The sequence below is a fragment of the Oxyura jamaicensis genome, chromosome 20 (assembly GCF_011077185.1).
Source record: "Oxyura jamaicensis isolate SHBP4307 breed ruddy duck chromosome 20, BPBGC_Ojam_1.0, whole genome shotgun sequence".
NCBI lineage: Eukaryota > Metazoa > Chordata > Aves > Anseriformes > Anatidae > Oxyura > Oxyura jamaicensis.
In genome coordinates this window covers 3,075,093-3,132,162 of record NC_048912.1, presented here as the reverse complement: position 1 = coordinate 3,132,162, position 57,070 = coordinate 3,075,093, and the positions used below count along the sequence as shown (strand labels likewise).

At 43.6% G+C, this 57,070-nt stretch overlaps 3 long non-coding RNA genes across 7 annotated transcripts; all 3 read left to right on the top strand.

Annotated features, from left to right (window-relative positions):
- The first annotated feature begins 11,985 nt into the window (after positions 1–11,985).
- LOC118176923 lies at positions 11,986–20,671 on the top strand. The gene is made up of 3 exons (XR_004755579.1): positions 11,986–12,144; positions 13,684–13,754; positions 20,459–20,671. It is a non-coding gene; the product is annotated as an uncharacterized LOC118176923 (long non-coding RNA).
- A 7,646-nt stretch (positions 20,672–28,317) lies between these two features.
- LOC118176920 lies at positions 28,318–43,885 on the top strand. Of its 5 annotated transcripts, XR_004755573.1 has the most exons (6): positions 28,318–28,477; positions 29,285–29,483; positions 33,655–33,769; positions 41,917–41,962; positions 43,246–43,336; positions 43,811–43,880. It is a non-coding gene; the product is annotated as an uncharacterized LOC118176920 (long non-coding RNA). The 5 variants fall into 5 exon arrangements; XR_004755575.1 differs by lacking the exon at positions 43,246–43,336 and having other exon boundaries at positions 43,811–43,885; XR_004755572.1 differs by having other exon boundaries at positions 43,246–43,879.
- Positions 43,886–43,985: 100 nt separating this feature from the next.
- Positions 43,986–54,489, top strand: LOC118176921. Its single transcript, XR_004755577.1, has 3 exons — positions 43,986–44,077; positions 51,030–51,152; positions 54,014–54,489. It is a non-coding gene; the product is annotated as an uncharacterized LOC118176921 (long non-coding RNA).
- The last annotated feature ends 2,581 nt before the right edge of the window (positions 54,490–57,070 follow it).

Below are 57,070 nucleotides of genomic sequence, written 5' to 3'. Positions count from 1 at the left end.
CTTTTTCTTTTTTTTCTTTTCCTTTTCTCTTTTCCTTTTCCTTTTCCTTTTCCTTTTCCTTTTCCTTTCTTTTTCAATGTTAAGACAAAGAGCAGTTTCAGGGTCTGACTGCTTGGGGTAGCTAACAGAGATAATCGTCACAAGTGGACAAAGCGATAGCTTCCTGAGCGATGACTCCAGAAAAACGAGGTGTCACTTGTTCCAACCTTTCCAGTTCCTGTATAAAGAACAACTGCTTCTTAAGTAGAAATGAATGGCTCTGACAGCCTCCTCTCTTTCCCCTGGAAGCTGCCTATAAAGAGCAGCGCTGTGGCCACATGCAGCGAGTGCAGCAGGGGCAGTTCAGGAATTATTGCCCAGAGCACCTGTGGTGGTACACAAGTTCTTCTCTTAAACAGCATCACTCTAGGACCATCCGATTGTCCTTAAAGTAATGATTTACAGGCATCTTTTGCTCGCCTGTTACTGAAAGGAAAGGAGACTTTTGCTCTCTTCTCGGTCCCTGCAGTGCCTCAGGGACCCGTCCGCAGCGCCTTGCTCCCCGGCTGCTGCTGCCAGCGGCGGGCAGCTGCTGCTGGGCGACCTCGTGGAGCTCCTGCTGCTTGTGCACGGCTCCCCCCGCGCTCTGCCCCCCAAACAAATCGCCCCACGGCCCTCACAAAGCGGCAGAAACCCCGGCACGACTCAGCCCCTAGGATGGAGACAACAGGCTTTTTGTGACTTCTGGTAAAAAAAAAAAAAAAAAAAAAAAAAAAAAGATGAAGATAAAAAAAGAGAGAGTGAAACTGATGGACATCTTAATATATTTATTTCTGGTATTTTGATCAAGTGCCATGCTTATGGGAAGGGATATGTTTGCAATTAAAGCCAATGAGCAGTGTAATCTTTTTCTCTCTCTTTTACAAGAAAACATGAGTTTAAAAGGAATCAAAAAAAAATCTTTGGAATTTTCAATAACACTGACTTGCCTTTGGAAGGAAAAAAAATCTGTCAAACTGAGACCAGCTACTTTGCAAGTAACTCTTAAGAAAATTAAGATATTCCCCCCTCCTTTTCTTCTCATAATCTTCAAGCAATTTGATAAAAAAAAAAAAAAAGAGTTTAGAATTATTAAAACACGGTAAAAGGAAATCTACTATATGTAATAATTATAATGTTGAATTTTGTATCTGCTCTTAGGAACATTTATCTCTTCTTTGTACGTAACAATTCAAAGTTCTCATCTATGGGGTTTCTCAACATAGATTACAATATTTTGACAATTAATTTGTTACTCCTTTTCAAGAATTAAGAGAATTATTAATTATACCCTTATTCAGAAGTCTAACTGAAGCTTTAAGCTAACATTTCCTAATAGGCATTTAATTCTGATTTAATAAGACAATTATTGCATGATAAACAAATATCAATTGATTATTAAACACATTTATTTTGGATTAACAGCAATTCCGTAGATATCATAGCCATTAAACATCAGTGAAAAGACTTGCATTAATAAAATGATTTATTTACCATGGCATAAGTGTCCTGTTCAATCTAAATTAAATATCTATTTGGGATCCTCAGCCTGTAGTGTTACCAAAGGCATCTTCATGTTTGAACGCTGCACAAAAAGCATTTTTAGTTCAGATTTGCAAGATGCAATCTCAAAAATAATCAATCCGTATAAAAAAGACTTTGGTTACTGCTAGATAAGTAATTATACAGACACAGCCTTTGTGCATGTCTCTATGAGATATTCTTTGTTATTCTCTTTCTTCTGAACTTTGATGCTGTTTAAAAATAAATTTAATTACCCACTGGTTATTTACACCGCATTTAATTTTTCCATCTAGAATTCTTTTCAGATTTAAAACCTGAAGGTCAATATCATTTGAGAGCAGTTTATTATTCATGGATACTGCAGAATTTCCAGGGAGAAAAATTGCTTTATTTTAAAATTAGAAGGCAAGAAAAGAATTGTAAAATGAACTGCATCAGGCCTGATCCTGCAGCACGTTGTGGTGGCTGTTTTACTAAATAAAAGCTGCAGGGTCAGGTCTTAGTATTTTTCTTCATTAACAACAATAATTTCAAAACTACCATTGAAGCTACGTGGATGTATGATCCATGCATATTTATGAAATGATGACAGGGTATCTATCTTTTTTTTAAGAGTTTTCCCACAAGCCTTACCAGGTAAATTCACACGAGTAAAAGCCCTCACGGGTACAAGTGTCAGCAGGGACGTGCTTTGTGTCCGTTTTTCTCTGCTTTGCTTTTTTAAAGGCCAAATGTTAGGTGCAGCTGCAGGCCTCCTTTACGCAGTAAAATGATTTAGGGTGGCTTATGTTTGCCACATTGATTTTTTTTTTTTTTAAATTTATTTAAAAAAGGTAATTTTTTAAGGAAGGTTTAAAAGCCCTTTATTGCAATAAGCCAGTTAGATGCTTAGATGACTTCAGAAAGAGCAAGCAGTTTTTGTCCCGGTGTTGAGGCCATATGTAGACATCGTGATTCTTATCTTTGGTCTCCTTCCCCTGCACTTGTAAAAAAAAAAAAAAATCAAAACAAAAAACAAACAACAACAACAAAAAAAAACAACCACGGACAAGAGGTGTACATGAGGGGATACCGCCAGCCTGCGCTTGGGGTTTGGGGCAGCAGCTGATGAGAGATGGGCATTTTTTTTCTCAGAGAGCTTGTCTAGCATTTGACCAGAATGACTTCCTTGATTCTGCTTTATTGTTTATGAGAAATGAGATTTAACAGTGGCTTATACTTGACTATGGACAAAGAGATACTTTTTCACTTAGAGAAGACAGGGTTTGTATGTTTAGAATGAAAGCTGCCGAGAGAGGAATTGGAGTTGTAATGAGTACGTTGGGATGGAGAAAGTCACTTCTGCCTGTCTGAGGGCACGTCAGAGCCCAGCCTCATCAGTGCAAACATCTGTGGGGCTCCCAGGAGGGTGGGGTTTGGGTGGGGATGCTGCTGGAGGGAAAGCAGCTCAGTTTGCTCCCAAGCCTTTGGCTGGCCGCCCTAGCCCACCTCCAACCCAGAGCAAACCCTGCCCTTGCTTCCGTGGGTAGGATCCGACCTGTTCTCACTACAGCTGCAGGAGATGTGAGTGTTGGTGAGCACACAGGGGGCTCCTTCTTGCTCCTGCAATGGACTCATCAAGGTTGGTGAGACTTTTGCCTGAGGGCAGAAAGTGGAGCAGAGTTCCTGGCTTGGTTATTTCTCCCCTCTTCCCTGGTTGCTTCTGGTTTTGTGCATCTTTTTTTTTTTTTTTTTTTTTTTTTCCTGAACACCTTTGGATCAAATCACAATATTTGTAATGGCATTTTGCACACAGTTTCCTGGGGCTAATGGCTTGCAATTGCAAGAAATCTTTTTGTTATGGCCTCTGTCAGGAGGGACCAGCCCCAGATGGGGCAGGTGGGCTGCGTGCACACGTGAAACTTCTCTCCCAAACTAGCCGCTGATGGGTTGCCTCTTCCTGCAGCAGTGAGAGGTCCTGTTAAGACCTTCTGCACAATGAAAGAGGGGTGAGAGCTTGAAGTAGGAAGGAGTTAGGTGCAGAGCTCCCCTCTGTTTCCTCCAGCAATTCTGCAGAAGTGCTGCAGGGAGAACTCCTTGCTCTGTTCAGCTCTGGTTTCGCTTCAGCCCTAGCAAAGTCGAGTGATCAATTTACAAATGAAGAACTCGCCAAAACACAGTCGAACCTAAATTGTGATGGGAAACACCTATTTGGAGAACTTGCTATGTGTGATGTAACCTGGTCTGGAGGCAAAGGCAGAGACTTTATCTTGCATGGTGAAGCTGGGATTCGGCCTCGTTTCCCACCACGGCTGAGCACTGTGCACTGTTACTGACGGGGCCCCGTGCTGATGCCACATCTGACAGCTTGGTTTTTGCAGGGCATCTGAATTTCTTTACCACACATTTCCTACATCTTCCCTATTACTGCTTTTAAGCCATTCTTCCTTTAATTGGCTCAGGAGAAAGGACTCATTCCTTTGCCTCTAACTTTTCTTTTTTCCCCATAAAGTATTTAGGGAAAAAAAAATTGCCGAGTATGTAAACTAGAGATCATTAGAGGTTGCAGGGTTTTTTGTTGCTGTTTTTATTTTTTTTTAAAGACTAGATTCAGCAAAATGTTTTCTCCCAGGCTCTGGGTCTCTATTTAGGTGATTTTAAGCTCTGTTATTTATTTATATATTTATTCATTAGATAGGCCCACAGTCAAGGAGAAGGGGAACGCGGGGTTATTAATCTTTCCTGTCATCCACTCACAGATGTGAAGTTCACACCACAGCAAATGTGAAGTCAGCAGTACGCAACCACAAGGTGGAAACTTCAAGCAAAACAGGCTGCGAGAAACAGGGGTGGGAGAGGGAGAACAGGAGGGGAAGGGGGAAAGGGGGAAGGGAAAAAAGAAGGATGAGGGAGTGATGAATGGCAGAAGGGAAATGGAAAGATGGATGAACAAGGGAAATGGAAGGAGAGAAATGAGACGGATGGAAAAGGGTAAGGAGGAACAGCAGATAAGAGAGAAGAAAGTCTGAAGGAAGTGGGAGAGAAATGAGAGATGACGAGACAGAATATTTAAGATAGGGCGTTAATGGAGCTGGGCCCGTCTGGGTGCTTGGATATCCTGAAGATGTAAGGGGTAATCACTCTCTCAGCATGTATATGCTATTGATATGTTAATATAATTTTCTTTTTCATCTGAAAGCAATGAAGTTTTCAAACTGGCTGATTAACTAGGTCTGGCTGGTCCTGTGTACGTACATGTATTCACAAACACGTCATATATAAATATTTATACTCTATACACAATAGTGTCTGCAGATTCCCATAAAGCAGCAGCCAGCATTAAAAGTCCTGTTAGTTTTGATGTGACATTGGACAGACATGTTTGTGCTGATATAACCTACTGCAACAGCAATCCCAATACAGCTTTTCGGGAATACCAAATATAAACAGACATTATTAGAAACAGTGAGAATGTTATATTAAAAACAAGCCTGCTCTGATGCAATGGGAGGGGTTTCAACTTGCATTTGGCTACAGGTCAGTTAATATGCACATTCTTTACTATGACATAGTTTATCTTATGGGGTTTTAAAAAATGATTAATTTCTCTGTCTTATGAGACTTAGCTATTAGAGCTGGTTGTTTTTATGTAGTGAAAAGAACAGAGATAAGTTATCTCCTCATACATACATATATATTCACACGTCCTGCAAACTACATGTTAAATCACTGTTTTAGTTAATTTACAAAGATGGCCATAGACAGAAATGACCCAAGGCAAATGGTCGGGTCGGCTCACACTATCACCCCAGTGAAGCTAGGCTGCTCGTTCCTCCTCTGCCCATTTCAGCAGCTCTGCAGGTCCATCCATGGGTTTAAACTGCAAGCTCAGCCCTGGGGCTCCTGCACCAGCAGTGCCAGAACCTGTGCGGGGTGGGGAGGAGAGGAAGGGGACAGGCCAAAAAGCCCCAGCTGCCCCGTAACAGGCAGCAATAGTAGCCTGGCTCTTCTGGCTTGTGCTCGTCCCCTTTTAAAATGCTTAAAAACAATTCTTGCTTGTGGGGGCCAGACAGCTTGTGTCTGTCTGAGGTCTAAAGCTAAAAATCCGGCACTGAACGTACTTCCAGGGTGTTTACCCCTTGTTTGCGAGGAAGGGAAAAACATTCAATATAATTTACAGAAATCTTATTGTCTGCTCCTGGAAACACCTCTGAAAGGGTCACTTTTCTGGAGTTAATGGCCCCTTTCTCAAGGAGTAACTTGTACACAAGCCTTATGTTTTGGTTGGTTTATTTGATGACCTGCTAGATACACTTATTTACTGGATTTTTGGTGTTCAGAAGATTTCTGCAGGCTTCTGTGAGTTATTCTATGTTTGTTGTAGTATTTTTGTATAACACACCTGGGACTATTAGCTTTAGGACTTGTATATCTGCTTTGTTCTTGTTCTTGTCCATAATATTAGCCTGCTTGGATAAATCAAGGAAATGGCTTTATTATTTATACCACATGTTACTGCTTACTACACTACTGGATCTGTGCTAGAAGGTGACTGAATCTTTCTGTGGTTGAGCTCGCAGCGCTGAGCAGCGCAATGCCACCTTACTTTGCTGTATGCATAGTGAGTGAGCATGGTACTGGTTGGACTTGTTTTAATGCTATCAAAAATCACCCATGTAGTCTTAACACTGCTTTTCACGACTGAGGATATCTTCTCTCTGCTATCGGGATTCTTAAAAACGGGAATTTGCTATTCGTATGTCAAGGTGCATGCTCAGAGCAGAGGCAGCAATGCTGGCTGTGAACGGGTCAGCAATAAGCCAGGGGATTTAGGATCAGTGGAATTAATTTGGCTTCAGTTATTTTAGTTTAATTGGCACAAGCTGGGAACTTGGTCCTTTACACCCAAGTACCGGGTTTCAGTGAGTTAATTTGGAAGGCTCTATGGCACAGGACACTTCATCTCCTCCTCTTCCTGGTCAAATTTCCTGATAGATACTGCTTTCATGTGGATTTCTGGCTTTGGTCTCTTGTATGTGTGCATGATGAAAGTAGAGACGAGACAAACATCTCCTCCCTTCTGCAAAGGCTCAAGATAGAAAGGGATGGAAAAAAAAAAGGTATAAAAATAGAGCTGTATTTTTTCCCCCTTGGAAGGACCTCCCACTGACTATATCATTATCCGTCTCATGTAGGATATTGGATTCAGGATCTATAGCAGTGAGCTGTGTTAGTATTGAATCTCATTTGATTTAATAAACCTCTCTTCTCCTTTGCCTGCTCAGTCTTTCCAATCCTTTTCAGGCGGTAGTAGCTCCCCCATAGTGCTGGCCATAGAGGGACACATAATGCACTGCCCTCTTTATACAGTGATGTGGGGACCTTCATGCTCCACTGGAAATGCAGATTTTTGTTTTGCAAAAATAACCCCTTCTTCTTTCCCTCCCCTTATGCATGTATGTTATATGGCTCAGTCTATAGGTATGCTGTTTACTTGCTCTTATTCTCTACAGGTGGACCTATTTCCAGTGAATTTTGTCATCAAGAAATATTTTAAGCAGACTTAAGGTCTCTGGAATTATTTCAGTTTTTTAGTGTCTGAAGTGTAGTTTTGGAGATAAGCTGAAAATTTTGAGGGAGGGAAGAGAATGGGGAATAAGATTTAATTTCAAGTGAAAAGGAGCATCACAAACTGTTGTCAATGGACATTTTCAATACATTAGAAAAAAAGGAGGCTATTAAAGAACAGAATAAAATTTCAAATCCTGCAGAATTAACTACATAGCAAAATCTATGCTTCAGGAAGAAAGAGCTTTTGGAACCTGACTTTAATTTTCAAATGGGAGTTCTTTTGCTGGATGTGATGAGGCTTGGCATGTCTCTTGGCATGTATATGGATATGCAAGCTTGGTGTCTTTGGGCTCTCATTTCCCTAGAAGAATTTAAATAAACCTTTCTCAAGCCAATCGGAGTTAAATGTATAGTAAGAAACTGTGCTCTCTGTCTATATTGAACTTGGAAAAAATGAAATTCTGCTCTCTGCTCTAATGTGTCAGGCAAAGCTGGCTTCAGTGAATGCGCAGAGGCAAGGTTTTGTTTTGAGAACTGGAATTTACTGAAGCTTGATTACAGACGGTAGGCAAACTGGCAATCCGTTTTAGCTTGTTTTTAACTTATGCTCTGTGTAGGTCAGAAAGATATTAAGTTTCTACAAGTTTAAATAAAATAGGGTGCCTAGTGATAGAAAAGGTGCCTAGCTGCAGAAAAAAAACTGTATTATAAGTGCAACCCCATATTTGACTCCAGAGACTCTATGACACCAAGCCAATTCTTACCAGAAGCCAGTTAGAGACTGTTATAATGGGGGAGATCCAAAGATGTGAGGTATGGTTCTTTGTGGAACAGCTTGTTTTGAAGACAGCATGCTGTGGCTACGGAAGTCAGGGTAGCCAAAGTCCTGTCCTCACTGTCAATTTATACCAACAGGGTTTCTAAAATATACCAGCATCTCTAGTAGGTTACCGACTCAGAATTTGCAGTAAAAAAACTGGATCCCGGTGATTTCCAACATATTTTTTTTCAGACTGTCGAAATACTAGAAGTGATTCTTGGACAATAGGACCAAATCCTTTCCCCAAACATAGCAATAGCATTTGGGGTGCCTCGACCAGTCTCTCATTTGTCCCTTTGCCTTCATAATGGGTGTGTGTTTGGCCATCCCGAAAGATGCAGCATCTCCTAAAGCATAATCCAACGATGCCAGGCAGTGGGAAAGGTGAGAACTGTTGCTTTGAATTGTAAAATCACCATATCCATAATGCATGAAAGGACCTATGCCATAGCACAGGGTTTCAGTCCTCCTGCAGCTCTGGAAAATTGGACAACTTCATAGTCTTTTATGAAAATATAATTTATCTTTGCTGCCTTTTGAGTAGTAAATTATGAATTTGAAAGTGACAAATATTAGCAACCTGCCTTTATTGCTAACAAAACTGGGCAGGAGAGAAAAGGAGTCTGCAGAGCCTTTGACAGAATGTTTAATAACTTTTGTGATTACTGTTTCCCAGAGGTGATGTGTATAATATGTATTTTCCCTCTTTCATTTTATCATAACACTTATGCTGGAGACTATTGTTGTGTCTCTGTATTCCTCAACTTCTTCATCAGTCAAAGGTTAGAGAGATTTGAGCAACCATGGTCAAAGCAAAGCTGTGAAGCCTTCTGCATCCTTTATAAAAATACACTGCTTTAGCTTGGTTTGACAGTATGAAAATGGGCCATACCCGTATCATAAATAAGCAGTATGGTATTAAAAGCCTGCAGTACTGGGGCAGCTGAGAATGAAACTATGACAATCATTTTGTAGATGGATGGAGACTAATTGCAAAACATGCCAAAATAGATTCTATCTCAGGTGTATTCTGCTAGAAGAAAATTAATTTCCATTTAGGGTCCCTTCCTGTTCAGGAAATGTAAAATTTTGGATGGCTTTGGTACCTTGGCTTTGAAATGTTCACAAGATTTTATATAAAAATGATCACTGAATAAGATTTCAAGAGGTAACACTCTTCAATTAAAAATCAGTATTTTCGACTTGGCAGCTAGCGTGCAGTTGTGGTTGACGTGAAGGAAGAACGGCGGATGGGGACCAACACGTGTGCCCCTCGGGAGGGGGGCTGCCTGGGAGGTGTGCAGGCAGGGAGCTTGCCAGGGATGTAGCTCTCAAATCGGGATAACAGGCTGAGGGTACAAGGTATATTTAGGAAGATTTTATGGGTAATGTGGACCAGTTTTCCTTCTGAATGGATACACCAGAGACGGGAGTTCCCACTCAGTAAGAAATGGTCCCACAGCTTTTAGACTGGGAGGGAGGATCACATCTTTACATCTGTTTTTGTAGGTGAAGGAAGAACTGTTCAGACTGGTTTAAATTCAAGCAACCAGTGCTGCAGACTGTTATCCATGCTTGGATGAAAGCTGGTACCAGAAACAGGGCAAGGATGCAGTTCAAACCACCAGGGACCATCTCTCCTGTGAGGCTTAATCCAACTGTAAAAAATAGCCACATTATGGAGAAATGGAGAAATTTTCATCCTTTAACCAATCTATCAGTTATAGAACACACAGACAATAAAGTCAAGTATTAAAAGAGTGATCTTAGCTTTTTACATCAGTGCATAGCTCAGCTAAAGCAGCGCACATTTGCTGCTGTTCCCTAGGTTTTGGCTGGGTGGCTTCCAGACAGACGTTGGATCCAAAACTGAACTCTCCCTCTGAAATCACGGTTGGTTTTTCATAACAGCTCAAGCTACAGCCAGACAAGCAGGCTGAAACCTAATGTGAGCTTTTGCTGCCTGCAGTTTAGGATGGGCTGTCTCTAGCTTCACTTCACTTCTATTCAACATGCATAGAACTATTAAAACTCTGGGTGTTGCCTTGAGAGTAAGCGTCAACATCCATAAGGCCATCTCAAGCACGCTGATGTACCTACTCTTCCTGGTCTCCAGCTTGCTTCTCCTAACTCTCATCTTAGTTTCTTGCCAGTCATGGCTTTGTAATGAACTCCATCGTACCTTCAGGTGAGAAAACATATTCTACTTTCCATCACAAACCAGACTTCAGCACCTTATTTCCTAACCTTTTGTACCTTGTCCTTTGGTTTTTGCATTCCTTAAGCATTCAGCAAGATGAGGGGTACATGGTGTTCGTGCCAATGTTTTCTGTGCTCGGGTGAGTGAGGTGGCACTGTTCTGCCTGATGACAACTTTTCTTGTTGGTAACCTCATAGTGATATAATTACAAAGCAGAGTATTATCTTCACAGGCTCTAAAATGAGAACAGGTCACAGAGAACAAGAGATAGAAGTCACTTGAACTGTATTTGTTGCTAGCTGTAGAAAGGCCAGGAAGGGTCCAAGTTTGGAGATGCACTAAGTATGGAAAGTAAGACATGAGGCTATTTTGATTTGGCTGCTGTCTGGTGGGAGGAACAACCAATGGAATGATGCCTAAAACTTTTTTTTTTTTTTTTTTTTTTTTTGTACAGATGTGCTTACATCATTAAAAATCACAGAAACCCAGGGTTCTCAGTGCTTAAATCCTTCTGAAAATAGGCCCAGGAACCCCAAATGTGCAGACTTTTTAGAAAAGTTTGTTTTGAGAGAACTTCTTCCTGGGATGTTCTCTGAAGGAGTAGTCCCTAAAACATCTCAGTTAAGGGTGAAGAATCACCAGTCATCACAGAAATTCATGGGCAGCACAGTTTGGAGCTAGTTATAAAATATACAAAGCTTTTCCACTGTGAAATATTTGGTATTTTAAAAATTAAGACAGTGTTATTTACTTCCCCCACTGCCCCCCCCATGGCTGGTGTTGCTTATGTGCTGTTGGCAGATGGGATGTGGATCATTTTAATTAGATTTTATTGGACTGTTATACGGCCCATAATTGTGATCATTACTCATTTTCACTGTGGTTCAGACAGATCCTCTATTTAGACATGATGATATTTTGATGAGACAAGTCCCATGTAACTTGTTATGTTAGGGGCCAGTAGCCAAAGCAGTGGAATTAGGTGTTTTCACAGCATAAAAATTAGAGTAGATTAATAAAGGACGTAATGGTCAATTTGTGTTTCTAATTGTGCCCAGATTGTGGATGCTATGGGCAGAGGGTCTCCTTGGGCTGCTGAGTTCTGCTGAAAGCTGCAGGAAACAAAGAGTTCTTGCAGCAAAGGCCAAGGTAGGAAGATGTGGCACGGAGAGGGGACAAGCCCCATTTCACCCTAGGGAGAGGGGCAAACCCATTGGTGCTGTCAAACTGACTTTTGCTGAAGACAGAGATCTTTTGCTCATATTCACATCAGCTCCACGTCTGGTCCCATATGCCTTAGGTATGCTCTTTCTCTTCTGGATCACTGCAAGGAGACTGGGGCTGGAGGCTGAGTCTGAACTGGGAATGGATCCATAATCCAACAGAGGCTTGTGGGAGCTGCGCCCTGCTCTCACACAACCATCTTCTCACCTTCACCCCTTATTTCTTGGTGTTCAGTCTTAGCTTTTTTCGCTTGGCTTCTCAGACCCAGAACTTGTATTTGGACATAATACTCCTGGAATGTGGACCTGGAATGTGGAACATCGGTCATGCACCACTGCCAGGGATCACGGTTCAAGCAAATTGTCAGAAATATTTAGAAGAAATATTTAGGTTTTAAGTTTTTACTCCTTATTTGTGAATAAAGTTTCATTTGGCTAATTCTTTAAAACATATATTTCTCTCTTAAAGCCCAGCATCTTCTGACCCCCAGCTGCACTGCATTTGCAGATGTCAATGTTGGAGAACTGAAAATGTTGGGGTTCACTGGCTTTGGGGTACAAATGCTATGGGTTAATGAGGCACAAATGTTAACTAAACTGCAAATGTCTCTATCACAGTAACAAATCTGTGAATTTAGCTTAGAGTAAAAAACATCTGCAGCTAAGGAGAAGGGATGCTACAAATAGTCCCAGCCTTCTGTGACCCAGTGGGGGACACTCCACTGCTGTTTCCATACCAGTGGTGGACACACAGAGCACACCTCCATCTGCTCCTGTTCTCCTGGACAGGTACCTCTACAAGGTTTCTGGTAAGGGTGACTGCTGAAAATTATAATTGAACTTAACTGTACAAATCAGATTTTAACAAGAATCAACTCAGATCGCTTTGCGTATGCAAAGGAGGCCTGTTACCCCTCTGGCTGTCCAGTTTGTGTACATCAGCCACCTTTGGGTGGCCTACAGATCAGCTTGTCCTGTGCAAACCCGAAAGGAGCTGAGCTGCAAAGTAGAAGAGAATACCATCTAACTCTACCCTGTACCTTTTATTTGGCTGAATGCCATTCTCCATCCTTTTTTAGCATTTCTATGCAGGGACACAAGCGCGCTCTCTCTCTCCCTCCCTCCCATCCAGACAAATCCACTGATCCACTAGATGCTACTTCTGCTTACAGTTCTTGCAGATTCCTCCTGCAGTATTGCCCTTGCACTCCATGTTAGAAATCGGGGCCTAATTTAGTGCTGGGTAATGCTTACCTTAACTTGCTTCAGTGTCCTTTTACTCCCTTATATCTGAAAGTCTTGTCTAGATGCAGTATACAGTAGGGCCTCACTTCTCACATCTGCTGAAAAATAAATGTGATAATCTCAACAGAACCCTTCTGTACTTCTGTCTTTTCCTTCTTTTAAATGATGGAGAAAACACAGCACAATATTACAACAAACGGACAGACATTTAACTTATAATTTATTTCACTAGCCATTATACTTTTTTTATAGTTGATAGGCTGATTTATATTTTTCATGTGTGAGAGAAAATCAAATGCTCCTTGTAAAGAATCACTTACAAACTCAGTCTCTTTTTTCCTGCACAGTCAAAAATATTCTAATTTATTAAAATGCCCTTATTTTTTGTCTTTCTTATTTTTCTGGGAATCGGGCCAGCTCACCTGAGAAAATTATTTTTCTCTTTGGGTTAGTTCCAATAAACTCCAAATCTATGTTGCTCCATAGAATGAGAGAACCTTTCCTAACAAGAGAATAATAATCACCAAATTCTGGTATGAATTTTCACACAAAGAATGTGTACTAAAATGGATGAAACATCATGCTTCATTTTCTCATGCTGATTTTTCAAGTGAATAATTGCAAGCCATGATTAATGTCACCCCAGAAATCTGGCATGCTTATTTGTGAACATATTAATGAGCCTAGTTTTATTATTATTCAACCAACTCTAATACCTTGGTATAAGCCCTATATTTCCCAGCTTCTCTGTCCTTATAGGATTTTTATTTTTTTTTTAACTTTTTTTCTTGTCCCTGGCTTTGCAGTCCAAATTTTAAGGGCAGTAGGTTTTGGCTTTTCGAGATTTTAAGAGTCTCCTCTGTGCTGATGGTAGGATAGAAATCACAGATACTGCTTTCCTTGTGCCATTTAAACTTGCTGAGTCCCACTGTGATAGATGCTGTGGACATGTGGAATAGGCAAAACTACTATACCAAGAGTATTGGACGTCTCTCTTTTATCCAGCTTCTGACTGTGTTTGTGACTAAATGTTCAGATTAAAAACCATGACTTATCAAAATGGAAACCACTGGATGGATAATTCACGCAAACTTTCACTGCAGACCAACTCAGAAGCCTTCCCGAGTTCCATGTGTTAGGGGGAGAAAAGTGCATTGGTTTTGCCTGCTACTAGGTAAGCCATGGCCTAGAATTCAAGTGATTTTAGATTAAAATTCATGCGTTATCACACTTCAGTATGCTCTACAGCTTACTGAGCTTCTCCCACGATGAACTCCAGGCCAATTAAGCTAAAATCATTAAGAAGTTTTAAGTTAAAGTGTGACCTTCCAGTTTTGACTAGGTGAGGGTTTTGTTTTGTGAAAGCTGTTTTGTCAGCGGTTAGTCCTGCCAGCTCCCAGTGAGAGGACTGAGATGGAAAGAGCTGAGATTAACTATTGCATTACATTGGACAAAGAATTAGGAAACTTCGTGATATTGAGTGGATGATAAAGAGGTGGTTAAAATTTCAAGTTACGAAATGCGAAGGAAAGGAAATGGGGAAAATCAGCCCTAAGTTTGTATGCTCAGTCATGGGCTTTGAACAAGATATTAGTACTCTGCTAAGAGATCTGGGAGGCATTTCATAGAACTCTCTCCTATCGACTCAATGTAGAAATCTATGGTGTGCCCACAGTTTGAAGAGTCTGTGACATTTCTGTTCTCTTATCTCAAGTGCATAGTGGGAATAGAACAGGCACAGCAAAGGACAACAAAGGTGATTAAACATATGAAATAATTAGTCACTCTGTATGGAGATATTAACTTCAGATTCTTCAGCTTGGAAAAGGAATCCCTGCTGTGACAGAGGTGAATAACAGCCTGAGATACCAGGAGAAAGCATGTAGGGAGCAATTGATCACTGTGTTTCTCACAAGAGAAAATAAAGAATATCATAATCATCTGTTGGGTTGCAGGCTGAATATAAACAAAAAATGATACTTTTTTCATATGACACCTGGGTATACCATGGAGATGCTTGTTGTGCAACAATGAGATGTGAGAGTTTGCCTGGGTTCAGATACTAGTGATTACGTTTTTCCCATGGATTAGGATATTAAATATGTTGTTACATATCTTGCACTGCTAAGGCTACTTGACTGTCTCCTAAGTTTTGCTTTTCCCAGAATGGCTGCTGTAGGAGGAGGGTTACAGGAGCAGCCAGATTTTTAACCTGCCCTGGTTCTGTCATAAGGCTCTAATGATTTCAGGAGGGATAAAAAAAGGACCCCAAAGGCCTGACATCTCAACGATTTCCCCATCAGGGTACCAAAATGGGGTCAAAGAAGCAGTTAACTTGGAGGCTAACACCTTCAGGCCTGAAGGCTGCCACTTGGATGAATTTGTTTGCAGCAAAGCTCTGCTGAAGTCTCAGAAATACTTGCATGCAAGGTGCTGCAAAATCGGAGTTTGTTTCTGCCGTGCCCTGGACAAGGATGAAATGAGGAGTGTGTCATTAGAATGACAGAAAGGAAGGGAAGGAAGAGGGGAAAATCAGCAAAAAGAGAATTCCTGCTTTACCTGGTGAGAACGAATCTGATAAGGAAATATCTGGCAATGTTCACAATAAGTCAGACATTGTCCCAGACCTTAATTGCTGGCACAGGCAACTGTGGACCTGGTAGGAGGGATGTGGATGGTGTCTGTGCACTCCATCTGCTGCCTGCAGAGACGGGAACGTTCCAGGCCAGGTGTTGCTGAGCATTGCTCTTGTCTAGCAGCAAGATAAGTTTAATTAAAGGGCTAATTATTCCCACTCTGGAACGGACCTATTTGTTGTACTTGCAACCGCTTTCTAACTCTTTTCCTCTGGTGTTCATGCATTATACATTTATCTTCCATTGTCACATTACTGACTTGTTTTGCTTAAGTGAGGATAAGTCTTTGGTGTGTGTGAAAATTGGAAACAAAGGGAATTGGCTAGTCTTGAATTTAGGTGATACTTCATTGTAATGGCATTTGTCAGCACAAAAAGGCATTTCATGCTGGTTTTCTAACTTTCTTGTGAAATAGGTATTTTACAGTTGTGGTAACTAAGGGCTCAGATCAGTAGGGAATTGGACCCAGATGTTTGTGTTCTGCTGCAACTGTTAAGAGCATCAGGCAGAACTCCTCTTTCAGTTAAAGAAGGAGTAACCCACTGATTTCCAAAGAGTTGCTGGATTTACTTTAGCAGACCATAGGATTATGTCTGAGTTGAAGTTTTATCCTTTTTTACATTCATGTTGAAAGCTGCGGTGTAACCCATGCTTGCTTTCTTTGACTTTGTCGACCATGCAGAGCTCTGAATCTTTGCACTAGTAGTGGCAGATAGTTTCCTCTCGCAGAGTGTTAGGGTCTTGTGGGTCACCAGACCAACCTCACTGTTCTTTTGACACTTTATGACCTTGCTGAAAGACACAATCTCTAGGTGAAACCTAAGTTTAGAGTCAGGACTTCATCCTCAAGCTCTTGAATCTTGCTGTCCTTCCATAGACCAAAGGTTGATGTTTTAGTTTTACAGGGTCTATCGAAGGGGTCAACTTGGATCACCCTGTAGCTGGACAATGGAGAGCTATTTGTTGGGCACAAAAGTGCTTCAAGGCATACCTATCTTTAAAAAGAGGTAGCTTAATTCCTTTTTAAATCTTCTGTTTTCTACCATACAGTGAGGACCTTTGGATCTGCATATGTCCTGGTGGACTTAAAAGAGAGAGGGAATTCTCCTCTGCCTAGTTCTGTGCCTATGAGATCTAAGATTAAACACAAATGACCATTTTTTTTCTGGGCTAGGACTTTTAAATGTCTTTTTTAGGTCTCTTGTTGGTTAAAGCTTTGAGTCAGGTCAAATTGATATGCAAGATTCCCCCCTCCATGTGGCCAAACTTCAAAAGATACATTACTCATACCATTTTAGTATTCAAGGCTTGCATTAATTTTTTTTTTTTTTTTTTTTTTTTTTTTTTTCCAGGAAGCACTTTATATCTTACTCATGGAGCCAGGAGAACTATCACTAGGATGGATAAGGATATACACATAGCATTTGTAACCTTAATATAATCTCTGAATATTCCATGACTCTGTAATGTCTGTCATGCTGGGTTTGAGCCCTGGTTCTGATGAACTGCCTGGGGCACTGTGTTGCAAATGCATTCTTTCACAGGCTAAAACAAAGCAGAGAAAACCATATAATGAATTCCAGTCATGTAACATTATGGGCTAAGTAGAAGTGCCACTCCTTTACTAGGATAGTTGTAAGAAGATGTTTTTGAAACCACATAGCTTAAGTGATAGCAGCCACCAGCCAAAACCCAAACATGTGTCTGTGTATGAAACAGGCACATGTGGAATGTAAAAGCTGTGGATTGTTTTGTAAACCATATTTGTAGAAAGACCATGAAACATGAGAGAGAGAGCAATACAAAATACTCTGTGATAATAATTTCGTCAAGAAAACCTAGGGAGAGGATTTTGGCTTGAGTGCTGGTCAGAAAGGCCATGGTGTGAGCAGTTCTGCAGAGCAATCTTTTCTCACAATTTCTGCCATGGAAGGGAGCAAGGGGCTTTTTACATCCCGTGTAAACAAACAGGATCTGCTTGTTGACTACATCTTCTGTTCTTTCCCCATTATGCTAGAAAAAACATGCAAATACCCAAATTTTTGGCTAACTATCGAGGTCAACAATCTTTTGAAATCTCTGCAAGCTATATAGGATTTATGACTCTGTGATAGGGAATAATTAAGCTATGAGAACTTCTATCAAAATTTTCGACATAAATATGTCTAACTTGCATCCCATAAGTATGATTGAAGACCAGGGAGGCATAAGCCTCCAAAACCCGAATAAAAATTTTGTGTTCCACAGAGAGACCTGAAAATGTAAAACAGTGGCAGTGGGACTCCAGCTTTACAATGTTTATCTAAAGTGATGTTCATTTGTTTTAATTTAATTTTGAAAATAGATCATTTCAGTGGGAGCATATGTTACAGCAGTGTTGTGAAACCAAGGATAAGGTACATGATGTTCTTGTCAAAATTGTCACGGGAAGGAAAGGGGCAGCCAGCAGCAGAGGAACAACTATTTAGGGACCTCTCAGAGAAGTTGGATGTATTTTAATTTATGGGGTCAAATGGAATTCACCCAAAGGTGCTGAAAATGTCAGCCAATGTGATAGTGAGGCTGCTGTCTATCATTTATGAAACATCATTGTGATCTGGGGGAGGTCCCTGATGGCTGCAGAAAGGCTGATATTACTCCAGCCTGGTAGAAAGGCAAGGAGCAGGACCCAGGCTAGACCAGCCAGTCAGCCTGTGTGCCAAGGAACATATCTTCTTGCAACCCTTTTTCCAACGCGGTTTTGAAAGGAGAAGGTGACAATCAAAAATCAGCATGGATTTATGAAGGACAAATCATGCTTGAGCAACACGACTGCCTTTGATTAAGAAATAACTGCTTGTATGGGTAGAGCACAGGATGAAGTGGCCCAACACGTCTGTGGAACCAAAGCCATGGCTGACCTGGCCTAGTGTTGTCAATAGCAGGAGGTAGGATCAGAGAGGCTCTTCCAACCATCATTTCTATGATTTTGTGGATTGCAGTAAATCGTATGCTGGATTGAAGCAAATGGGGAGTAGTGAAACATTTGTATGACTTGATATTTAGGTGGCCTTTGTGGAGCCAGGAGGTAGACTTCATGATCCTTGTGGGTCCTTTCCAACTCAGGATATTCTGTGGTACAATGCTCAGATGTTCAGTGCCATGAGGAGCTATTAGCTTTTGGGAAAGACCTTGTATATACTTTTTTTATAAGAACAGAGGTTTTCTCCCAACATTCAGAGGAACAATTAACCTTCTAAATCAAGTGTGGTCAGGGAGTTTATAATCAGGAAAGAAACCTGGCCTGTAATGGGTCAGCAATGTCCAAAACATGGGGACTCAAATTATTTACATTACCAACGTCTTAAAATAATTAAAACTTCAAATAGGTTTCAGAACTTCCAACAGCATTAATCCACAGCAATGTAGATCTCAAAGATCCCTGATTTTAATTTCCCTGGCCTGTGCCGCTCAGGCAGGCTGAGTTCGGAGCCCTCCTTTTGTCAGGCCGGGAGGCTGGGCCTGCTCTGAGCACGCTGTGTGTGGCCCTGACGTGCGCTGTTCCCAGAGGATGGATGAAGCCATACATCACTTCTCCAGCATTGGCTGGTGTGAGGGTTTGACACGAGGAGGCCCAGGTCCTACACCGAGGATTTCAGGTTATGTTTCAGGAAGCACTGATGCGTGCAGCTGGCTCCAAGTGGACCAATTCTCAAATACGCCTGGACTGCTTTTGCTTTGTTTTAAACTTTTTCAAGAAACTTGTAGAGTAGGAGCAGGTTAAACCAGACTTGTACTATCAAATGGTTGGTTCTTCTGTGTTATTCTTAAACTGCATCTACAGGTGGGGCAGCTTTTTTGAGCTGGTAACATCCCCACGTATGTACTGCCCAGCAGATGCAGTTGGAAAGCCTGTTAAAAGCAACCCCTGGCACTGAGTAAACACTGCCCTGATCAGCGTGTTGGAACCTGCACGTAGAAATCCTTTGTGCTCATTATTCTTGAATGCAGTATGGCATGAGGATCTGTGATCCTTATAGGCATTGAATTCTGAACTCCTCAGGAGAGAGTATTTCCTATAGAAACCTGAGTCTGGGAGCTGAACTTGCCTATATGGAGAAAGCACGCATAGAAATAGTCTCTCATTTCTGGCTGCAGCTCATACAGGCAGATAGCTTGTTTACTTAATCTGAATATTTGACCTTTATACTTTTTGGAAATGGTATTTTTTCCTCTTAATTACATGGAAGGAGCATTTCCTTTCAGTGCTCTGATAGACTTCTCTATAAATAGCTACTCACGTCCCAGAACCTCTTGCTGAAGCCTTCAGCAAAGTCAGCATCCTGAGGACTTTTTAAGCCTGAGATAGGAACCACGTGGAGTTTAATCATTAATCACCAGTCTTTAATTAACAGCTCTGGGCTTTGAAAAGAAGGCGCTTACTGCAAGGCTGCTGAGGGGCCCTGAGCTTCTCTTCAGTGTGCTTCCATTTGAGGGACCTGGTAGCTTTCCAAAGGGGGGTTGGTAGAGAAACCTTCTTGTGGGAAGGGTCATGCTTCCTGGGAAGAGCAGATGTTTGTGGCCTGATCTCCATTTTCACAACTGTCCTGTTGGCTGGCTGCAGGTCTGAGCTGGCTCAACGCAGGGATGCTGCCAGCTCCCCAAGACCTGCGTTGCTCTGGAAAGGGCTCAAGCATCTCCTGAGCCTTGTTGCCTCCATCAGGTGAGGTGGGTTTTAACCAGAGAAAGGAGGAAAGTTGCTCCAGGCTTGGAAAATTTTATTAGGAGAGTGTTCAAAATTGAGCACTCGGGAGAGAAAGAAAACATTGCTATAAAAGTTGACTCGGCCAATATTTTTCTGCATTCCTGCTGCTGTGATTGAAGATATTTGTTTTTAATATAGGTTTCTCCCGTTTGTAGTCTGGTTTTCCCGTAGTAAAAACTAAAGGGCAGATCCTCAGCTGATATAAATTGGCTCCACTGAAGTTAATGGAGCCATGCTGGTTTGTACCAGCTGAGGGATCTGGCTTGTGCTGCAGTGCTTGATACCCCCATTATACTGCCATGATTACGATACTAATTCAGTAAAATGGCTTCACAGTGTAATAAAACCAACCCAGAGCATGGAAGATGAAAGGGCTCCCTCTCCAAGCGACCTGGTATTTTTCATCAGAATGTTTTCCTTTATTTTCTCTTTTGTTAGGATATGCTCTAAACCAAGATTTTTTTTTTTTTTTTTTTTTTTTTTTTTTTTTTTTTACAGCAAATGTACCTACTTTGCTAAAACTTTCCCTGGGAAAAGCTTCTCGGCTTCAGCATGAAGGCAGAAAATAGACACAGCGTATGCAGTGGTGGTGGGTAAGGACATGTCAAGGCTTGTGCAAGAAAATGAATGGGATTTTCAAAGGGCAGGGGTGATCTTCTGGAGCAGTTAAAGCCCTGAGCTAACCTTGACTTCTGAAAAATAGGAGTTATCGTGCTATGGGGTAGGGCATTGATCATTTTACTTATTCTCTGCCTTGTCTAGTTTTTCTTGATCTGTTTGCAATGGGAGAAGCAGCCCATGGAGCTGTATAAAGCTGTATCCTTCTCCGTCCCAGGAGTAAATGACACATCAATGGCTTTCCTCCTTGTCCTCAGCTCTTCAGCAACAGCAGGAGGTGCTGGGCTGAGGAGTGGGGAGCATGATAACCTGTGCTGCCTCTTTGCTTGGAGCTGTTGAGCACCAAGGGAATAAGAAGACACAAAGACCTAAATAAAGGCAGATAGAAGTGTAGCTAGATCCCTAAGATGAAATGTTTTATTTGCCGTAGCGCAGCTGAACTGCACGCAGGTTTTTCTGTGCCAGGAGGGATTTTTACAGGGACATGGCTAAATGGAGGCAGTAAATTTAACTTTAAAGGACCATGAATTGAAGCTTTTGGCTAAAAGTTGAAGTACTGTTACTCTTTACTGGGCCCTTTTAACTTCACTTGGAACAGGACAGTATATTTTATGTCAAAGGCCCCTGGAAGTTGAAGGCTCTGACTGCAGGGCAGGCTCCTGGCAGCTGGGCCCAGTGGAGCAGCAGTCTATGTCATGGGAGCCAGACCAGATCTTCTGGGCAAAGGGGAAACACAAAGAGATCCCACCTGGATCTCCCCCAAGGAGAGTCATGGGTTAAACTGCTGCTGGGAGGGGGCTGTGCCATTGCAGAATTACACACTGGTACAGTTCTGAGTGCCAGCATAGTTAAAGGGTTGAAAGGCAGGAAAAAAAAAAAAATGTGTAAAGTCCTGAATTAGCGTGTTTGGTTGAATCCTGCTTCCAGACCTGAGCTGGTCCCCTAGCATCATCATACTAATGCTGATTCAAATAAGAGTTTTCCTATACTTTGTAACAACCTGAACTGTTGGTTTTGATGTTTCCACTAGTAAGATCTAACTTAAATCTGTTTATACCCTCTGTTTCTTTCAGGGAAAAACATGTGTTTTGCACTAAAGTCTCTTCAGAAGAAGCAAAACCTTTCTTGCTTATATCTAGTAGCATCTCACTGCAAACACTTTTAAAACATGTCCCATGTTTGAACTGTGCCTGAGACTGGGATATTCAGTGGGAGCATGGCAGACTGCATGTCCCTGGTAAAGGTAGAATTTGGCTGCATTTAGCATCCTCGTTCTTCTCCTCCAGATTTTAAGGAAATATTGGAAAATCTCATATTTGGCACAGGCTGGCAGTGGAAGCTGTCCTGGACCAAGAGGACCATTTCTCACATCATGTGCGTTGTGTGGTTGAGGTCTGAGAGCCTTGGCAATGGGAGGCTCTGCTCACCCAGAGAAAAGATGGATCCATGCTGGCTAGCTGAGGGGACAGGAGATTGCCAGCAGATCTTACTTGTGGGGTAGGTGTGCTCTTTTCTTGCATTAATTAGAGAAAAGGATGATTGATCTGGAAACCTCTGCGGAACCCAGGTGTCGCTGCTTCCTTAGCCAAGAGTTTGTGGCCAAGAGATGACTGTGCAGAGCTTGGATCCTCTGTGCTCCTGGGAGTTTGTGCCCTGTTCCGAGAGGAGGAGGCAGAGCCTCCCACCACAGCCGGAGCAGTGGGTGCAGGAAGTCGTTGCTAGACCTAATCAGGCAAGGAAAAGCTTTGGAGCATATGGACCCCAATGTGTGGTCCAAGCACAACAGCTTGGTGAGTGTCCTGCAGGGAGACTTTTACCAGCACTGCAACAACAATTCATCACTGCCTGAAGGTTTGATGGGTCTGGTGCTCCTTGTCTTAATTGACCTCGGCTGGAGACCTGCGTTTCAGTCCAGCTTAGTCACAAAGGACTTGGGCTGTACTTGGGCCTTAAAGAGGATATTTATCAGGAAATCACATGATTAATGGAAGCGAGTGATGTCTGCTTGAGAGTGGCCAGGAACTGAATTAACAGAGCAGGGATTTTGGCAGGTGTGAAGTGCTGGCAGAGCCGAGACTGATGTCTGGGGAGACAGAGCACCCCGAGCCTCAATGGGGTGCAGCCACTGTCCTGAGGGCAGCTGGCGGAACAGGGGGTGCCAGAATCTGAGCTTGTGTTTGGGTAAAAGCAAGGGTTCAAATTATTAACCCATCACACAGCAGTACCAAAACTGGGATTGCTCTGTGTCCTCTTGGAAAGGGTAAATGTAAAGAGGAAGCTGATATCCCCAAGTAAATGGTGATAGAGGGGGAAGAATAAATGAATAAATAGCCAGAAATCATCCAAGGCTTTCTTGCCTGTTTTTTTCCCCCACTCTTATTTCTTTTTCCCTCCATGTCAACACCAAACAAGACAGGACTAAAATTAATGGGGAAAGCAGCAATTAGCAAATTAGGTTAGCGGCATGTTGCAGTGTGCCATGTCTGCCAGGTGTGAGGGGCTCTGGCAGTATATTTATTAATGGCTGTCAGAAAAGTGACACTTTGATGAATGAAGCTGGGTAATCGGCACCCTCCGACAGCGAGCACTGAGAGGCCTCAACATGCTAAACTGCAAAATCAAACCTTTTTGAACCCCCATACAAAAATACAACAACAGAAATCGCTGTGAGAGGAGTGTTTTTCCATCAGGAATTGGAGTTTTTGTTCTCCTCTAACTGTGTCTTTTCTGTAACTCGCTGGGAAGGAGTTGTCAGCTTGGAAGGTTTTCCCTTTCCTTGGAATATGGGACTCGAGAATTTATAAATGTTGGCAGCTTAAAAACGTGTATCTAAATGTGTATGTTTTGGGTGTATCAGTTAGCTCTGTCAAAGGCTGTGCTCATGCTTTTGGGAGCTTTGCCATTTACACGTGATGGCATCAAGAATCCATAAGCTGAGCTCATGAGCCAGCCCCCTGCGTCAGGTATTAGCGTCTCTTGTCTGGTGATCAGCAATGGTGCTGCTCCTCGGTGATAACACCGATGTGCAACATCTAGGAGCCCAGATGCCTACAGAGAGAACATGCAAAGATCTGCAAGGGGAAACATGTCTCACACAGTTGCACCAGCAGCAGCCTGGCACGCTGATGTTGCCACTCTTGATAACTTCAGACGTGAGCGAGTACCTTGTGATGAAGATGTGTGTGCTGTGGGAAAACAGCCACCACAGTGGCCATTTGGGAGCGTGGCTATAGCGCACGTGGCAGGCTTGGCTCCTCAGGGCAAAGCTGGTCTGTAAATGGGGATTCCAAACTCTTGGCTGACATGAAGTGAGTTTAAGGGAAGAGTTTCTTTAGAAAAAAATGTTTTGGTACTGAAGCTCTTGGGCAGATCAGTCTAGCTGCTGGGGTAGCATCTGGATAAAAGATTGCTCTGCAAAATGCAGCAGTACACGGAATTTTTTTTCCAAGTTTTCAGACTATGCGTTGCATGCTGGAGGTAACTTTTGTGCAGTGTTTCAATAGCTCAGCACAGAGCTGCCCAAATCCCCCAATTCCACAGAGAAATTGAATCCATTTTTACAAAGTCCTGGTTCTGGGTTTGGCCAGCTAAAAGGGCCGTGTATGTTTTGATTAAAAACATGAGAATAAATGTAAATCATATCCCAGGCATTCATCTGGTCTTCTAGTTGGAAATGAAGCTGAGTGATCTTTCTGGAGTTACTCACTGGGATCTGTGGGCTTGTAAAATTTGGATTGGCACTTGAAGCAAATTTGAAATTGTTCTCTTATGCTTTAATAATTGTATTTAGTTTCCTAATTTGGCCGGTGAGTTTATCAGAAGATAATGGAACTTTTAAAAGTATACTCTGTCCAGACTGCAGGAAATATTTTAAAATAAACTTTCTTTCTGAAACTTTACTCTGTTTTCATGCTCTCTCATGAAAGCCGTCTGTCTGCCCAGATCCAACCTGCAGAGGTGCACGTTCCTAAACCAAACAGCTCCTGAATGAAACCAGGTCACTCCCTGTACACGGTGGAAGTCAACACTTTCCTGCCAAGAACAACCAGCAGTGTGTGGGTGCAGCTGGCTGCGTGGGTCAGCTCCTGCTGCCAGCCGGCGTGCCCACCTGCACCCTATGTGTGGGTGCAAAAAGTCACTTGTGAGCAGTTGCAGGGAGCAGAAGGAATGGATCTCAAGTCCCTTTTGTTTCTTAATTCAATTTTAGCTGTTACTAAAGTTGAGAGTCTTGTTTTCTTGTACACCAATCTGGCAGCAGGAGATCGGTGGCTTGCTTTGCACCAACTATCCCAGCTGGCAACCTGCAAGGCGCGAGCCGTGGGCTTGGAGCCCCTCGCTGGCTGCTGTTCTTGGGCAGGCAGTGCCCGTGCTCCAGCAACGCCTGGCCGAGCTGCCCCGAGCAGCTTGGGTCCCACGTGGCCTCACGCGCCGTGGTTTCAGGTGCCGGCGAGCTTTCCTGCTGTTTGCAGTTGGCTTCCAGGAAGCGAGCGTGGTTGCAGTTGTGGTGAGGTTTAACCCGACTCCTAGAGTTCTCGTAGGTGGTTCCTGAGCTCTGGGTAAGTCCTCTTCTCTGGTTTCACTGGTAGTGCGGGGAAGTTTATGGGTCTGTTGCAGACCTGTAAACTCAGGTTTCCCAGGTCCCACATTAGCATGTTAACTACCGGGGCTGTTTTTCCCACTCACCCTAGCTGTTTTCCTCCCTGGTTTAAAGAGGATTTGCTGCTCTTCATGTTCTCCATTTTATGAATTTGCAAAGACTTCTGCTGCTGTGAAAGCCAAAGATTTTTTCCACTTCTTTTGGTGCTTATGGTTTACATTTACTTCCATTGACTTGTACAGGTGTCAGCAAGGGGAAGACCTCTGACTTTCCACTTGGTCCATAGCACGACTGGGAAGCCCCCAGCTCCAGCAATCAATCACACTGCATTGATAGCAGCTCAAGAAGTAAGCAGAGATAAATGACTTGTCCAGACTGACTTTGTCTTGGCTTTAAAAGGGGAAACACTGCTTAGAGCTCCCTCTGTGTGTGCCAGGAGGGTGCCTTTACCCACTGCTCGCTTTGGCTCTGCTGCAGAAAAGGTCTGTTAGCATCAGCACTGCGGCTCTTCACCGGGCTCCAGCCATCCCTGCCCACGTGAAGATGAGCATTTGTCCATGGTTGTGCTTGGTATCCACCTGCACAAGCTGTTTTCTGTTTTCTTGTTGCTGTCAGCTCAGTAGTGCTGTCATTTTCCAGACACATGGTGTGTAATTAATGAGAATGTCATTCCCGAGTTGTTTTCAAAGACTAGATTGAGCATGTGAGAAATATTTCACTCAATGCCTTAGGATTTCTTCCCCCACCCTGGCCTTTTATTTTATTTTATTTTTTAATTAAGAAAACAATTGTCTTAGTTGCTTGGTTTGGGGATACTTCAGGAGGGAAATAAGCTGTACTTATGTTTCAAGGACATGGCCGCATCATAAAGCCACAGAGCAGGGGTTTGCGTGCTGCTGACCAGGGGCAGTGGCGTGCTTGGGGCAGGACAAGGCAGGTTGGCTCGTCCCAAATCGTGGCAGCCCCAGCAGGCTGTGTGCTGTGAGCGTGGTTTCCTCATGATGGCCTCCAGGGGCAGTGGTTGCATGTGCCGTGGGTCCGATCCTGCCCCCTGGGGCTGCGGGGACGCAGTGAGTCCTGCCGGCCCCCTCACTGCCCCTCGGGGCTGGCTGGGCTGGGCAGAGGTGTTGGCCTGGGTATCCGTATTTTATTAGGCCTGTTGTTTCTTTCATGGGGGCAATAAGTCTGCTTTATGGGAGACCCTGCGTGACTTTGTACAGAGCTCAGAGATTGGTTTTAGCCACCTTTGCTCCCCAGTGTGATGCTGTCCCAAAGGCTGGATGAGAGTGCCCAGGCGCAGGATCCAGTGATGCACGGCGTGCAGCTGCACCACGGGGCTGCGGCAAGGGCATCTTCCTCAGGTTCTTCCTAAGAGCTGGGTTTGCGGCTCATTCAGGGAAGTTCTCTGCCGTTCTCCTGAGCGAACACCTCCAAGTGTCTCCGCTGTGCCTTATATTGCTCTATAATTTTATTTTGCTATTTGTGAAAAGGAGGGATGAAGGGAAGGACTCTCAGGCAGCAAACGCTTCTCTTAACTCCTTTCTGCCTCAGTTGGCTAAAGCAATGTTCCCTGCCCTGATCGTGCCCCCAGGCACTCCAGCAGTGCTTTGCAACAAGGCCCCCTGCAGAGCTCGGGTCTTAAGGGCTGGCCAAGGCTTTGCTACATGTTGGTGTCGTGGATCCATGCTTCTGGGCTGCTGCCTTTGTCAGGGGACGTGGCACACACTGCCTCTATGTACTGTGTGGGTTCATGGTTTTATTCTTATTTTTTAATCTTTTTTATCATTATTTTTCTGAGAGAGTGAATGTTGGAAAGCAATGAAGTGGTTGCTTCACTGAATATTCTGAGCATTGCAATTATTTCATTCCCAATGATCTGCAGGTGCCTCTTGGGTGGGTGAGATTCATGCAAAGCTGAGCGTGTGAACATGTCCACGTCGCCTGTGATATACGGAGCTGTGGTGCTGCAGCTGCCATTAGTGTTAATGGGCTAAAACCCTTCACATCAAGCTGAGAATATACTCCTGCTAATTGTGTACCAGCCCTCCCCTAGGACTTTCATGAGAATGATGCATCTGAGGAGAGGCGCTTCCAGTGATACAGTGCTTTGGGGTAAATAAATAAGGGGCTAAAGTTAGATGCTGGTTCAGCACCAGCATTATAACACTGGGAAATCAGGTAACAGCGATGCCAACCCCTTTATCCTCTTGGTCCTGGCCTGGTCCACTGCTGCACGGTACCATCTTCAGAGCCATACATCACCCCTCCGCCTCACCTTGTTGATGTATGATGCCCATAGATCCTTATAGCGGGAGTGCTCTCTGATGTATTGCGCCAATACATCATGGACAGGGTTCGCCCAGGTGATGTATTAGTGCCCTGAGAATGTATTACTCAAACGCTGGTATTGTTCAGGGATAAAGCCAAGCCGAGGAGTGGATTCAATTTAATTACAGTGCAAATGATATCCCAGTGCCAGGAGCACTTTGGTGCTGAGATGCTGGCACCCCGTGGAAATATGAGCTGTGGCTCTGGTGCTGCTGAGTCACACCACAGTGCGCCAGGAGAGGAGGTGCCTTGTTTTAAAGGAATGGTCATTTTTCAGAGAAATATAGGAGGACAGTTTTTGAGAACTTGTTATTGGAAGGATGATTTCGTAAGAAAGTTGGTGAGCTGATTCTGTAGTTTCCTTGGGATGTCTTATGAAGATACCTTTAAAAATGAGAAAGAGGGGGAGAGAGAGAGAGGTAGAAAACACTCAGACCGTAAAACACTCAGACCATTAAACACAACCTTGATTATCATCAGTGGGAAACTGCCAGGTGATAGAAACAAAGAGCAGCTTTGTAAGGAATCCAGAAGTGAGAAAGTAGTTCCTGTGAAAATGCACTTTGGGTGCCTGTCTCTGGTTTCCTATCCCTTCCTTGTTGCTCTTTTTTATATCTTTATCTGTTGCACAATATTGAAACAAAAATGTACATCAGCTTTACTTTAAAATCAGCTTTACTCCCAAATAAGCCCCTATTAGATTGTCCCCTTGTCCTGGATTTTTTTGATAAGGGAAAGACTTATGTGGGTGTTATCTGGGTGTCACAGGACAGCGTGCCCTAACCCTTCTGGTTTTGTAATATTCTGGGTTACAACAGCAGGTCCTCTGGGAACACATGGAACTTGGGAATGAAGGTGACATTTAAGAAATGATCGGTTTAGTGCTCCACATCTATTATGTTCCTGTGAAGGCTCAGAATGTGTCACTTTGACTTCAACAAGGAACGAAAATGGCTTCTCTTTGGCTACAAAAGGTAAAATCTTGCTTCCCCTGAAGTCAAGAAGATCTCTGTGTAGTCAGAATTTGACCCAGTCTCTTCCAGGAGAGTTTCTGATCACTGTCTATCTAGACAATCAAGTATCTAGGGATATTTTGTTGTTCTTTTAGAAAAATGTTTATGTAGAGCCAGGGGTAGCAAGGTGGCAGCAATACTTGGCTCATGTTCAGTGTTTTTAGATCTATAAATCCAGGCATTTTCCAAGCAAGGTAAATATAGATTTGCAGATGAGAAACTTGCAGCACGAACAGATAGTGACTTGTGCAAGGTCACATAGCAAGCTGGTGGCAGGGCTTGGAAGAGAAGCCAGTCAGTCTGACACACTCCTCCCCTGGCATCCCTGTCATTATTTCACTTCTATTATTATCTTATTTGCTCCACTGTTTCAAATCAGACCTGCCCCTACCTTCCTATTGTTCATGGCTCTGAGGCTGTAATTTTTGGTGCTCTATAATGGAGATAAAATATCTTTTTTTATTATTTTTTATTTGCTATTAGTTTCACTGTTGATAACTCTGAAATGCTGATTTTTCATTATTTTTTTGGCACAGAATGTGGAAGGCTCAGTCTGATGCACAGGTACAGTGGATGCTCCCGAGAAGTCCCGAGACTTCTTTGCCTGGCATTACAAAGGTCCCTCTCCTGCTCCTTGACTGTCCTTCCCTGTCACAGCTGTACCATCAAGTAAAACAACACGGGTACCCTTCTGTTAGTTTGATGCTTAAAATGCCAAAGAGAAGTGCTGTGGCCCAGGACAGCAGGAATTTATACTGCCTTTCTCAGATTCCGGGCTTGGTGTCTTTGGAGAAGAGCATGCAGTGCTCCTGAGTACGTTCCTTCAGGGCTAGTCCTCTCCATGCTCCAGGAAACCCATTGGTGTCCCCGTCCATGAACGACCCTAGAAGCTGTTCATCCCTTCAGAGCTGCGTTGGCTCCTTCTGTGCCTGGTTTGTTGCCACACTACTCCTCCATGGGGCCTATGGTTCGTAGTCATCCCTGTCATCCTGTGATAACTGTTGTAAAAGTTTCTATAAATAGAATTTCCTCCTGTCCAAGTCTTTTTGCTAACTCAGCTCTTTTATTTTTAACGGAAAGTCACGTTGATGCTAAGCAGAAATATATTTATTTTTTTTTTTTCAAATCTCTCTATTAAACATAAAAAGATGCTGTGTCTGAGTAAAAAAGAAAGGTGCCCCTTAGATATTTTTAACACTTCCAAAAATAGTCTCAAGTCTGTGACAAAGATTATTGGGTGGGAATAGTTGTGGACAGCAATTCTGCAGTGGGAAGGATCGTGCCTCCTCGTGCTTCTGGCTGGGACCTTCAAGGAGGGAGAGCAGTGGGACAGAGACCTCTAAAAGGAATTAACCGAGGGCTGCTCTTTAGAAGGCAAAGCAGCAGCACTGCCCAAATAGTTCTGCTGGTGATCTCATGTCTTTCTTGGGCTTGTGACTGCCCTCGAGGCTGGGATCCCATTTCTGGAACTGAGTCTGTGCTGGAGATCTGCAGCCCCACTGCGAGAGCCACTGCTGTGCAGCAAAGGGGTGACGGGAAAAGGCAGTGAGTTCTCCGACTGGTATTTTGGAGTATAAAGAGAGCAGGAGGGGGAATGCTAATTTTGCCTTGTAAGCACAATTGATATTTGACTTGAAAAAAAATTAAGACTGGGCTATTGTTTCTGCCCTGCACCCTTTGGGTCAGAGCACAGCCATATAAGCAGTTGATGCAGCCTCCAGCACAACTGGGGAGGCAGAAAATTTGGAGAGGGAAGCAGATGGGAGTGGGGCTCTCCAAGGAGATATGTTTTACAAGGTTCCCAACACTTTTTCCTTCTCCCCCATAGCGGGGGCTTTTGTTTCCTTGCTCGTGGCAAATGCCAAATCAACTTCTTGTGTGTTCATGCCCAGCGAGAGGAGAGAGGTCTCCAGAGAACTTGTGAAAATTAAAAAAGATAAACTGATTATTATTGAAATTGCAAATATTAAATTGGTGACTGCTGAACAGCTTATAAGGAGAAGAAAAGAGAGCATTAAAAAACAGAGGGAGATCTTCTATTGTTTGCAGTTAAGAGAAAAAAATAGAATCAGAGGCAGCAAATATTAGCATGCTTCAACCCCAAAGTGACTGGTTAGCTATGCTAAAGCAGCCCACATTTGTGTGCAAGCTCAGTGCTTAATGTAGGTGAATTGCTGACCATGCGACCGTAGGGTTTTTCAGAGGGGCACAGGCAGTTTTGATCTCCCGGATGGCAAGGCACAAGAGGTATTTTTTTTCTCAGACTTCATTGGTTCTCGTAGCAGAAACAGGACTAGGCAATGGATTACAGTTCTTACTTCTCCAGTAAATATCATGCATGTCCTCAAGAAAACTGATTTATGGCTTTCAGCCATGATTCCTCACCTGTAAAATTGGAAAAAATACTTCCTTAGTGCCCCATTTATTTATATGGTTATCTCTTCCTATCTGGTACTGTGCTCAGTGCAGCGACAGCTCATTCCTTCCTCGGCGCTCTGTACAACAGCTTATATTGCAGCAATCCTTATAACTATCAGTAAAATAAAATTACCGGGAACAGACATAACCCGTGTGAAACGCTGGTGCTCGAATCTGAATGTACAGCTCGCCTGGGCTGTCCTCAGCCTGTAGCTGTCAGCCTGCACCGGCGCCTGTCGGGGCGAGTGATGGATTAACACCCGGGTAATGATCCGGGCCCTCTCCGGCAGCGCTGCCCCAGCACCTCCAGGTACGCAGAGAAGGGGGATGTGTGGCATCGTCTCCCCTGATAACGTGGGGCTTGGCAACTGGAGAACACAATGTTTGTTAACCCATTTCAGTGTGCTTAAATAGGTGGACCCTGCGAAATGCAGGCCGGAGAGAGGAGCGTCTGGTTTAATTTGTTTTAGTTTTTAATCCTAGGGTGCGCTTTGGCAGCAGCATGTGAAACTTGCGAGCTGAAAGGCTTTGCACTCTGTTTTATTTCAGACGATGTTGGTGAGGGATCGGCTGGGTTCACTGGACTCCACAAGGTACATTTGTTTATGGATGAAGCCATGCAGATGGGGATCAAAGGTTGTGCATAGCTGCTGTAGAGCACACTGGGGCTGAGAGAGGTCAGGCACTGGAGATTAATTTCTTGGCTGGTTAGAGCCAAGGTTTAATAGCAGGCTTGGAGAGGACAGTGATTGAGTTCACTGCTAGCAGAACCTATAGCTCAGGTCAAGTGAAAGGAAGGAGCTAAGGGGCTCAGTGCTGCCGGAGGAAGCCTAATGGCTTAACAATATGGGGCCTCCACAAGACGTATGAGAGCTGGTGCCGGCGGCGAGCCCCACGCCGTGGTGCTGGGGCTGGGGGCAGCGAGGGCACAGCCCTGGCTGCTGCCTGGTGGGGCGAGGCGGGCACGCGGCGGAAGCCTTGGTAATTCTGGAAGCGGACAAGAAAGGATGGAAAACATCAGTGTTTTCTAAATAGGGAAAATAGTGTGTTTGAGCTGCAACGGAGGGGATGTGCTTACTGTTTTTGAGTTGCATGCTTCAGCAAACCCATGTAGATATCAGATTTCCCAGGGTCAGGGCTGGGTGACCTATTTTGGCTAAATCAAGAACTGATTTTGAAGCTGAAATTATATTCTGCTCTGACTTTTTTCAAGCTACTGTGCCATTATACTTCAATTTCTAAGTTTTCCGTTTTTTTTTTCAGTTGTGTCCTTTATTTAAGTAATCTATATAATTGCATCTAAATACTGTGTGATTTTTCTCTCTGCCTTCACAAATGCTTTTGGTTTTATATATATATAAATATAAACAAAATGTATTTATTTATCCATTCATGCTATGTATTACGAAAATTATGCCAGGAGAATTTGCTTTGAGCTCTCACATTTTATTCTGAATAAGGCTGAATATTGCTGTAAATAAATCATGCAATGTAAAGGATTTGTCAAATGATTTTAGGTTGATCATCCTGGTGGAAGGAGCCTGGCTGCGTGCAGAAGAGACTTGGTGTCAGTGGTACCCCCAGTGCTAAGGACCCCAGATCAAAATCTGCGTGCAGTAAATTTGCCTTTCATTGGTGATTTGTTCCGGAGTTCCCAGGGGACAAGAAAAGCTGGAGAGTGCAGCAGGCAGGACATGACCACGGTGCTCGTAGCACTACCAGGGTACGTCTCGGCTATGCAGAAAGCAGCAGCGTGCCCCCTCTTTGGAAATTCCTCATTCTGTGGCTTGGAGTAAAGTATTTATTGGATTTCCTATCAAAACGCTTTCCTAACTAGTCCTGCCTTAAATCTCTTCCTTGGAAGTGACCTGGCTCACATGAAGTTTTGCTCACCTTGGTGTGCTTTTCTCCAAGGAAGGCAGCAGAAACAGCACCAAATGTGAACAGAGCGACATGGATTTTCTGGTTAGGCACAGATGGGATTCCCCTTCCAGAGTGATCTTACGTTGTCTCCATTCTTTAAACTCACTAGAAAAGCTATTGCCACGACTCTGCAGTGTCTCCTGTTAGTTATTTCACCCTTTTAGAAGTAAGCACTTGTTGAGTCACAGAGAATTACCTGATCACGTAGAGATTAGGATCCTGGCTAGAGGTTTGGACCTCTGCTTCAGAGCAATTGGAGAGGGGTCTTTCACATCTCGTGCAGTTGTTGGGATGAATTCATGGTGACTTGCAGATCTCTGATGACATTCTTCTGAAATGTTTCTGGTTTTGCCATCATGTAAAGTGAGAAAAACATATAAATATTTTTCTTTTCTTTTGTTTGAAGGCTGTTTTCTTGTCCAGTTCAAATTAAAATGATACAAGAAGGAGCTTAGATGCTTGCTTGGAAGCTATTTATGAAACATTTTTAGGTTTTGCCTTCTACAGAAAGAAATTTTTGAGAGGATTTTTAATCTTGTGAATCAAAGCTTGAATCAGTCTCTAAATTGGTCTGCAGCAATGGAAGGGGCAAAGTATCCCAGGTTTTATGCTGCAGGCTTCCTTCTTCTCGAGAGCACCCTGCAGTAGCTGCTATCACAGGCAGGACAGCAACATTGATTGAGCCAGGTCCGCTCAGTGCAAGCTCTGATTTTGGTGGTTTTCAGTGGCATGACATCTTTAATATATGTGCTTTTTTTTTTTTTTTTTTTTTTTTTTTTTTTTTTATCTTTTTCCAGAGCCTTTATGTTCCAGCTGACTTTCTCTAACAGAGCAACCAATGTGCTTTTTCACCACAACGAACTGAAGCACGAGTTCATTGGGGCTGAAGGAAAACTGTCTCAGAGACAAAAGGTATGCTGCTTCTCTGGTTTGCCGGCTATACGCCCAATCTGAAATCTGTGGAGAGTTAGTCTGCCTTGGGTTTTTCACTTTTTGCTCACCCTCTGTAGGCATTACCAAGTTGTTTGTGCTTTCGGCTCTGATTTTTTTTTTCCTTTGGGGAAAAACCTACACAATGATTCTGCACACTCCAGATGCTGACAGTCCCTGACCTGAGTCCCATGAAAACAACACCCAGCCCGTGCTCCTTGAATGCTGTTTGAGAACTGCATCCCTCTGTAGGGTAATACAGTTATGGTGGCATTTTAGAAAATCATATCGTGTCAGGAAGAAAATTCAGTACAGCTGTAAGTTTACCAATAAAACTGCAGAGAACAGTGCTGCTCTGGAAAGTCAGAGCCCTACTTGTGCACGAGCCTGATGTTATTGAAAGATGGAGACAAGCAACTTGCCGATTTTACTGCTAAACTGCCCCTTCTCAAACCAAAATCAGCCCAGTTTTATCCTTTTTTTAACCCCGTCTCAGTCAAGTTTCTATTTAATCTGACATGTGTAGCACTGGCAGCCTCTACCAAGCAGGGTAGCATTGTACAGGATGGAATCGACACTTCTAAAAAACTTTCTTTCATTGCCCCATGGATGGCTGTGTATGTTCTCCCCCAGCCTGCACCACCCAGTTTCATAAGCAGGACCCCAAGTCTGGGATTTAGCCCCTCCATCTAAGTTTCTGGCCGTATGAGCTGATGCATTAAGGTGCTTTCCTGCAAATTCTCCTCTAATTGCTCCAAGCACTGTGGCGCAGAAATCCAGTTGGTAAACTCTGCAGCTCGTGGACAACTTTTCTTGCCAACCATGCATTACGAAGGGCTAATTGTAAAAGTGGTGCACCTGCTGGCTCCCTTGGTGGCTGGAGCCAACAGGAAAAAAATAGTAATTTATTAATGATCGAGTCACAAATAGTAATGAAAACAATAGGAGCATCTGAAGGAAGCACTGCCGGGGGCAGAGGTGCAGGTGCTCTGTGCCCTGAGCAGGCTTGTCGGCATTTTTATAAAGCTACTTTACAGCCCTTATCAATTTCCTACTGCTTTCTGTGTACCCCCTGCCCCTTTGCAAATGTTTTGCCTGCACAACAGGCTCAGCATTTCTTGTTGTAAGTGATAAAATAGCTGTCACCCTGCAGAGGGAGAAAAGAGGCAAAAAAAAAGTTAGGTCCAGAAAAACAACGCAGAGGAACGCATTTCACAGCAAACAAATGAGTGCTAATGAAGCCGCTGAGTCGGCACAGGGAGAGCGATGAAGGGATCGGAGCTGAGGAATGCGAAAAGATCGGGGGTAAGAAATGCTGGAGGGCAGGAGAGGCTCCTGCCTTAACCTGAAGCACTGCTTTGTGCCAGGCCTTGGGTTTCGAAGGTGACTGGCATGTACACACCTCAGCCAACGCCATCCGTGAGGGGTTTTGGATCTAGTGCAGGTCTCTGAAAATCCCAGCCATAATTTTAAATAACTACATTGCATTGGCAAGCCCAAGACTTTTGCTTTCTTAGCAGGCAGCGCAGAAGGCACATGAGCATTGCCAGCTTTGACAACCTCCTTGTACCAGTTGAGTGTTTTAAGGAGTCATAAGACATGGTCATGCTGTCTCTCAAAATACAGTGTCTCTTCAAATGTGGGAATAGTATAAATGATGTGCATAAATGGATGTAAGATCCTTGATAAAACAGCATTCACCATAGCGGCGCAGCGGTGCCTGTGAAACCTGGTGGCTGATTGCTGAAGGACCAAAAAGGCCCTGAGGTCTGCTAATATTGCAGCTTTGGTAAGCTTGCGATGAAGGAAAGCTGAACTAAGTGGAGAATTCTTGCACTACCATGGTTTAAGTGCTTGTACGTGAACATTTACCACGTCTTAGCTGGGATTTGGGAACTTTTTACACTGTGGGAACTTGCTAGTGTGTGCCTGAGCCCATGAACTGCTCAATGTAGTCTGGAGGTCTAACAACTCTTAGTTCTCCGAATGCTGCAGGTTTAGATCTCACAGCAGAAAGGACCCAAACTGAGGTCAGACTGAGTCTGTACCAAATCCGCGTGGGTCCCATCGGAGCATTAAATGCAGGGCATGGGTTTTAGTCAGCCATCAGGGCAGTGAGCACAGAGCACTCACAATACCCAGCCAGTGAGCGTGGTGTGCCAACGCCTCCCAGCATTTACTGCCTGCTCTAGGTTCCAGAGGGCAAGAGGTGCCCTGCCTCTAACGTGGTTTCAGTAGAGAGAGGGGAAAATAAATAAATATTTAGCTCTGTAAGAGAAAAAATAACATGCAACCCCTTCAACAGGCCAGATGCAATCCTCCCCATAGCTGAGTTGCTGAGCCTACAGGGTGTTAAGTCGAAAAACCCAAAGTATCATAGTGCTCTGCATCAAATGGGGAGTTGCTGTGCCTCCTTTGTTGTTGTTGCTACTGTGCCTGTGTACAGTACTTTCAAGTACTAAAAAAAAAAATGCATTTTTTTCTTTTCCTTCGCTTCTCTCATTCTCTCTTTCCTTTCATACACCCCCAAATCCCAAACCATCACACAAATGTCAGCAAGTTCTGAGACCGACTGAAAGCACACAGTTATTTGCTGTAGGGACGAAGCTTCAGATTTTAAAGCTTTTATTTTATTTATTTATTTTTAATCCATAGGACCTAGGAAACCAGGAAATGTCTCCTGAAATTCTTGTGAATTAACTTGAATTCAGGAGGTCTGTATTATAAGAACTGTGCCTTGTCCTGTGAAAGCAGCACTAAGAACGAGCAGTTGGCAATGCTAATTATTGCCCAGTAATTTGAGGGGACCTGCATAAAGTGTGGACGTGCTAACACATCTATGATGGCATGCAGCATGATACATGAGGAAAGGTGAAGGCAAGGCTCATATATCCCCATAACATTGAAGGCATATTCCCCTTTCTAATAACTTACACAGTCACCATTTGCTGTCTGCAAAATTAACCTCTTGTCTCCTCCAGCCTGCTTATTGGGTGCATAGATATAGGATTTAAAGCTTCTCTGTTGAAAAATGTCCCTGCAAAGCTGTCCATCAGAACTCCCGGTGCTTTCTGGAGAGTGTTATTAATAAAGTTCTCCATAGCAGAAATGGGACCCTTTTAGAACTCAGATAAGGTTTTTTTCCCTGTTAACCAGCTGGGCTGTTTGGCTGTAGACAAATGCAGTGATGAATGACGGGTCAAGGATGGAGCAGGCTGATTTCTCTCCAAGCTTGACCTTGTCTCTGGTCCGACATCTGAAATGACAGGTGCATTAAAAAGTTATTTATTTAGGGGAGCTGCGATGCGTCGTACCCTTTGCAAGGTAGCACCTGGTTTTGCAAGGGTGTTAGAATAAAGGCTGCTAGAGCCATCCCCTCTGTGTCTGTTGCCTCATGTACCACTTACCTTCTCCAAGCTGCTGCTCTGAGAGCAGGCAGAGAAGTGCTGTGCATTTGTCAGAGCACGGGAGATGCTCTGTGAACTGAAAGGAAAAAAGGAGCAGGGCCCGAGCATGCCAGCAGGCTGCTCCCGAGTGAATCGCCTGCCTTATCTGCAAATTGCCTGGCTGTGGAACAGCAGTAACCAACTCTGGAAATGCATCTGAAGGTTTATGGGCTGTTGAAGGTCCAATGTTGTGGATAAAATGCAGCGCTGAGGATTAAATGACTTCTGCTGTTCAGCTTCTTATGGCCTCAGTGCACTTGTGAGACTTTCTTTTTTGACACCTGGATTCTTTGTGGCTAGATTCACCATGGCTCACTTCAGTCTTCACTGTTGCTGAAACTAAAGCGACACTTCTGCTTTTTCCCTTCTCACTGCAGGACACATGGCTGGAACTGTAGCCAAGCTGCATCCCGTGAGCAGTCACTTCATTTTGGGGAGGTCAATTATTGCTGAATGGCGAGAGACCTCGGCCTAAATCTGTAGAAAAATGCAAGCAAAACCCGTAGTGCTTCTACTTTTGTCTGCCTGATGTTTCAGCAAGAAAGTAAGCTGCTTGTATTTTGAAGTCAAGAACTTTCTGTAGAAAAATAACATGGTTTATACACACTTGGTGGAGCATGGCCAAGTGGGGATGCAATGTCCTCCTAATAAGAGCTATGGCATGGATTTAATTGTAGACTAAATTTCATGGAAGAGACCATGTGCTCTGATTTCTCCATCCTTCTGGAGTACTGGTAGGGCTTAGGTTAGGGAACAGCACGGAAACATTAAGGAGCTGCCACTGGGCCACATCCTTAACCTGCCGACCTCAACAGAATTACAGCCGTCAACACCAGCTCTGAATATACCCGTCCCTTTTTTTGCCATATTTCCACCTTCCCCAAAATACCCTCTGAAACAATTGCAGCAGAGATTGTAAAATGCATGCAATAGTGTGTTTTGCATGGTGGGACTGGTGGAAGGGCTGGACGTTGGTACGGATCCCACAGACATTAACTTCAGTGTTGGGCTGCAGCCTTTTTGAGTGACTTTGCAAGCCCTTTCTAAGACTGTCCAATTAAAACTGATATGTGCAGTAAATGTGTAGTGTCTTCACAGTGTTTTATATTTCTGTTTCATATCGGGACTCTAGTGGTTGGGTCTAGTACATGGACGAAGCTTGCCTCAAGGCAGCATCTGCAGGGTTTTTTTTTTCAGAGGAATGAATGATCTGTGGTGTAATGAATGATTTTGTATAATACCAAAGAAAGAGAGTATCAGCTGTGCACTTCATATACAGTATTGATTGCAAGTACACTTGTTAATTTGTGTGATACAGGAAATTCCAGCCAAGGTTAGGAAGGCTATGCTCTGCAGTGTAGCTGTGACTCCTATTGCCTTCAAAGAGGTTTCGATTGGGTTGCAAAGAGCCAAAATTCATACTTGAATTATCCAGCTATGGAAGTGTGTTGTCACAGGCTCTTCTTCTTCTGGTATAATAATAATGGAAAATGGAGATGTCCTGTTCCTGTTTTGCTTCTGTTTAAAGGTTTGATCTTTACCATTTGGGGAGTTTTGGGGGAACAAAGGATGTGCGAAGGACCCGGGCTATATTCTCCTTGTAGAACAACAAAGAGAGGAGTTGGGCCGGGGGAGGGGAGGGAGAAGGTATGTTTTCCACCATGGCCTGTTTAAAACATTACGAGCTACCTCTCTTCCATCATGAGTCGTGGTTTAAAACTACTGCCCTGGGGCATAAAAATCAACTCCTAACAACTTCCAGTGGGACCACTATTCCATCAATGCTCCCATCAAATGTTGACTCCATGATTAATATTCACCCTCTTTCTTCGTTAATCATCAGTCTTCATTCATTTTTTTGTAACTTCCCGCTGACAGGGGTAGTGTTCGTAGAGCAGCTGGTAGGGGAAACAGAAAGAGCTGAACTGCTGTACACAAGCTGCGAAGGGAAAAAGCCACCTCAGTGCACTGTGTCAGCTCAAAATGATTCCTAAGGATGCAATTTTTTCCTACAAACCCTACAACCAGTGGGGCTGGATTTTCAATAGCCTTTGTGAGATGGAACCTCCAAACAATCGATGATTACCGTTGTGCTGCTTTACCTTGAGTGTCATAGCACCCCGTAATTTAGAGCAGGAACTCCAATGATGAGGAACAAACTGTCAGAATTTGGCTCATCACATAAAATCTGTATATGATGCTAAAATAGACAGTTTTGCAATTAACATTTGCATTGTAATTTGTGAATTGCAGGCCCGCTCCCAGCTTTGCCACAGCCTCCTTGAAGGACCTTGCATGTGAGACTGAATCTCCTCTTCGTTGTCCAACCTGTGAGCTGAGAATAGTCACTGCTTTTTCTCTTGTTCTGTCTCTCTGGGCAGCTGAAATCATCTGTTCTGCATCAGAGGGACTCTGTTGTCAAAGGTACTGTATAAAGATGTGTGTTCAGTGAGTACTGGGGTAGATACACACTCCTGAAATAGGTGATGCACGTTGATCTATTTTCAAGGAAGTGCTATGGCCACTTTTGCGATCCCTTTCAATGCTGGTGACTTCCTACAGAGGTCTGCAGGCTGCGTTCCCCAGGCTTAGAGTTTATCCCTTGAGATGCTTTGGAATGTGCTTCAATTTGTTTGATAGAAATGCTGAAAAAACTGCCTTACTATTGTGATCGTGGCAATATAAGCAATAAAGAAGCGTCAAAAAGAGAAATAGTTGAGCTGTAAAATCTAGAGCTTGGTTTGCTCTGCTCAGACACATCAGAAATTCTGTAGGAATCAACACTGAGGACAATGAATTGAACAGCAAAGTCAAGAGTCACAGGCCAGCCATGCTGGTGAGAGGAAGATCTGCGTATTATACCTGGTTTTGCAGTAAGTAGCTGGTACATGTGTGATCACTCCTTCGGTGTAGGCTGGCAGGATGCACAACTAATGGCCATTGCACTTCAGGTTGGTGGCAGCTGATGGGATTCTTCTGGGAGTCTGTCTTCTGCTTCTCCAAGGCAGAGGGACCTTCTCCCATCCCAGCTTTTCTTTTTTGTTTTCCTTCAGGGATGTCTTTATCGCACTGGCAGTTTTCTGCCTCTTTGCCATAGACTGCACACTTCTGGCAGCGGTGCTGTGCACAGGCTCAGGAGCTGTGCTGGAGGACGGAGCCCAGCTAGAGCTGGTTTCCCTGTTCTTCAGGCAACCAGGGGTAGTCGTTGGGTTGAGTAATGCTCAACATCCGCGCTGAAAAAAATCTGGCTGTGTAGCTGCGGTGTACATTGACTGGCAGTGAAAGCAAATGCCTATGTACTTCCAATTATGGCAGCATCTAATGCAACATTTTTGGGGGGGTAAAAAAAAAAAAAAGTGGCTATTGTATCCTTGACTTTGCAGAACAATACTGCCTTGCACACAGAGCTTGCACTTCTCTGCCTCTTTTCTGCTGGTTTTTTTTTTTTTTTTTTTTTTTTTTTTGGTGCATCTTTATAATTAAAGATAAGATTTATGGAAAATAACTTGCTCAGTGTAAACTGCATCTTTTGCAATACGGATAAAGAAATAATAGAATGTGGTAGAGATCTGGTGTCATCTGAGAAAGCGTGATAGATTCAGGAAAGGTCAAAATACAGACAGCAAAATGACAGACCTGCCGTGTAGGGCTGAAAAAGAGTCCACAGTAGCATTTGCTGCTTTGGTCAAAATGACACAAACTTTGCTGCAGAAAGAATTTAAGAATGCAGATCCGAAGGAATTTTGACTTTGAGATTTTTTAAGTATTTTAAATCCGAAAACTGAAGTTGTAAGAAAATGTTTGCATTATTATGCTGTATCTTTTTATGCTGCATCTTTTTTTCTACTCTTCTAGAGAGAATTCTGCAAAACATCAAAGGCCACTGCTGCAAGTACCTACAAGAATTCTCTCTTCATCTTCACAATATTTTCCCCTAAACTGAAATAACATTCTGTAGGCATTGCTTCATTTTTCTCTCCCATTTTCCACTTTGTTCTTTCACAAATATCTTCCCAAAACTTCCTCTACATTTTGAAATCCCATTTGGCATTAAGAGAAATGGAGCAGTAAAATAAGCAGATGAATAAATAAATAAAATTGAAATATTTAGATGCCATTCTGGATGAGGGGAAAGAGGGCAGGAGGCAGGACAGCAGTCACCTCACTGCATTTGTTGAAGAGACAGAAGAGGTATGAACCATATGCAGCGTTCACAACAATTATTTAAAATTGATGTGAGAAATTTTATATTATTAATTGTGAGCATTGAAAATTCAGTTTGGATGTTCGTTTTTTGTGTGTATGTGAAAACAAAGGTTTTGTATATTTTATATTATTTATTCCTGCTCTTTAACTAATTCTAGTTTAAATGTCATTATCAGAAGGTCTTCCTCTGAAAGCCTTTGCTTTCCTGACAGTTTAGTGTCTTAATATTTCCTGTTTTCACATCAAAACCAGACAATTCATCTGGTATCAGAGAGAGACTGGTCTTTTACTCTTTTTTAATTTTATTTACTGATTCAGGAGACAGAGTAAAAGGATACAGTGTTGCTGTAATCTCATCCACAGCCTGATTACACACCAGCAAGGTATCTAATTCATAGACTTCTTTTCTCTTATCTCCTCTCCCTCTCCTCTCCCTCTCCTCTCCCTCTCCTCTCCCTCTCCTCTCCTCTGAATTAGTGTGAAAAACTGCAGGAGCCTTCTAGGAATGTGAAAGTGGTTACAAGTAAATATTTTCACTTTTTACACAAACTTGGACCCGTATTTTGAAGGTGTTTTCCAAAATGTAGATTGCTAAAGGGATGGAGGCTCCTGTGCTGGTCACCATCCCTCTCCCGTTTATGCAGGAGATAAGCAAGTTTCACCCCATTGTTTTAGGGGGAGAAAAAATCACCAGGCAATTTGGACAATACAGCACCAATATCCTCATTACTGAGTGTTGTTTTTTGCTCTTTAAGCATGGTTTTGATTTAGAGCAATTTTTTCTTCTCTGCATCCCAGCAATTGAAAGCTGCCAGGGCATTACCTTCCTAAATCTGTATCTATCTTCAGCTGGGCACTCTGGTCCTGTTCTAGCATCTATGAGCCCAATGAATCCTCCTTTCTTTCCTTTTTACTTAGTCATCTTTGCCTCAGTTTCCCCAAGGAGAAAACCAGTAAGGCTCCATCTCTGCTGTGCAACGTGACCGAGGCTTAAAAGAGGAAAGGTTTGAAGGTGTTGATGCACCCGCACTTGAAAAATGCTGTGCCTTTTGTCCCACAGGAATAATGTAGAGTCATTTTAAATGGCTTAAACTCTTTCATCTTTCAGTGATGTCTATGATGGCTTTGCATTCTGCAAGCAATTGGAGTAGCAGTACATAGATAACTGAACTTACTTGTATGAGAGGTCCTTATCCCTTTAATTACTACAATAGTAGATCACATTTAATATTATTTTGGGGTAAGAAATAATGGTGGGAGCCTAGAGGAAAGTTTTATTGGATTGTCCTCCATTGCTGGAGCATTAACAGCCTGCATAGGAAAGGTCTCCAAAATGCAGTTTACCAGCTTGCTCAATATCAGATACAGCAGCCAATGCTAAAATAAAACAAACCTCAGCCGTTAGTAGCCATGCAATGGGAAGCACTGCCATTAGCTGAAGGGGCCAGTTCAGCTCTGTTGTACACAAGTGGCTGGGCCTTAGAGACTGCCAGTCGCTGGGCCCATTCCCTGATCCTTGCTGGGAAAGGAACCGTTCAGAGCTGGAAGTGCAGCACTGGAGTAAATCTGCTGCCACGCAACAAGTGGGCCAAACCAAATTATTTAGGGCTTCTGACCTCTCAACTGTGCAGGGTGGGTATGTAGGCTTACATTTAGATCTGCTTTAATGAGAGATTTTGTGGAGAACAATAATCTTTTCAATGCATGTGCTTAAATACCCAGTGAAAAGAAATGTACACTGAAGAGCAAGGTTAGGGCACTGAACGGGACCTCGGAGTCTCGTTGCACCCTGTCCTTGCAGTGCAGCCTCAGAGACCACCTTGCAGATGGCAGCTTCCACCTCGCGGTGCTGCTGGCAGGGCCGGCGCCTCGTGGCACCCTGGGCACTCCCAGGCAGGTAAGGCACACATGAAAGGGTCACAGAGGAGGAAACCTGCTCAAGTCAATGAAGATGATAAGTAGTAATGATTTTTTGGGGGTGTTTATTTTTTGAGTGCTGGGCTGTTCCCCACTAGACTTCTTAAGGAGGGGGGAAAGAAATCGCCCTGTATATACTTCCCTATCACTGGGAACTGTGAATACAGAAAACAACACATCAGTGCTCATCAGCAAGGGCAAGACCTTTATGTCAATGCTCATTTACAGAACAAATGCGCAGCGGTATCCTCCCTGGGGCTGTGAATATCCCCATTGTGCAAGTCCAGGAAGGGCTGTCGCCGGAGGTGGCTGGGAAACCTGGATTAGCATAAAGAGAGCCAACCCATTCCTTCCTCCTCACCAATCACACTTTTTCAGAAAAGCCAAATACTGTCTGAGCATCCCCACAGTATCAGCCTTCCTGCCTCTCTTTACAGTGACCTTTTTCCTCCAGGTGAGACAGCAAGAAGAGAGGTCTTGTCATGGCTACCGATGTGTATCACGGCTGCGCTCTTTGTAGAAGAACTGAGGATAGGCAGAAGCCAAAGGGCAGCGATCCCACCCAAGCTCCCTCTGCTCCTGCGGGGCCTGAGAGGACCCCACAGCACATCGGTGGTGTGCTTGTCCCCAGGTGAATGCTGCACAGCGTGGAGCAACAACAAGCAACTTGAAGGCATCGTGGCAAACTGGTGGTTCTCATCCATCTCGCTGCGAGCAGGTCGTAAGGCACCAATTTTATTTTCCTACTAAGCTGCTCTACCCCAGGTTGCTGTGGGACTGTGAAGCTCTTGCATTTATCAGCATTAAATAAGAAGCAATAAGCTCCTGGCGGCGCCGTGAAGAGCCTTCCCTTCCTGGGTAGTAAATCTGCAGTAACTCTTACAGTTTTATTGAGGGTTATCAAGTGTTTATTTAAAAGGCATTTCCGTGCATTCAACGTTCTTCTAATTGGGCAGTGAGCGGTAATGTTCTCTCTGGACACACTATTATTGCTGTGGTAAAATTCTCTGTGTTTTGTCAATAGACTGTCAACGTTGTTAACTTGCTGGGTGGAGAGAGGAAGGAGGGCCATATTGGCATGCGGTTTCTTTTGCATGGAGCTGGAACCATGTCACTTAAGGAATCAGCTTCCCCAGAGTGCTTGGATCATGTCCTGGGCTGTCTTGAAAAACACTGTGAGATGTAAAAACCTGTGTAGAGATGCATCTTCTCCTTTGAAGAACCCTTATTTTGCATCTGCACGGTGTGCAAGCAGCCGTGCTGGTGTGCAGCATGACTGAGATTCAGCCCGGGTCTCTCGTCCTCAAATACCAAGTGCTGCAGAGGAGCCCTTGCTGAAGCTGGCTCCTGCCGCTTGCTGGCCCTGTGAAATGTGAGCGTGGTCACCTGCTGTAGTGGACAGAGAGGTTAAAGAAGGTCTTTTTGTCTGAGCTCAACACAGAAACTGTGGATTAACAGGGTGGTTTGGAATGGAATCCCTTTGTAGGGACATCTGGAAACCTGGAAAGGGAACTGGGAGGGGGTAAGCTTGTAGGTTGGCCTGCTTTATTTGGGGAAGAGGAGTTCATTCAGCGTTTGTTCTCCCTCTACTTTTAGTACTGGTTGTTGGGATGAAGAAGACAGAAGTGAGGTGGCCAAAAAAGAGATGGAAAAGAAGACACCCAAACTTGCCACATAACGGCACATCACGTTGGACACGCTAAAAGCAGGCACACATTTGGGTGAGGTGTGGCCCATGCGTGGCTGAGCCCCCACCAACGTCTTCTGGGCTCACACATCACTCCTGCCATCAAAGCCCCCCTTGCGCAGGATGTGCTCCTGCTCTGCCTCAGAGGGAGGCGGGAGGAGGAGGGACAGATCAGCCGTGCTGATCCAGTGTGTACCTGGACAGCTGGCACTTCTCGCTGTGCCTTCATTTTAAAGCTATCCATCATGCTCGGGGGATCACATCCAGGCCCTGAATTGCAGAACTGGCACCTTAGGAAGTGTTCAGCTGTGAAAACTGACTTGGCAGGACAGCTTTGCTGTATGAAAAAAATGCTTTGACTTTCTTATTTTTAAAAGGCAGGGTAACCAGGAGAGGCTGAGTCGAGTTGCAGGCATGTTTGGCAGATACGTGCTTCCCCTGTGCCCTTGTTGACGGCTGCTGGATGGAGATTGGCTTCCAGTGTCATGCTGAACTTCAGTCTCCCAGCGATGTGCATGCTTCCATGGCAGAATGGATCAGAGAAAAAGAAATGAGAGCTCTGAGGTCAGAGCTGCACACTTTGGGGCTGAGGCTTTGCTGCAGTGGGGTACTGCAGTGCTCTTCGATGAGAAGTTTGGGCTGGGCTGATACTGGGCACGATGGTCCTCCTAAGTTGTCAGCATGTAGTTATTTGGGATCTGTACTGCCATTCAGGTGAGAAAATCTTCCTGAGGTGCCCACTGAACTCAGCCTGATGATCTGGAAGTGAAATGAAGTCAGACCAAGGAATAGCTGATGAATTTTCCTTGGTTTTATTCCCAGTACCGCAGGTCACACTGGTTTAGCAATTTTCTGGAGGAGTAGATTGCACAGAGGGAATGTGAGGCTTAATTAGTGTGCAAAGTGATTGGAGATCTTTGAAGAAAGGCAAAATAGATGCAGAAAGTTACCTCTCCTCCTCCTCAGAGGCTGTGTTTCAGTAATGGATGAAGTGACCCCTAAAATATAATACTAATTCTGCAGAGCACTTGGGAGTTGTTCTGAATCAAAGGTGCTATGCAAATGCATCCTCACTTTCCTTTACCAGTCCCCCTGAGCCAGTCAGTCCACCATTAGTGGCGATTCTCATTTAATCAGAATTCAGCCTTCAAATTTTCTGCAAGTCCATAGATAAATAAAGCAGCAGCCGTGGTTGATCATTTATTTATAAATCTATTTATAATCTATGTTTTGCATATTAATCAAACCCCCCTCCATGTGGCAATTCCTGATTAAGAGCCATTTTTTTGTCTCATCTCTTTTGCCTCTGGATAATATGTGAAGAATTAGATTAGAAATAGTTTTTATAAATAAATTATGATAAACTCCTGCTTTATATACTCAGACAAAGATGCTGGTCTTCCCAACGCTGGATTTCTCCCTTTTCCTCGTCATGCTTCCATCTGCCTGCCACGTGGTAAACTACATCTGTTGGGCCACTCAGAGGGGATCTTTGAACAGGAAACTCTTGGTTTCAGGTGGAAAAGTGTCACATCCCACCTCAGGTGAGACAGCCCAAGGCTGGCAATGTAGAGTGAGTTGAGGAGTTCACAGTACTGCTTGTGCACACAGAAACTAAAGGGGAAAAGTTGATAAATTGAGGAAACATCTTGCAAGGTTTGGGGCTGCACAGTGCGAGCTGCCTGGTGGGAGTAGAGCTTGAAACAAGGTGGAACCAGTGGTTCTGGAAAAGCAGGAGCTCTCCCAGCCTGCACCTGCGGAAAAGGGAAAAATGCATATCTTTTTGTTAAGATTGGTTGGATAAAGTTGTGGAAAGCAGGCTCCTGCTAGGTCTCTTAAAGTGTATCTATCTGAGAAATTGGGAACTCAAGTGCCCTATTGTGGAACATAATTAAACACTGATAGTATTACACTTATTGCATGTTTGAATTGGCCTTGGTGGGACCACAACAGTTTTATTTTAATCTAGGGGTTTTGGTTATTGTGCACGTTACCTGTTGTGTAAGCATTTTAGATCATTAGCGAATACAAACGCATCGCAACCAGTTGGCAAGAATGGAGAGAAATTACCAGATAGCGTTAGCGCCTGGAGCCACGTGTATTTGTGGTTCATGTTAAGCTTCTAGCCTAAAGGGCTGAACGGAAAAGGTGGAAAATAAAACATAAATACATTCTGAGTACAGGAAGAATAAGAAACAAAGGGAAAAAAAATCCCTGAATATCTTAGGTTGTCATGAAGGAGGTCAGGAACTGGGGTATGACGAGGGCCAGGAGACCTGGCTTCACTTCCCACTCCTGCCATGTGCTCTCTGTGTGCCTTTGAGCAAGACAAGGCTCTTTGTCCTGGTAAAGTAGGAACAGCAACAGCTTCCTATGTGGTGACAATGTAAGATGTTGCAGCGATAGCCACAGTTACTTAAGAGAGAGTTTTGGATACACAGGGGTGATTCTGAAGGTCTTTTCCACGCACCTAGATCTTTTCCATCAGCAGTGAAATGCAGCAGCCTCTGGGGTGGGACGTGGCATGCCCAGGGACTGGAGCTGTCACGTCAGAGGTTACGTGTTGGACTTTGTGGGGAGTTCCTGTTACTGCAGCTTGCCTGAAGACACCAACTGAAGGATTGCCAGGTAGAAACTGGTAGAAACTTAACTGTACATACAGCATTTGTGTTGCATGTTTCCTTTCTGTTTTGATGCTCTCTTTTGTACAGGCACCTGTCAGAAGCGGAGGCAATATTGTAGCAAACACTTACTGAGAGTCATTTCTCAACCAACTGAGAGTTCATATGAACACAACATTGTGCTAGAGTAATTCTGAGCAGCAAATTTAGGCTAAGAAATGTTGGGAATTATTTATCCAGCCTTATTTCAGCTGACTGCTGAACTTTAATTTAAACAAGGGCTGGTGCAGGAGAGCAGTGAGATATTGCACTTTGGGCTTTCCACTCATTAGTGCCGTTTCTCCAGCCCCTGGCTTGCAGCCGTGCACCGTCCTACGTGGAGCACTGCGGTGCGGGGCCTCGAACACCTGATGTTGTGTAGGGCACAGCGGACAGGCCCAGGAACACATTTCCTGCTGTGTTTTATCTTGCTTAATGAATACTCTTCCTTCAATAACTTTATTGCCCTCTGTGTGTTCCAGGATCCTTAATTACTTTCTGCTTGGCAGACAGGATCTGCTTTTTTATTTTATTTTTTTGGTAAGTATTACCAGATTCCCCAAGCATCGCTATCCGCCGGGAGAATGTCATAATAATTGAACCACAAATAAACTATATGAAAATGAAGACAGAAGGGACAAATTTAAAGACAACTCTTCTTTCACCTTCAAAAAAGAAAAAGAAACATAGAACTGGAGGTTCCACTGTATTTTTATGTTACCTTTAGAAGGACGTGAGACACCTCCATGTGTGCCAGCTGTGCACACAAAGCCTGTGGGCACAGACGAAAGGCCAAACCTGGAGGCTAAATCAAGACCTGGTGCAAGATTAAACTGCGCAGTTGTAATTATGGCCTTTGGCAATAAGACCTCTGTTGAAATATCATCACTTTGTGAGGATGTTAGACTCTCCCCTGCTCTGCCTGTGCTGTTATGAATGATTTGGTGAACTCAGTTCTCTTCTTGTATGTTTGAATTCCTTTGATATTTGCAGCCAAATATTAAGTTGATGGCTGTGATTCCAACACTGTCAACTTGTGCTTTTTCTCCCACTTTTCATCCATTTGTAGACATTGTCTCTCACGATCTCTGAATATTTACTTGCATGTGCTGATGTTGATTTTCTCCACTTCTTCCATTCACTATCCAAAAATGTCTTTCTTCATCTCACTTCTGAAACTCAGAATATTTAAAATAAAAACACAATTTTTACTGGCTATTCAGAAATTGGGTTTAGATGAGGATCAGTGTTTAAATGTTTTACTCTAAGATTTTCTGTCTACAGATTTAGAGAGAAACAAATTTAGAGCTGGGAGAACAAGCTTTATTTCAAAAATAGCTTTATTTCCTGATTTTTATCACTCTGAGAAGTGTCTTTCTCTGTCTTGGCATTTCAGATCAACTACACAGCTAACGATTTTTCCCTTCCACAGGCAGAGCATAGGATTTACTTTGTGTGCAATGCTTTCAGATCATTCTGACTTTGAAAAAATAAGAATTATGTTTTTCTCAGCCGAAGACCCGTTCACTAAATAGAGCTGGAATAGAGTGAACTGAAGTGAGGCTTGGTGTAGCTGGGTAGGATGGATTCCTTGACCTTAGTTTAGTGGTATACCCTCTTCCCTTTCCTGTTCAGTTGCTTTCTTTATACCAGAACCAAATCTGGGCCAACGTATGTGGAAATATGCAATGCTGGCAGCGACGTACTGCCTGCTGCTATGAAATAAAAGGGCTGAAATCCCTCACACAGGGGAAAAACAGTGTTCCTCAGTTGTTCCTTCTCAGGCCCTCCTGGTCCTGTGCTTCAGATGTATACAAAAGCCATTCTGATGTGTGCATCGTTCTTGTCAGTGGGCCTGGTGCCATGGCTCAGAAATGGTGCACGGGAGTAAATTAAAAAATCCTGCCTAGGTGCTTCCTCAGGGGTTTTAAAGAGAATAAAAAGCCTCATAGCTGTCTCAGAGGTGGTCAGCTGAAGACACTGCAAAACAGGCAAGAACATCCAAAGTGGCAAGAAACAGAAGGAAAGAGAACAAGATGTGTCCTCATGTGAGTGTGCAGCTATTTCACACAGGAACATGCAAGTCTTCCACTGAATTGGGATGCTGTTGTAGGGGAACTTCCCTCTGAAATGGTCCTGATTCACGGCCATGCTTCATCTGCTGATGGGCATTGGGAGACAGCTGGGGGCAGGGGCAGGGAGGGAGGATAATCCCTGTTTGTCCAGCGCACCTCTGTCCTTCGTGGTAAAACAGAAAAGGCCCCATCCTGTGCTGTCTTCTGCAGCTGTCAGACGCTGGTTTCAAGCAGCTCTCCAGAGCTCCAGCAACCAGCAGGTTCCTGGGCCAAAGGCCTGGCCTGGAGGAAGCGAGCCAAAGATTTGGTTGTTCGTGCAGGACTTCTCCCAGCAAGAGGCAGAGAAAGTGTCAATGGAAGGGCAGGTCTGTGCGCCTGCTGGCAGCCAGTGTCTACCAGAGTAAGCTCCCTCGTTGGCAGGCAGCAGAAGAGTGTTTTTTCTTTACGTCAGTCTCGTAGCTAGGCCTAGCACTGGGTTAAATTGTGATTCTGGTTCTAAGGAAACATAAGATGGGCAAGTGGTGACTGAAAGGTCAGCTGGTAGTGGTCTCCGCAGTGTCTGTCACCTTGTTACTGTGTAGATAGGAGATATTAGAGCCTCTTCGTATAGGCCGGTGCTTATGCAGGTCACACAGAACTGAGCTGTGAAGGGGAAACTTCTCAGAATGCTACCTTCTGGGTGTAAAGGCACAACTGGAAGCTTGGTGCCTGGTAACGTAGGCGTAGTAAATACATGAGGTAACCCCCAAGGAGTGAATATGACGGATCTTTGCAGATTTGTCTGCTTTTCTGGTCTATCGTAAGTGAGAAGGGCACAGCTCTCAGAGCTGCCATCTGATTCACGCCCCGTGGATGCGGATGGAGGAGCTTGCAGAAGCCCCATGGACACAGGCAGAGGGAGACTACGGAAGGCTGCTACAGGTGAGATGTTTTCTTTAATCCATGACCAGAGATTGTCACACTAGCAGTGAAAAAGAAAAGCAAGCCAACAAGACGCCTGCTGTTTACTGCCAACAGCTCTTGATTACTTCAGCTAATTTCGGGGCCTGGAAACATTGTTGACAATGTGATTTCAGAAACAGAGGAAGTGTTATTTGGTCGTGCAATCTGCACTGTATCTGTGTCAGGAGTTTCACTGCTGTCACTTGCAGCAACTTTCACTGCTCTATCATCATCTCCCAGAACTAATTACCTTAAACTGATGAAAGTAGATTTTTAAAAGTAAAATGCTTTCTGTTATTTGCTTTTCAGGTTGCTTATGAAGTTGTTTTAGCATGCTCTGTTGAGCCATACACTTACCTACATCAGAGAGTGGAACAGAGCTGTGGCAAGACATTTTGGAGGCTGGCATCAACCGAGGGAAGGATTAGGTAGGTAGCAAAATGTGTTGCCCGCATTGCCTCTGCCTTGCTCTGTTTCACACAGCTCTCTGCTGTCTTTGCATCTCCCTTCCATTTGCTCCCCGTGGCCAGCTGAGAGCCGTATCCCTCTGCTGTTTGCTGCTGCTGTCCACTGCACCCCTTGCTGGCCCCCATTTCCTATAGATACATGTATAATGTGTCTCTCTCTCTCTATATATATATATAAATATATTTTTTTTCCCTGCTTGGAAATAATGTCAGTCTGTATCAGTGCTTGTCTTTCACATCTAAATAGAATACTACTACAAAGCATCTCTGTTCTTAAAGCAAATTTAATAAAATAAAATCTGGCCTTGCTGTAGCACCTCCTAGTGCTGACTTCCCATGACTCTTACGAGTGCTGTGCTTTGTGTGCCCTGGTACAGGACTGGGAACATGCAGGATCTCTGTGTTAGTACAGGTTGAACAAAACCCTTGAATTTTAGAGCATTCAACATGATGCCCTGCAGTTGTTTTTTTTTTTTTTTTTGGGTAGGGAGGACACGACACACAGACGGGACAGGATGGGACATGGGACAAATGCTAGTATTTAATTTCAGGAAAACAAACAAACAAACAAACAAACAAAAAAAACAAAAACAAACAAAAAAAAACCAACCTGTAGTCATTTTGGTAAGATGATAACTGGTAAGTACCCATACCAATTTGCATGATTACTTGGCATATGCTTCTCGCTGGGGCAATGCTTAGGTTGAGCTGACAGTGTTGCTCAGTAAAACAAATTTTGCAGCACCTGGAGCTTCCTTGCTGCAGAATTTGTACGTTTGGATTTTCTGTGTCTCACCTTCTGAAGCAAAGTTATGGGATATAAAGTGAAGGAGTGAGTCTGTCCAATAGATTAGACGCTAGCACTCCTATGGGATGTTAAGCCTGAATCCTACTAATAGCTGTTTTTGCCCCAAGATTAAGTTTGTTTCAGTGATTTACTTCCTGTTAAGATGAATCACAAAGCTCAGTGTTTTTCACTTTTGTTTGTATTTGAATGTTAAGGAAAAGCATCCTTTCTTCTTCCTCACCTAGTTGAAATTATTGTTTTTATTATTAACAACATTAAAACTATTTTGATTTAATGCTGAGATATTACAAATTACTAAAGACAGTTTTATGAAAGACGAAACTTAAACTTAGACTCTGTGTGTTCATTGCTTTCTTGGTTGCTCAGAGATAATGGTATTTAAAGTAAAAACTGATTTCACTCATATAAGACCTTTTTCTGAATAGTCACTGCTGAACTGCTGGTGTTTACTGCTCAATCAGAACTGCTTGCTCAACAGAGGGGCCATGTCACCTCTGTCTGTCTGGCATCAGGCAACAGTTTTCTTCTGTCCTGGGCTTGCCTCCTTTCCCTTGTGTCTTCAGTCCAAATTTTCACCCTCTCCTTCCCTTACTCACATCAGCTTCTTGCACTCTGACACCTGATACACATCCATTCAGTCAATGTTTAAAAGCCACCCTTGCTCTCCAAACAAATATTACATGTGGAGAACAGATCTCTGTGTTATTGCTGGCTGGCTTTTGTCTTTTTTTTTTTTTTTTCTTCCTTTCTTTCTTTTTTTTTTTTTTTTTTTAACGGATCTCTTAGAAAATAAGTGGGACTTTTAGTGTCCATTAACTCTCACTTAACTAATGCTAAACTGCACTTGAGCACCTATGGACACACTTGTGTGAGCAATCCTAATACCAGATGAATTCATTAGAAGTGGGACTATTACTTCCAATGTAAAATGAATTCATAATGATGAGAAATCTAAAATAAAGGTTTACCAAAAAATACTTGGTACCACATTAAGTCTCCATTAACGCAATGGAATAACACTTGGGCTTTTGCATATACAAATGATATCCCCATGAAGGAGCGTGGCACCAGGGACCTCTGAGCAGGAGAGTGTTGATAACATAAGACATGGAAATTCACCCCCTACCTATGACCTTCGGTGCATGTGCGGGGGAAGAAATTAACACTTCCCTGATTACGGGCTTTTATATTATAAATCACAACAAAAGTTTCCTTTGAATTTCAGGATTTCCCTTTCTCCATTAAGAGAAAAAGGCTTGTTGTTTTTTCTCCATTTTTCATCTATTGGCGTTGGAAAGAATTGAGATCTGAGTGGAAGGGGGTTAGAGGCAACCCAGTGGCTCTGGGAGTTCCTGTCCCCTGGTGCCACCAGAGCCATGGCCTCTGAGAGTCCTCGCCCAGCGTGGGTGTTCTCAGCTCTGTGTCACCGCAGCTTTGCTCTTGGTGTGTCTTGTCGCCTGCGCTCAGCTTGCCAGCTCTGCTCTTCAAGGGCCATGGCCCTTGCTGCAGCTGAACCTTTAGCTGTCCTTTGCAGATGTCACGTGTCCCCATTAAAATGCTGGGAAAACAACAGTGCAGCAAAACACAACAAATAGTGTTCAAAATGTGTTGCAGATGTGGTAACTCCTCCTGCTTGCTGTAGGCAGATGACTGCCTTATTCTTGTTTCGATCCTGCTATTGAGTCTGAGACCAGGATTTTACATGTAAATACAGTGAGAGACCTTGCCCTGCAGGGCTTGAAAACTGTTAGAAAATGGTGAAACACATGTCCCAAGAGATGAAGAAACTTGTTCAGTGGCACGTGGCACCACTGAACTCTTCTCATCCCCTAAATACCCCAATGTATGGAGGCAAAACCTTCCTGCGGTTCTGTGCCGCAGAGATCTTTTACTATCAGACCTTCTGATGACCCTGAACAGCTTCTGTTCTTTGAGGGCTCTTTTTTGTCTTCCTTTTTTTTTTTTTTTTTTTTTTTTTCTGTTGTTGCTCATATTTTCCCCTCACATTAATTATACAGATGTACTGGGGGCCATGTGCTTTGCCACATCACAAAGAAAACCACAGGACTTCAGATCAGAGGAGCTGCCAGATGTCCTTGCCTGGCAGAACACCACGCAAGGGTCACAGCTCAGGCTGCCAGACCAAGCTGTCTGCCTCAGCAAAGCAGGATGGGGATATCACCTGTTTCCAGAAAAGGGGCCGCAGAAGAAAGAAGCTTGGTGCAAGCACAAAGCAAGATCTGGGGACTGATTTCTCGCAGTGTTTGTGTATTTTTTTCCCCTTTGGTTACTGCACTAGCTACCAGGATTCCTTAAGGTCAGAGCTGCCTGTTTGTACTTAGGCTGAACATTATCTTGTTTCCTGACAACGCGCATTTTGCAATTTCAAGTCCAGAATTGAGACTTTCAGGACTGTGCCTGGTTGGGGAAATGTGCTGTTTGTGTATGCTTCACATTGTTCTTACGTACGCCGTTTTGTTACAGCGGTAAAAGATATTAAAGACAAGGGGTTTGAAGTGATTGTTTTCTTCAAGTAGCAACTCGGGACCAAGTTGTACTTTGTCTCCTTTGGTGCTCTCACAGCTGCTTCTCTCCAAGCAGTCTGCCAGGGATGCATTGTAGAAATGGCAGACAGAAATGGTTGGTTTCACATCCAGGACTCTGCTTATTCATCTTTTCTGCCTTTGGAAATGTGACTTAAGATTTATTTTTTTTGCTGGATGAAGCAGGTCCCAGCAAGTTCTTGGCAAGAAGGACACCACGTGAATTGGTATTTCTTCCACTGCATCTCTAACCTACTTTGTTCTGTGTATGTGGAGGGGCAGGGAGAGGGAAGAAAGCCACTATGCTATTTCTATTTCTCTCTCAAGAAAAATGGAAAGCCAGTCATTATGTATATCCAGCTGTTATCTCTGAATTTTCAGAAGCACATAAGTGACTCTGGAACTTAAGCCCTATGTTTCCTCAAAAGTGAGCTATCCATTTATGATGCCTTAACCCAGTCACTGCAAAACCTGTTGAGACTCTGGAGCTACCCATGCAAAATCTGTCAGTGGAGGTACTGGCCCCTGGAACCAGCAGAGGTGCATGTGTATAACGTTGTTCCCTGTCAGTGTGTCTGTACCCTCGTGCTGGCCTTGCCTCTGGTTCAGGACCAAGCTTGCCCAGGCTTAGCTGGGCAACGCCGTATTCAAATGCTCCCAATGGTTGCCAAGTCTGTAGGAAGCCTTTAGTACAGTGCTAAAAGCTCCACAGCACTTCAGGCATCCTCAGAAATTGTATCCTTCCTCCTCTTAAACATGGTGACTTTGTCATTAATTATGCTTGTCCAAGGTTTCTATTAAACAGATTATAACTTCAAATTCCCCACTTCAGAAGTACCTGGGAGTTGCCAATGGTAAATGGATTTGCAAATCCATCTGATGCATGTAAATACAGGATATCAATTTCAATTATTTGATAAATTCAGTGCATCCAAACTAAGTTAAAATCAATGTGATATTTCAGTAGTCAAAAAAGTGAGGAGCAAAATACATTTCTATTTTAAAAGGGTTTACAAGGCTTCCACATTTTTCAGAGAGGAGAAATATTGGCAATTGGGGATTGGGTTTGTTTCTTTCTGTTCTTGGAAAATTCAGCTGGTGTATTTTGCTACAGGACACAGGATAAATGAAGATCAATCCCCTATCATCCCTCGCCATCAAGTAATCTGTGATCTACAGATTTTTCCTCCCTTTAAAGAAAAAGGAAGGCAAGAGAGAGAATCTTCTGCCAGACATAGATGGTGAAAATGATTTCCTTTTCTTGCTGGAAATGGTGCCTGTGGGAATTCTGTGGCTCGCGTTTAATGGTGCTGCCGATCTCAGTGTAATTTCACTTGAGCCTTTGTATGACAATGATGAGGGCTTTTTTCTTTCATTCTGAACCTGTAACTGTCTAGTCCCAAAGAATAGAAACCTCTTAATTTTCACCCTCATGTGTCAGCCCTAAAGAATGCTGCAATCTCATGGTGGAGTTTTCTCCTCCTGGGCTCCTCAAAAGCACACCTAGGAAAAGGAACTTAATGATTTAACAACAGGCACCAAAACTCCCAGTCCGTCACAGATCCCAGGAGCAACTTCAGTGCTGTTCTTATCTGCAAAGCAGGGAGTTCATATTGAGTGGTATTGCTCCTCTACCTGGCCAGCACAACGAAGCATTGACACCTGCTCTGAGCTGATTTTGGGGGTGCTGAACCTCTCCCTGACCAGCGGGCGCCCACAGCTGCACCCCGGCCTCCAAGGAGGGCAGAAACCTCCCGGGCCCTGCCGACCTCCTCAGCCTTCCCGTGGGGTTCCTCGTGGGTGCCAGCTGGAGGGAGTCCTGCTGTGCTGTCTGCAGGTTCCTCTCAGGACAGGGCAAAGAGCAGCAGCTGAAACCATTCTGTGAATGAGTGGAGCCTCTCCCAGCTCTCTTCTGGTTTATAAATAAGAGTTCTGGGGGGCTGGTAAGGTTTCCTCCTTTGCTTTGGGGTGAGCAATATCTTCGTTATACAAAATGTTGTAAATTCTTGTTTTGCTTCTGCTTTCTTGTGTTTCCAGCTACCTTGTGTCAGGGCAGGTGACTCTGTGCATGCCAACACTAGCAAGCTTGGGATGTGATTCTGGATTGCTTTTCAGGACTTTGTCCTTTGATGTTGCTGATACAAAGAAACTGAGATGAAGAGCCATGGTAGTGGTACCAAAATGCCAAATGGCCCTATTTGGACCATGGCTAGCTCAAAAGCCAAGGAAAAATGCACTGTGTTGGTGATTTTTCCTCTCTTTCTGTGAACGCAGCACTAGTAGGAAGCACTACTGCAGTTCTGTCTTGATCTGTGGACCTGATTACAACAGCTGGCTGTGAGCTGAATGTAACTTGCTTCAGCTATTTCTGTTTTAAATGCTCCTGGCTGGATTTTGGTTGCTCGTCAGTATACTTTGTCTGCCAAAGAGGCGTTTGTTTGTGAACTTAGCCTGTCCCATGGTTGGGGAAAAGGCTGAGATTGTCACTTTTTTGGAGTTTCCCTAGAGAGTTTTGGCATGCAAAAGATTTAA